Below are 72,089 nucleotides of genomic sequence, written 5' to 3' on the forward strand. Positions count from 1 at the left end.
GTTACATTCGTGAGTCTCTTAATCCATGTGTTGTTCCTATTATCTTGGTACCTAAGAAGGACGGTTCTTCACGCATGTGTACTGATTGTCGAGCTATTAATAATATTACCATTCGATACCGTCATCCTATACCTCGTTTAGATGATATGCTTGATGAATTGAGTGGTTCTATTATGTTCTCTAAAGTTGATTTGCGTAGTGGTTACCACCAGATTCGTATGCAATTTGGAGATGAATGGAAAACAACGTTTAAAACTAAGTTCGGCTTATATGAGTGGTTAGTAATGCCCTTTGGTTTAACTAATGCACCTAGTACTTTCATGAGACTGATGAACGAAGTTTTACGTGCTTTTATTGGACGTTTTGTGGTGGTATACTTTGATGATATTCTGATTTATAGCAAATCTTTGGAGGAACATTTGGATCATTTACGTGTTGTTTTCAATGCTTTACGTGATGCACGTTTGTATGGTAATCTTGAGAAGTGCACCTTTTGCACCAATCGAGTTGCGTTTCTTGGCTATGTTGTTATTGCACAGGGTATTGAAGTTGATCCAGCCAAGATTGAGGCAATTGAGAGTTGGCCGCAGCCAAAGACGGTCACACAAGTGAGGAGTTTTCTTGGCCTCGCTGGTTTCTATAGGCGCTTTGTGAAAGATTTTGGATCCATTGCTGCACCGCTGAATGAGCTTACAAAGAAGGATGTGCCCTTTGTGTGGGGCGATGCACAACAAGAAGCCTTCATGATTCTGAAAGATGAGTTAACAGATGCTCCATTACTCCAACTTCCTGATTTCAATAAGACTTTTGAGCTTGAATGTGATGCTAGTGGAATTGGTTTGGGAGGTGTGTGATACGTCTCAAACGTATCTATAATTTCTTATGTTCCATGCTAGTTTTATGACAATACTCACATGTTTTATATACACTTTATATCATTTTGATGCATTTTCCAGCAATAACCTATTAACAAGATGCCGAAGGCGCCAGTTCCTGTTTTCTGCTGTTTTTGGTTTCAGAAATCCTACACAGGAAATATTCTCGGAATTGGACGAAACAAAAGCCCACGGTCTTATTTTCCACGGATCCTTCCAGAAGTCCGAAGAGGAGACGAAGAGGGGTGACGAGGCGGCCACACCCTAGGGGGGCGCGGCCCCACCCCTGGCCGCGCCGCCTTATGGGGTGGGCCCCTCGAGCGTCCGCCGACTCTGCCCCTTCACCTATATAATCTCTCCATCGCGAAAACCCTAGTACCGAGAGCCACGATACGAGAAAATATACTGAGACGCCGCCGCCGTCAATCCCATCTCGGGGGATTCTGAAGATCGCCTCCGGCACCCTGCCGGAGAGGGGAATCATCACCGGAGGGCTCTACATCACCATGCCCGCCTCCGGACTGATGCGTGAGTAGTTCATCCTTAGACTATGGGTCCATAGTAGTAGCTAGATGGTTGTCTTCTCTTCTTGTGCTATCATGTTTAGATCTTGTGATCTGCTTATCATGATCAAGATCATCTATTTGTAATGCTACATGTTGTGTTTGTTGGGATCCGATGAATATGGAATACTATGTCAAGTTGATTATCGATCTATCATATATGTGTTGTTTATGATCTTGCATGCTCTCCGTTACTAGTAGAGGCTCTGGCCAAGTTGATACTTGTAACTCCAAGAGGGAGTATTTATGCTCGATAGTGGGTTCATGCCTCCATTGAATCTGGGACAGTGACAGAAAGTTCTAAGGTTATGGATGTGTTGTTGCCACTAGGGATAAAACATCAATGCTTCGTCTAAGGATATTTGTATTTTTTACATTACGCACAGTACTTAATGCAATTGTCTGTTGTTTGCAACTTAATACTGGAAGGAGTGCGGATGCTAACCCGAAGGTGGAATTTTTAGGCATAGATGCATGCTGGATAGCGGTCTATGTTCTTTGTCGTAATGCCCTAAGTAAATCTCATATTAGTCATCATGATATGTATGTGCATTGCTATGCCCTCTCTATTTGTCAATTGCCCAACTGTAATTTTTTCACCCAACATGCTATTTATCTTATTGGAGAGACACCACTAGTGAACTATGGACCCCGGTCCATTCTTTTACATCTGAAATACAATCTACTGCAATCACTGTTCTCTGTTGTTCTTTGCAAACAAACATCATTCTCCACACCATACGTTTAATCCTTTGTTTACAGCAAGCCGATGAGATTGACAACCTCACTGTTAAGTTGGGGCAAAGTATTTTGATTGTGTTGTGCAGGTTCCACGTTGGCGCCGGAATCCCTAGTGTTGCGCCGCACTACACTCCTTCACCAACAACCTTCACGTGGCCTTCATCTCCTACTAGTTCGATAACCTTGGTTTCTTACTGAGGGAAAACTTGCTGTTGTACGCATCACACCTTCCTCTTGGGGTTCCCAACGGACGTGTGCTTTACCGTCACAAGCAGTGTGTTATTACAAGAGGGCAAACCTGTTGCATATTTTAGTGAAAAATTGAGTGGGCCTAGTCTGAACTATTATACTTACGATAAAGAATTATATGCGCTGGTTCGGACATTAGAAACTTGGCAACATTATTTATGGCCTAAAGAATTTGTTATACATTCTGATCATGAATCTTTGAAGCATATTCGTAGTCAAGCTAAGTTGAATCATCGCCATGCAAAGTGGGTTGAGTTTATAGTCTTTTGCTTATGTTATCAAACACAAAAAGGGTAAATATAATGTTATTGCTGATGCTTTGTCGCGCCGTTATACTATGCTATCTCAACTTGACTTCAAGATTTTTGGATTAGAAACCATAAAGGAACAATACTTCCATGATGCTGATTTTAAAGATGTCTTGCTGAATTGTAAAGATGGTAGAACATGGAACAAATTCGTCCTCAATGATGGATTTGTGTTCTGTGCTAACAAGCTATGCATCCCAGATAGTTTCGTTCGTCTTTTGTTGTTACAGGAGGTGCATGGAGGAGTATTGATGGGTCACTTTGGTGTGAAGAAGACGGAGGATGTACTTGCCGCACACTTCTTTTGGCCACGTATGCGTCGAGATGTTGAGAGATTTGTCGCACGCTGCACTACATGTCAAAAAGCTAAGTCTCGACTTAATCCACATGGTTTATATATGCCTCTTCCTGTTCCTAGTGTACCTTGGGAGGATATTTCTATGGATTTCGTTTTGGGTTTTCCTCGTACACAGAAGGGGAGGGATAGTATCTTTGTTGTTGTGGATCAGTTTTCTAAGATGGCACACTTTATTCCATGTCACAAGACTGATGATGCTACACATGTTGCTGATTTGTTCTTTCGTGAAATTGTTCGTTTACATGGTGTGCCAAATACTATTGTTTCTAATCATGATACTAAGTTTCTTAGCCACTTTTGGAGATGTTTATGAGCTAAGTTAGGGACTAAATTGCTGTTTAGTACTACATGTCATCCCCAAACTGATGGACAAACTGAAGTAGTAAATTGAACATTGTCTACTATGTTGCGGGCTATTTTGAAGAATAACTTAAAATTGTGGGAAGAATGTTTACCTCATATTGAATTTGCTTACAATCGTTCGCTGCATTCTACCACTAAGATGTGCCCTTTTGAGATTGTTTATGGTTTTGTACCGCGTGCACCTATTGATTTGTTGCCTTTACCATCTTCGGTGCAAAATAATTTGGATGCTACAGACCATGCTGAATTGATACTTAAATTGCATGAGACTACTAATGACAACATAGAACGCATGAATGCTAAGTATAAAATTGCGGGGGATAGAGGAATAAAGCATGTTGTGTTTGATGTTGGTGATCTTGTTTGGTTGCATTTGCACAAAGATCGTTTTCCTGAAATGCAAAAGTCTAAACTAATGCCACGCGCTGCTGGTCCTTTTAAGGTGTTAGAGAAAATAAATGATAATGCATATAAACTTGAGCTTCCTGCAGAATTGGGTCCGGTTAGTGCTACATTTAACATTGCAGATTTGAAGCCTTAGTTTGGTGAAGAAGAGGAGTTTTCGTCGAGGACGACTTCAATTCAAGAAGGGGGGCATGATGAGGACATCCCATCTATTGATACAACCGCTGTACCTACAGCCACACAAATACAAGGACCAATCACTCGAGCTCGTGCCAAACAACTTAACTATCAGGTACTTTCGTTTCTTGGAACTATTCCTCACATACATGAGAATATGATGCTGCCTAAATTGGATATGTTTGTTACTCTTAGGAATGATGGACCTAGCATGGATGAGGAGGACAAGCATTGGAGCATGATCACGCATGGAGGAGATGGCAGCAAGTATTTGACGATTGAAGATGATGCCACAAGTGGAGATTTCAGAACTTTGAAGCCACCATAAGAAGAGATGAAGACATGGACGAAATATAGAGAATCACACTTCATAATTTCGTCCATAGCATAATATGGTGCTGCGTCACCTTTAGTTTTGGGCCAGACCCATGTCATTTTCGCAGGAATTAAGTCAGCCACTTTTTAGAGTCTGTATTGAAGGGGGAACTGCCTTCTAGGGTTTGGTTCGGCCACCATACGTATGGTTGGCCGAAACCCCACCTTTTCCTCCTTTAAATACCCCCATAGCCTTCATGTTTAGACTCTAATTTTGATTAGACTAAAAGTTAGCCATTGTTGCAACTCTCGTGTACTTCTTTTGAGGCCAACGCCCAGAACAAGACCGACTATTCAGAATCCCACCTTTTTCAATAAAGTTTTCATCTATATCCGCAATATTCTGATTGCAATATTAGTTCTTACTTGTTCTTGATTTCAGGTAGGAATTAAGACCCTCGCTGGTCAGGCTCTCCCGGAGATTGTCCTAGCGATTGCATTGGCGCACGAGCTTTGCACGTGTAGTCAGATCGTCAAGCACGAACTCCACCAACAAATCGATCTATCCACGTCTCATCGAAAGATCGAACACCTTTGCCCTATCAGCTAGAGTTGAAACCCATAAGATCTCGAAGCCAAAAGTTTAGAAACACCAAATTCGTTTGCTTACAATCATCATACAGTAATGTTCATCTACTCTCCAGTTCCCCTAACCCAACAAAAAATGATGTTAATTACGATTTTTAGATTAAAAGAGCGCCATTAGGCGCTATTAATTACGACTTTGAGATTAAAATGTCATTTGCAATTGTTAATTACAAGTTTGAGACAAATGATTAATTTAACCTCGATCTGTTCTGCTCTCCATTTTTTCCAACCGAACAAAAATGTAACAATTCCATTCCTCTGAAATGGAACCATTCCATTCCACGCTGTTTCAGAACTGAACACACCCTTGCATAGTTGCGAACTCTTGTCCATACACAGCCATACCCTTCCACTTACATCCAACACTATATGCATCAGTCTGTCTCAGAGTCATTCAATATCACTGATGAGATCTATTCCCATTCTTATGCAGGCTGAAACTGCTGCGCCTTTACTCAAGTGGATGCAAAATGAGGCTGATGAGGCTGCTGTGAGGACGATGGTGCCGACACCATCTTCCGAAAAGCTCTACAAGCACGAGGCCATGGGCCAGCTGGGTGGTGACCTTTTAATGAATCTGGTATATTTTCTTAATCCACATACATTATTTTATTATTACCTATTTAATTACTGTTGGCTTTGTCTAATGCTTACCAAAAGTTCAGAAACACTGCGTTTGCTTACAATCATCATACACTATTTTTTCACTTTTCAGTCTATCTCATCCAGTATATAAACTGTTGAGTTCCGTTGGCTTCTTTTGTAATCATTTGCATTGTTTTCAACTGTTTTCTATGCACAACCCTATTCTTCCACTTACATCCCGCACTATTTGCATCAGTCTATCTTATAGATTTATTAAATATCATTGATGAGTTCTGTTGCTATTCATATGCAGGATGAAACTTCTGTGCCTCTACTCAAATGGATAAAAAATGATCATGATGAGGCTGATGTGAAGACGATGGTGCCGCCACCATCTTCTGAAAACCTCCTCAAGCACAAGGCCACGGGCCAGCTGGGTGGTATCCTTTTCAGTAAGCAGGTATATTTTCTTAATCCTCATACATGATTTGATTTGTCTGTTTATTGCCGGCTTTTTCTAATGCTTACCAATAGTTCAGAAACACACACAACCCTATTCTTCCACTTACATCCAGCACTATATGCATCAGTGTCTCATAGATTCATTTTATATATCACTACGGATGTCTGTTGCTCTTCAATTTTCATATGCAGACTGAAACTGCTAAGCCTTCATTGGTCAAAAGGATTTCAACTGCTGATGATGAGGCATCTGCAGAGGCTGCCACCAAGTTACTGTCAGCCCTACCTTATGGATGCTTATATAAGCTCAAGTCCAAGGACCAGCCGGGCTGTAACCATCCAAGGGTTCAGGTATATTTTCTTAAGCCACACATACATGCCATGATTTATGTCTGATATTATCACCGGCTCTGTCTAATGCTTTTTGGAATTCGGAAACACCAAATTAGCATGCTTATATTCATCATAGACTAAATTTTGACTGTTCAGTTTGTAACATAGTGTTATGCACTCGCTTGTCAACATTTGCATTGCTCTGAACTATGCACTTTACACAACCTAACTCTTCCACTTACATTCAGCGCTACACACCAGTAGTACCTCCCATCTTCACCATCCCGATGCCGAGCTTGCGGAAATATGGCGGGCCCATGTACATACCCCGCATATAACACCTCTTATGGCTCTATCTACCTTTCTAATAACTCCTTCACAGAGTTACAGGTATGTATTCTCAGTGGTTTAGCATGAATTGGCATATAGTAAAGTCTTGTTTTTAGTCTTCCTGCTTCTTACATTAGTATCAATTTTCACATGCAGACTGTACCTTGTGAACTTCGTCCAATGATTAACCAGATGTGTCTGCATGAAGGGTCTTTCACTATGCATGGCAATGGCAAATTGCTGAACACCTACACGGTCTATGAGGTGTATGTCTACAAGACACAGGCCATCACATATTTGTATGGACATGATTGGAGAAAGTTTGCTTTTGACTATGGTCTAAAGAAGGGCGACGAGCTGAGGATCAGAAACTCAAACGGGCAGATATACGTAACTGCTTACAGAGTTGGAGACACTTCCAAATATATAATATGTAACTTTTTTGTACTCATATCCTTTGAAAAATGCATTCTGAGCAGTTGTTCTAAACCATTCCCTCAATTCTAGCTTGATGGGTTTAACATGATCAAAGCTGCAGATCCCCTGATGGAACAGGAGCGGATATCACAAAGGGCACCCACACCAGCACCGGCACCGGCTTCCCACTCTCCTGCATCAGCACTGGTTCCTGTACCAGCTCCGTTTACTGCATCTACCCAACAGGCCCCTGCATCAGCATTGGTTCCTGTAGAGGCCTGATAACGCGTGAAGCACACGTCCGTTGGGAACCCAAGAGGAAGGTGTGATGCGTACAACAGCAAGTTTTCCCTCAGTAAGAAACCAAGGTTATCGAACCAGTAGGAGATGAAGGCCACGTGAAGGTTGTTGGTGAAGGAGTGTAGTGCGGCGCAACACCAGGGATTCCGGCGCCAATGTGGAACCTGCACAACACAATCAAAATACTTTGCCCAACTTAACAGTGAGATTGTCAATCTCACCGGCTTGCTGTAAACAAAGGATTAAACATATGGTGTGGAGAATGATGTTTGTTTGCAAAGAACAACAGAGAACAATGATTGCAGTAGATTGTATTTCAGATGTAAAAGAATGGACTGGGGTCCACAGTTCACTAGTGGTGTCTCTCCAATAAGATAAATAGCATGTTGGGTGAACAAATTACAGTTGGGAAATTGACAAATAGAGAGGGCATAGCAATGCACATACATATCATGATGACTAATATGAGATTTACTTAGGGCATTACGACAAAGAACATAGACCGCTATCCAGCATGCATCTATGCCTAAAAAGTCCACCTTCGGGTTAGCATCCGCACCCCTTCCAGTATTAAGTTGCAAACAACAGACAATTGCATTAAGTACCATGTGTAATGTAAACAATACAAATCTCTACTACTTAAAAAGAAGGAACATGTTCCCCCTTCTCCCCCTATTTCGTCGTCCTTTTGGTCGTCCTACATATTTTCAATATGACGATTCTACCCTCCCACCTCGCCTGAAACAATTCATCACCGCACCATCCTATAAAATCAATACAGAACAACAGGAAAGTAAACTCTATTACTTCTGCATCATTCCAAGACAACATGGAAAGGAAAGTCCATTAACGCACCATTATTTCTGCATCTCTACCGCACCATCATTTGAAGGAAACTACACACAATTTGAGGGCAAGAGCAAAGGAAACCACATCATTACAGAAACAAAGGAAACACCATCATGGCCTGATCTCGCACCATCACAGAACAAAGGAAACTTCATCATTTCCTGATCAACCATATCGGTACTTGCCTGAAACATGGCTGGACGATTTCTGGTGCGTGCATATAATGGGTACCCTCAACCATTGTTATGCGAGAGATCTCCCGGAATCATCAGGGAGAGTGAAGGTACGTAACCACACCTCTAAGTTGTCTTCCCATCATTTGAAAAAGTTCATTTGTGAGGATACTTGTCTGGTAGTATTTCTCATTTGTATGTATTGCTATAATCATGTGGATCATCAAGGAGAGTTTACAACCTGTGTTGGGATCACCAGGGAGAGTGGAGGTACATAATCACACATCTAAGTTGTATGCACTTTTTAATTGGTTGTCTCTGTCTCCCCACTTGTTGGAAGAACTTCCCCCATCATGTCAGAATCTGCAGTAATCATGGTTTGAAGAAATCAGGTTATAATGTTTTAATAGGAGACTTGAGGTTTCTAATAGTATACTAATAGTTCATATCATAACAATGGAATCAATCTTGAATTCCCCATATGATCAGTTCCCTGTATAGATATTTTGGTTAGTATCAATCCAAAGTTTGTGCTATAAAATAATCTAATTGGTCACAGTAAACATGACATAATGTGGGTGTCCTCCAACTGAGGAGTAACAGCGACTGGCCCGTCCGAGCTCTATTTTGGTTAAAGGTAATCTTGAAACCAACCGAAGGAATAACCTTTGGGCATGGCGCAATGATAATAATCTTGAAACCAATTTAGCAGTCAGAACCCCCATTCCAATATTAGAATTTACTTTCCAGAATTCGAATATTAAAATCTGCCTCAAGAGGCTTTTAATGGGCTAAGAATGAGGTGATCCTAACAATCCGCCTCAAACATACCTTCATGAGGAGGCAGTCCAAGTATGCACCAGAGATCAACATGCATATTTAGCACTTGATTCTCATGATGTAGAGGCTTCATGCTATACATGATTCACAGTATCAGATACCAACTCAATTGTGGGAAAACAGTATATGTTCACTGTCAGTTAAAGTCAAACTGTTTGGACTCACTGTCGATATCAGCAAAGGACAAGCCATTTATTGGGAACAAATGCTTCAGTAGAATGCTAATGCTAAATAACTGTAAATGACCATATATTTATTGGTAGAATAGTAGGCTGTCTGGGAACTATAACATTATAGATACTCTAAGTCAGGCAATAGTGCTAATTAAATACATACGACTAAGGAAATAACATATCTCTAAAAGGAACAGTAAGTGCAACCAACCTTTTCTGTTTACATGTCCAATATATACTTAACTGAGAACATACAGAGGTTGCATAGCCAGAGCATATCCAATACTTAACTGAGAACATACAGAGGTTGCTGAGCAAATACATACGAACAGAATGTGAAATCAATCCTTTTCCACGCCTTCAAGCTCAACTTCCACTAATTCAGTAAAAAGGGAGCAATATCATACACATTCACGTGTACAGACTACATAACACATGATTTCATTCACGTGTAAAAAATCCAAAGGATTTGCTTATTCCTATTAATTTCCTAAGAACAAATTAACTTCCACTATTTCCTAAATTTGATGTATTGCACACAGATGCCCTGGCGGATCTTAGTAGGGGCTAAACCAGGCCATGCCCCGCCCTGGATTTTTACCAAAAAAATACTATACCAATCAGTTGGTAGCCTAACAATTAAATCCCAGTTAATCAGGTCGGTAGTACTGCAGCCACGAGACTAGGACCATCGTCGATTCAGCCATTCTCCATATATCATGGTTGTGTTGCGCTAGCCATTGAGCCAAAAGGTTTGGAAATTCAGAGGCCCAAGCAGACAGGAATTCAGGGAAAGGATTCGACCAGCGGCTGCCGGTCGCCGTAATCTCACATCGTATGCCCAACTGTCCAAGGGTTGCGATGCAAGCACTAGCCCAATGTCTAGGTGCCAGGCAGCGTCAGGTGCAGAATTAATCGAGCAGTTCAATTAAAATTTTCCTTTAATTGCGTCAAGACAAAGAACCAAAACCTGTATTTTATTTCTTTCCCAATTTCTTAGCTACTCATGGATTAATTGAAAAGAAAATCCCTAACTCTGAATTACCATGCGCACCAGCAACATACTGTCCCGGTTCTGAAATAAGCCTGGCAGATTTGTATAATTCGCTTATATCTACACACTAAAATACATCTAGATACATGCAAATCTATACAATACCGCAACACTTACTTTCAAACGGAGGGTGTACTAGCTAAGATGTGATTCTTTTTTTCTCTTCTTTAATTTGGCCCGCCCAAATCTATACAGATGCGAGACTCACGAGATTATTTCAAATAGGAACAAGTACCCAGATTGGCTATACCTTGTTACTGTCTATTCATACAAACTATGGCATCAGAGCCCAGGAGATAAACAAGATTGGCTATACCTTGTTACAGAACTTGAGTAGCTTTTGTCATTGCTCCAGCCACTGTCATTGGCTTTCAGCTGCCCAGAAAACGATTAAGAACATAATACTATAACTTCATGAAACATGGAAAACACTATACATACTTCTATAATATGCATTCCATGCAGTGGCAATTGTAGACTGGACTCATCCATGCAATGCCCTTGCCAATCCATAGGCGGTGGCATTATTGGCAGAGGAGGTGGAATGGCTGCTGCAATATTGATACATAAAAATATCCAGCTTTTAAATTTTGAACGAGCTAATTCTCCAGGTTCATGGAAATCAATGCAGGGCTATGATAAATTTGTACCTAAACTTTCGCTAAAGTTTGTCAACTCACCACACCATCACACACTCATTTCAGTGAATTCAAAGTAACACATAGAAAATTGCAGCAGACCAAAAATTCTACCAAGAAACGAACAAGCCTCAGTTATACCTTCCAAGATCGATCATTGGTCCAGGATTCCAGGTAACCTGCTTGGCCTGCAATAATTTCAACTGACCTTGTAAAATCAAGATAATCTCAAGACTTCAGAGAATCAATAAACCTCAAACATGAAAAAAGTGACCTCTGAAAGTTTGTAATGCATGCCTCCGGCGGCCGACGGAGATAGTGGCAGGAAGGTGTGTGGTGCTGATTGATGTCTACGCCCCCCTCCTTTTCCTGTAGACAGTGTTGGGCCTCCAAGAGCAGAGGTTTGTAGAACAGCAGCAAGTTTTCCCTTAAGTGGATCACCCAAGGTTTATCGAACTCAGGGAGGAAGAGGTCAAAGATATCCCTCTCATGCAACCCTGCAACCACAAAGCAAGAAGTCTCTTGTGTCCCCAACACACCTAATAGGTGCACTAGTTCGGCGAAGAGATAGTGAAATACAGGTGATATGAATATATATGAGCAGTAGCAACGGCACCAGAAAAGTGCTTTGCCCGGGACGATAAACAAGCGGTAGTAACGCAGCAGTAGTAACGCAAAGAAACAAAGAAACAAGCAGCGATAGCAGTATTTAGGAACAAGGCCTAGGGATCATACTTTCACTAGTGGACACTCTCAACATTGATCACATAACAGAATAGATAAATGCATACTCTACACTCTCTTGTTGGATGATGAACACCATTGCGTAGGATTACACGAACCCTCAATACCGGAGTTAACAAGCTCCACAATTCAATGTTCATATTTAAATAACCTTAGAGTGCAAGATAGATCAACACAACCAAACCAAGTACTAACATAGCATGCACACCGTAACCTTCACACTATGAAAGGAGGAATAGATCGCATCAATACCATCATAGTAATAGTTAACTTCATAATCTACAAGAGATCACAATCATAGCATAAACCAAGTACTTCATGATGCACACACTGCCAACATTACATCATGGAGGAGGAATAGACTACTTTAATAACATCACTAGAGTAGCACATAGATGTATAGTGATACAAAACTCATATAAATCTCAATCATGTAAGGCAGCTCATGAGATTATTGTATTGAAGTACATGGAAGAGAGATTAACCACATAGCTACAGCGGAGCCCTCAGCCTCGGGGGTGAATTACTCCCTCCTCATCATGGAGGCAGCGATGGCGGTGAAGATGGCGGTGAAGACGGCGGTGGAGATGGCTCCGGGGGCAATTCCCCGTCCCTACAGGTGGTGCCGAACAGAGAGTTCTGTCCCCCGAATTGGAGTTTCGCGACGGTGGCGGCGCCCCTGGAGTCTTTCTGGAGTTTCGTCAATTGGTCCTGCGTTTTTAGGTCGAAAGGGGTTTTATAGGCGAAGAGGCGGCGCAGGAGGGCTGACAGGGTGGCCTCACCCTAGGCCGGCGCGGCCAGGGTCTGGCCCGCGCGGCCCTATGGTGTGGGGCCCCCCTGGCTCTCCTCCGACTCTCCTTCGGTGTTCTGGAGCCTTAGGGAAAAATAGGAGGTTTGGCGTTGATTTCGTCCAATTCCGAGAATATTGCCCGAACAGCCTTTCTGGAACCAAAAACAGCAGAAAACAACAACTGGCCTTTCGGCATCTCGTCAATAGGTTAGTTCCGGAAAACGCATAATAATGACATAAAGTGTGAAAAAAACATGTAGATATCATCAATAATGTGGCATGGAACATAAGAAATTATCGATACGTCGGAGACGTATCACTGATCCTGAGCCATACGCGGCTGACTCACACAGCTACCTCAAGTTGCGGGCACCTAGACCGTTTGCGGACCGCTGAGCCGAGCACAAACATCAATCGATGGCTATGTCTAGCTGGGCATCGCTGGGACGAGTATAGTGAGTGAGGACATGGAAACAACCCTGCACGGGAAGCTAGACTTAATTGATTTTATTACCTTGGGGCAAGTACAGTGCATAAGTACTAGAGATATAGATACATTTCTGGGCATACAAGAAGTCAAGAACTCAATTGATTTTATTACCTTGGGTGCTAGACTTAAATCCACAAGTCTTCTAGCAATCTTTGGTCGCTCTTGCCTTGATCTCAGGAGTTGTCCACACGACAGCCAATGCTTATTTAAAATTAACTATAGCAGAAGTAACCTCATGCTGAAAAAAGGGACGAGAGTACATGGTGAGCAGCAGAAAAGCAAGGTAAGAATTGAAATTGTCTCAAGAATCTGGTATGTACGTGCAAGTACGAACATCTACACAGGTTACTTAACATCCATATTCAGATAAAAAGTTTTAATAAAATGTTCTAACGATTCCATATACAGATAATAGCTTAAACTATGACTGAAACTGTATTCTTGCATCATGCTTTTTCAGAGAAAATGCGCTTATAAGATTACAAGAACTATGCTACTGAACTTTGTTCAGGAATTCATATCAGAGCAACTAACCATAGAATCAGACCAACTAACCATAGAATCAGACCAACATTAATTTTGGAGTGGGTATACCCAGAGCTGTAATCCTGGCTGTCGAAGGCCATCCTCTGGAACTGCCTGATGCCCACCGTGTTCGAGACATTGAACATCTGGCTCATCCTAGGTTGCACGTCGTTGGTCAAGTCCACATTGTTGAAGGTCAGGCTGTCTAGAATCCTAACAACTTGAAAGACAGTCGAAGAAGGTCCATGGTGATATATATATATATATATATATATATATATGCATTGTTAAGGTAGTTTAATCCGTACCTGCCCCATCTTTGGGCTCCTTGAAGCCGAGTGCCGGATGCACGCCCGGCCGCGACCGCCTTGATAACATGGCACATCTCCACATCGTCAAAGTTTGCGACTAGGGGTAAACTTACGAATTAGAGAAGAAATACAGCAGTATAAATTAAACTATGCACAAACTAATTCATCATGTTCCTAACTATCTTATTATTTTTTAACTCCATGACTACCTTTCACATATGTGTTTAATTGATATTCAGATGGGAGAGATTGTGGAAAATGATAAGAAAGAGAGTGAATCAGGAGACAGCGCTCAGGTAAGGCAATTCATCATCTTGCTTATGCTCTTTTTTAAACTCTATGATACCGTTCAATTTATGATGTTAATGCATGTCAAGGCAATCATCATCTAGATGACTACCTTTACTATTTTTTAACTCTATGACTACCACATGTTCATAGGTGAGCTCAACGGATGTTCAGGGTAGTGCTGATGCTATTGGAAAGCGTACAATGTTGCCGGGAACATTTATCGGTGGTCCACGTGACAAGATGCGTCGCTACATGGGTGCTCTGGCCTTGGTGTGGCAGCGGACATCTTTTTTACCAATTAGTTATAATTAGTTGTTCCTATATGAAAATGGGTTTCTATAAAACCCTACGTCTCGGAAGGCAATGAGTACATGAGATGGGTTCCTATTCTCATAAACAACAAAGACTCATATGTGGTCATGGATTATTGTTAGAACGAAATACTTTGTAATTCTTGTCAAGTAGGGGATTTGGCTTATAATCTTTTTTATCCCTATGACACATTATGAAAGGAAAACATGCATCAATAAAATTTAACCTTCTACGAAACACATGTGAGCAAAACTGGTAGAGCTTCCAAGGCAAAAATAGCCAATACGTGGAGTAAGACAAAGAGGCAAAAATAACCTTCAACATTTTATACTAAGCAAAAACCGGCATACAATAATAGACAAATTTAAATAAAATAAAATATTTGTAATAAAGCATCTCATTTAATAAACCCAAAATTTATGTGGATCAAATCAATGCGTAAGTCAACTCGACCCAAATAGTATCTCCGGATGCTCTCATTTAATAAACCCAAAAATTACGTGGATCAAATCACTGAATAATTCAACTCGATCCAAATAGTATCTCAAGATGCTCTCATTTAATAAACCCAAAAGTTACGTGGATCAAATCAATGAGTAAGTCAGGAGATTGGCTATAGGATCTCTGGATGTTGAAATCAACTCGACCCATAAATCACGCTATGGATTCGGTGATTATGTAATTACTTAATTTACGATAATTGTGCACACATAAAAATGGTATCCGGAGATACCCAGCATCCTGCTATTGTAATGGTAATTAAAACTTCTACCAAAATTGCGATAAGGAAGCAGACATATAAAAGGTACCCTCAAGCTCCGCCGGGGAGAGATCTCATCTATCCAGATTTTAACCTGCCCATTCTTCAAACAAGTTTTCAAGGGACATCAAAAGTCGGACCTGCAGAGAAGTTCATCTCGTTCAAGGTATGTAATCAAATCTCTATAATACAAGCTGACGCATCATCACCCTCTCTCCATTCATTTTTGTTGTTATAAACCAAATGTACACCAACTAAAATTAATCCTAGCCCCATGTAATGGCTTTCAAGGTCTAAATACGTTCATTAGCCATCTACTGGCTTTCATGGTCTGAATCTGTTCTTTAATTAGGTGAAATTTAGATGCCTGATTAGCTGTATCATCCCCTGTTTGATTCGAAATTTCAAGAACAAGCATTTGGTTCAAAGACAAACTGGACTATATGTCTGCATCTTGACTACAGTAAACTTAAAAATTAGCAGATCTTCTTAGACATCTAAATTTCCATTACTACGTGTCTCAATTTTAAAAAATTCTATAATTGAGATGCAGCAATTATCGTAATTTAATTGCTGAATTAGAGAATAAGAGTCACTATTGTTTGTTGCTGCTCTTGTTTGAGAGAGAGATGAGAGAACTTGCTACTGCTGCTTTACCATTACTATGAGTAGCATATTAGAAGGCAATGGTAAATACATCAGTAGAACAATATGTCTTTGGCAACAAAATATTATGATATATTAAAATTATGGATACAACTGTAGCTGTTTTTACTGTGATAGTAGGCATAAACCAGTAGGTCGTATGCTGTTTCTACTCTCTTCCATGTTCAGTTTATTGTTATATGCATGTATGGAATCCGACCTACTTTTATGTGAACATTACATCTGCCAGTATATAAAAATAAATTCATCATATTGCTGACTAACTTTTTAATTTTTAACTCTATGACTACTTTGCATAGATGAGCTCAACCGATGTTGAGATGGGAGAGATTCAGCTAACTGATATGAAACAGGGTGAAACGGCATCCTTCGCTCAGGTAAGGCAATGAAAAATGATGTTATTGCACATTATCACATCCCATTTAAAAAAAACAATCAATCATCTTGCTGACTATCTTTTTTTAACTCTATGGCTACTGTTCATAGATGAGCTCACCCGACGGAGAGGTGGGAGAGATAAAAGAAAATGATAATAAACAGATTGACATCGTAGGCAACGCTCAGGTAAGTGAATTGAATAGAAAATGATGGTAATGCACATTACCACATACCATTTAAATAAAGCAATTCAGAATGTTGCTGACTTACTTTTTTTTAACTCTACTATCTTTCATAGATGACCTCAACCGATGTTGAGATAGGAGAGATTCAGGAAAATGATATGAAACATAGTGAAACAGCATGCAGTGCTCAGGTGATGCAATGAATAGAAAATGATGTTATCAACATTCTATTAAACAATCCATCATCTTGGTGACTACCTTTATAACTCAATGGCTACTGTTCATAGATGAGCTCAATCGACGGAGAGGTGGAAGAGATTAAAGAAAATGATAATAAACAGATTGACATGGTAGGAAGCTCTCAGGTAAGTGAATTTAATAGAATGCTGCTGACTAAGTTTTTTTTAACTCTACTACCTTTCATAGATGAGCTCAACCGATAGAGAGATGGAAGAGATTACGGAAGATGATAAGAGGCTTGACGATATTAAAAAAATACATCATGTCTTTCCCTCCAACAACCAAGTTGGTCCGGATACATGACTCATGCTTAAGGCGCAGTGATTTTGAAGAGTGCTTATTTCCAAACAATGGATGGTTGGATGGAGACGTGAGTAAAGTTATAATTTGAAGAGTGCTTATGTCCACATTATTTCCACATTTACTCAGAACATCATGTAATTATTGTATATCAATGTTATAATTTGACAACTTCTTCTTTGATCTTACAGTGCATTAATGCTTACACTTACTGCTTGAGGGCGAAAGAACACCTAACCAATAAGGCTGGTGGAAAAGTTTGGTACGAAAGCACACATATTTCTCAATTAATGCGGAAATATGCCAACAATAACATAAGCGATAAAGATTGTGATGGTATTATAAAACGTGTGCGTATCTACCTAGAACATGACATGGTAAGTTCAGCATAATTTACCGAGTTCAATTTAGTTATAAAAATACTATTGCTGCCACTTACTTTTTTTGTGATCAGATTTTTATACCGTTTAACGAAAATACAAATCATTGGGTTTTCTGTAATGTCGATGTGCGCAACCGCCGTATACAAATTCTTGACTCCTTTGGTTCAACAAAAGACCGCACCGACTTACAACAGACGGTAATCACTTTATACTCTCATATTTATCATTATAATTGTTTGTGAAATAACGTCTACCTTTTATATCACCATGTCATTTCCTTTTCTATTTAACAGCTACAAGGCCTTCAAAATCAGCTTCAACTTGCTACTCAGAGGAGTGATTTTAATCTAGGTGAAAAGTGGCAAGACCTGGAGGTAACTACATGGAAGTGGGTGGAGTGTATTCAGCAACCATTACAGACAGATAGGTATGTTACAGTTGTATTGCCTTTTGGACTATTCGATAATTTCTTATACTTGTAGATCCATGTAGACCAACATTTTTTTTACACTATTGCAGCTCATCATGCGGTTTGTTTGTCCTCAAACTCATGGAAGAGTGGACAGGCCAAGAACTAGCTCATCCTGTAACTCAGGTATTTGCAGAAGGATTCAAATATTATATTATATAAGTATGAAGATCAATTCTTCCATGAATTAATTATACTCCCTAATTTGCAGAATGGACTCGAACTATTCAGGAAACAGTTACCATTTATCCTACATAATACTGCCTTGAATATGTTAAAAGGAACCCCGGAGTTTGCAAAGCCTGATACGAAGGGAGACCCAAGTGATATCCTCATGTGGGACAGTAATGGTCCTCCTCCCACTGAGTTTACACAACTACCTCAGGTTGCCAATGCCCCCACACCTCCCTTGAAGATTATCAAGAATTCGTTTAACAAGAATGAAGCACTTTCTAAAGTACGAAATTATATTCTGTCTATTAACGACAACGACGCCATGAAGTAAGTCCAAACTGCGCCATTTTCAATTTTGAGTTTTGTCCTGTAGTTAACTTTCTGGTTTGTTTTGTAGACAAATATGGGTGAAGAGCTCTAAGCCATATCCGATTAGCATCAGTCTTAAACAATTGAAAGACTTGCTAAACGATAAAAATGGTATAGACACTGATTCTTTCAACATGGCCGTACGGGTAAATGCTACTGACGTAGCGCGGTTGTTATTGGAGACTAATTATCACATTGTCGATCTCAGATTTTGCGTGAGTGGTTCTGTTTAAATTCATCTTACATGGTAACCACATGTCATGTTTCATCTAACTCTAATAATTCTCTCATCTCAGACCTTACTGACTGACTCCTCCACTGACCCAAAGAAACGTTTACCATTTGACAAAAAGCGCGAGATCATGGCAATGATGTGTGAACGTTGGCCAGGGATGGAGTTCCATGTGTCAGAGTGCAACTCGGTAAGACTGGTGAATTCTCCATGCAGTCTGAGTCCCAAGATGATAAACTTATTGGTCTCTTGATTTACCTACGTCCTAATATTTCATAATTCAAACTTATGCAGATTTTGGTACCATATCGCCCATCTCTACAATGCTACATTCTTTTTGTGTTCAACCTGGATAAACGGACGGTTACTCTAATTGATCCCAATCCTGAACCAGAAATGTATAAACCAGGACTTCATGACAAGTATATATTTAAGCTGAAAGAGATATCATTCTACCTGAACATTGCTCTTGGAGATGCAATCAAAGGCTGGAAAGATGACGTTTTTCTTTGGCGTCGTATCACACCATGTGGGTTGCCAATCAACAATGACAGGTTAGAATCCATGTAGTTATTAGTGATTTTCAAGATCTTGTCTACAATTTCGCTAACAACGTATGCTTTCTATATAGACTCATGTCAGGATTTTTGGTGCTATCATATATGTGGTGGTGGAATGGCCAAGAAGTTCCAGCAAATGTCAAGGTGGGTACTAAATTTTGGTGCTAACATATAAACTGTAAATTTGAACTCTTGGGCAGTATTGACGTATAATTCATGTCTAGGTTGGTTACGCACTGCGGAACAAAGCGGTGATACACATGCTGTCCTACATGGATAACGAGTCTGAAGCCAACATCCCAGAACATGTTAAAGATTTAGTCAAAATGGTTGGCTCAGAATTTTTTCTTTGAAAAATTGTTGTTTCGGTATTTTGAACACTCTCAGTTTGTGGATTTATAGTCAACTCCTGTAAAAGACCTTAGCGGTTTTCGTTTGAATGCTGGATAATGCTATGAGCAGATTTTATATAAGTTGATGGCGCAACAAGTATTTAATGCCTTTGGACAGATTAAAAAAATATTATTGATATCCACTCTCAGATATCAGTAACAATGCATTTTTACAATGCAGAAAGAAGTGTGCATGCACATCTTGAATTACACCGAGAGGGACAAAGGGTGTACCTGCCAGCTTTGTTGCTCACTTGAGTTACTCTACATTGTGTGTCCAGTAATGCCTTCACAATTTCATGTGATGCTGGTCCAGAATTTCATTTTGCCAAGTTATGTGCTCTATGGATGAATTTTCTCTATTGAATATTCCTTCCATAATAGCCAATAACCTGAAAATTTTTGGTACAAAATCTCTGAAATATTTTCCTTAGGTATTACCGAAAGACTAGGCGTCCATAGGTGTGGAGGTGATGTGATGTTTGTTCACTATTACATGATGCGGTGTGGTAATTACATTGCTTATGTTTTTAGTTAATCTCTACTACTTAAAATTTAGCTATACAAAATGTCTTATATTATTGGACAGGTTTCAACAAAATGATGAGACATTTCAACAAAATGTCTTATATTATTGGACAAGTTTCAATTATACAGCTGCACAAATAGGCTAAAGACAACTATCACCTTTGATTCCACCTTAGCTGGTTGGCCTTTTCTCAACAGCTATTCCCTTGACCCAAGATTTTAACTTTGTAAATTGGTGGACTGATCCGAGAATCCACCTACTTGTCTGACCATCAACTCCTCCAGCTGCTCAAGAATAATATACCCGTGCGCCTAAAACAAAACAAGTACAACAAGAGTTCAGAACCATGTAAGCCGTGAAAAAATAACTGGTCAAATACACCCATGTGCATGTTAAAACATTGTGTTTAAATTTGATAACACATCTAAACAAAGTAGCATAGTTTAATTGTCACGGCTAGCAAATTTGGATAACACGCATAAATAAATCTAATATCTGCTAATGAAAGGCAAAAGGTGAAATTTCAAATTGTGGCAAAGTACGAAAAGTGGAGTGGCATAGACATAACCTATGACACAAAAGAATAAAATGTGATGAGCTATCCATCGGTTACAAGCTGCACGAATTTTATATGTCTGTTAATTTTAGATGTGGCAGTAACCAGTAGACTGAACTGTTCATGAGGGGTTTTTTTTATTCCACTGAAGCGCAAATGGGTGGATACCATAAAAAATACCTAAGATTCCAATGAAGATAATAAGGAAATTAAAATGAGCGAAAATAAGGAAATAATAATCATCAATTGGTCCAACATGCAATTAGTTGCTAAAACTGGTGGCATCCTTCATAAACTCTTGATAATTAAGATGAGAGATCACCTTCTTTATTCAATAGGATTTTTAATAATCACCTTCCCAAATTTCCTACCCTTTCCCAAATTTCTCTCTACTCCCAGCCAAATTAAGATGACAAAGATGACAGATCACCTTCCTTATGCAAGCCACGTAATACTTCCCAAGTTTGGCTCCCTTACCAAATTCTGAAATACTGCTCCAAGCTGAATTCTCCAAACTGACAGAGTTATCTCAAATTTCAGCCACTTTGATTGCTCCCATACAATTAGCACGGTGAACAAACAACGACCTATGCAAACAGGTACGGCGGTGGAAGATTCCAAGGTCCTGTCGACGACTCTATTTGATCTCTGGTACGTTCTACGAATCATTCATGCTTCAAGCGTCTAACTACCATCCGACAGCATGCAAATCATTTGATTGCTACACTTTTACCTTGCAGATGGATCCATCAAAACGATCAAGTGAACGTTCTCCTTTCAAAGACTTGTCCAACACAATCAATACAAGTAACAACTATGATATATATAATGTGCAAGTCAAAGAACTGATGCTGAATAACTGATTATGTTGCGTATTTTATTAGGTGTCGCAGACAACAGTAATGGAGGAAAAGATGCTAAACAACGCAATAGACAACGTCGACAGAGATATGAGCAGATGGATCCACAAAAGAAAGAAGAGCTACTTAAGAAGCGTCATGAATCCTATCAACAGAAGAAAGCTAAACTACAAAGTACATCATCTTTTATAGCCACATGTTCCCATGGTTTATTCAATTTATAGGCACTATGTTCAATTTATGTCTATATAATGCCAATGAACGACATGCTTTTTCGGTTTTAACCAGGAGACACTGCTAGCAACAAGGAAAATGTTGTTCCTTCTGAAGATGATGAATGGCTAAGGAATGACAACTATCAGAGACAGTCAATCCCTACCGGTATGATTGCTAAACTACAAAGTACAACATCTGTTACAGGCACACAAGATGGAGGTCCATCTGCACTTTCTGAATTAGAAAGCATACCCACTGTTAAAGGTGCACTAAACCACATGTTCCTTGGTTTTTTGCAATTTATGGCCACTATGTTCAATTCTACAATGCCATTGAACGACATCCTTCTTGTGTTTTAACCAGGAGACGCTGCTAACAACAAGGTGGTCCCTGCTGAAATTGACGCATACCAAATGCAATCACCTCATATGTCATCTCAAGGGCAAGGAAGTATCGTCACTGGTATGAAGTCACCTAAAACCTCTATAAGAAATAAGTTCAACTATGTAATAATTCATATGTAATGTATCTACAACGGTGAACAAGGAAAATGAAGCACCTTCAATGAACAAGGAAAATGAATTTCCTTCTGAAGATGATGATTGGCTAAGAAGGAATGACAACTACCAAAGGCAGTCAATTCCTATGACATTTGAAGGGCAAGAAATCATCCCTACTGGTATGATTGCAGCTTATTCATGTTTAGTGTGTGAAGCTGCATCGCCATACAGAATGATATAAAAATTATTAATGTTGTTTGCTTATACTATGTAGATATAGTTGACATGGAGAACTGCACTCAGCCACAACCCATTGTTAATCGCACAGAGAAAAAGAATGAGCGGAAAAGGGAACGATATACACAAATGAACAACGATAGTAAAAATGAACTACTAGCAAAAAGACGCGCAACTTATCATCAAAAGAGAACATTAGCAGGTAAGTGTTTTGTTATTGATGATCACTCAATATCTACATGCACTCTTGCTTACAAGCATTTTATCATTCATGTTAACAGAGCACATTGAAAAAACACGTGCAAGGGATAGGCTCCGTTATGCCGATATGAGTCCTAAGAAAAAGTGCTCTAAGAGTGCTCTCCGAGAGTTATGACGCAACCATCTGAATAAAGAATCTTTAGCCATGGAGAACCCATGTTGGACCCCTGAGGTTGTTCATACCCCTGATACTCAAGGCTCCATACCCACATGTGATTGGCATATCCCTGAGTTTAGTGGAACACCTATATATATCGAACCTATTTCAGAGCAAATGTCAGGGGAGGTGACGCCTAACAAGGATGTTACTAATAAGTCACGGAGAAAACATGTAACACCTGGAGAAAGGCATGTCTTGCTAGGTCTTCGAAATGAAGCATTCTGTGCAAATAGTAAGAAGCATGTTATACCGTTGGCAGATGAAACCTGTCAATGAGCATGGAAGGCGTAAATGGTTCCGAGACACCAACACAATCAGCCGTCTTTAACGATGGTAATGTTCATGTCTTCATTTTATTTTGCTCCAATTAATTCGTTAACGGTTCTGATGATCATACTTTCATGCATTAGGAGTGCCTAGACAATTATATAGGAGCTGAAACATATTGCCATATCTAAATACTTTCATGCTGTGTACGCAGAAACTACGCCTCCAATGCCCAGCATTGTTCAACAACTTCAAACACAGTCACCAGCCAATGATGACGGTAGTCATTTTTCACATATTAATTCCATGTCCATTTGAAATATGTTTTCATATAATTAGATAATTATATAATACAGGCAATGACGAGGGTGTCATATTGGAAGAAGACTCCGAAGATGAGGAAGGTTACATGTTTGCCGGACAAGGTAATTTGATCATGTTACAGACCATACTGTGCACATATTGCACATAGTATTGAGACTAATGTTGTTATCCACCATTTCAGAAGATGATGGCGATGAGGATGTGGAAACAGATGAGGTCCGTGATGGCTCTGGTTCGGTTCCAAACGTCCTAGATCCATATGACATGGTGTACAGCAAAATACCAACTGAGACGCACATGCTCAAGCCTGTTGACAACTGCCAACATAAGCATTGTGGTGCAAAGAGGTTCGAGCATGAGCCACCAGGGTTTTGCTGTCGTAATGGGCAGATCAAGCTAGCCGACACAGATACACCACCCGAGCTCATGAGGCTTTGGACGAGTGAAGACCCTGATGCTAGGCATTTCCGTGATAACATAAGGTTTTTCAATGGGCATTTCTCGTTCACCTCACTATACTGCAACCTTGATGGTGATACCACTAACACATCAAAGCATCCTATCTACACTTTTCGTGCTCATGGCCAAATGTACCACAACATAAGGTCATTTGGCAGAATAGATGGTTTGCAAGGGAGTCACCTGGAGTTTTACTTCTTTGATGATGTCCCCAATTTAGAGCACAGGTATCGTAGCTGCCGCAAAGAGCAGTGCGCAAAAGACAAAGAAGTAATCACACAGATGGTCAACATACTGAAAGGAAACCCATACTCTGAACATCTACGGAGTATGGGAGAGGTTAAGGATGTTGATGATTATCGTATCACACTAAACCTTGACCAAAGGATGGACCAAAGGAGATACAATGCACCAACCACTTCCGAAGTAGCCGCAGTGTGGGTGGAAGGAAGCGAACGACAAAGACAGTTCGACCACAGCGTGATCTTGCAAGGGAAAAACAGAGATATTTTTGGTATCAAGTCCTATCATGGATGCTATGACGCACTGTCCTACCCACTATTCTTCCCTAGAGGCGAGCTTGGGTGGCATACCGATATCCCGAAGAGAAATGTATCCTATGATAATGTGATGGCGGCACGTGCAGCTCGTCTAGCTCGTCGTAATAACGATGAGTCCTCTCAATCCCCCCACGATAATAATGATGATGGCGACGAAGATAATGATCCAGGTTTGTGTTTTAATTATTTTTTACATGCGAAGTCCATGGTAAAACATATGATCTCCCGTTTCTAACACCACTCATTCTAAATTCTCTGTGCAGCTTCGGGAGGAAATAAATGTGTGTCCGTGAGGGACTACTACTGCTATAAATTCCAAATGCGTCCTGGGATATTTAACCCCATCCTGCATGGAAAGCGTCTTTTTCAGCAGTTCGCGGTCGACACATATATCAAGATCGAGAACTCACGGTTGGACTATATGTGGAATCATCAAGATAAGATAAGGGCAAACCTGTACCAAGGGCTGATGGACAGCTTGCATGCCGGTGAGGGTAGCGTCGATGCCATTGGAAAGCGTACAGTGTTGTCGGGAACATTTATCGGTGGTCCGCGTGACAAGAGGCGTCGCTACATGGATGCTATGGCCTTGGTGCGGAAGTACGGCAAGCCGGACATCTTTCTCACGATGACATGCAATCCTAACTGGGATGAGATCAAGCGCGAGCTATACCCTGGCCAGACACCTCAAGATCGCCCAGACCTTGTTGTGCGTGTATTTAAGGCAAAATTGGAGGAACTCAAGAATAAGTTGTTTCAAAAGGACATCCTCGGGAAGGTAAAGGCATATGTGTACGTGGTGGAGTTCCAAAAGAGGGGCCTTCCACATGCACACTTCTTGCTCATCATGGAGGGGCGATACAAGCTCACATGTCCTGAACAGTATGAAAAGCTTATCTCAGCGGAGCTACCTAATAAGATAAAGTACCCAGAACTGTACAAGATGGTAGTGAAACATATGATGCATGGCCCATGTGGTGTTTTGAACCCTGATTGTCCATGCACGAAGGGCCGTCCTTCTTGCAAGAATCAGTACCCTCGACCTTTCAATGCGGCTACCTTACAGGGAAAGGACTCATACCCTCTATACAGACGACATAACGATGGTTGCAAAGTAATGGTCCGAAAGGCTTGGCTAGATAATAGGTAGGTTGTCCCATACAACCCTCACCTTTTGCGTCACTTGAATTGTCACATCAATGTTGAGGCATGCTCAAGCATAAAGGCCATCAAGTACCTATTCAAGTACATATACAAGGGGCATGATCGGGCGTCTATCACAGTGAGCGAGGCTGGCAGGACAGATAGCAATGGGAACATAGATGAGATCAACCAGTATAGAGACGCGAGGTGGGTGACTCCTCCTGAAGCCTTGTGGAGGATATACGGCTTCGAGTTGAGTAAAAATTACCCACCTGTGATGCAGCTGCAGCTCCATCTAGAAAATTGTCACATGGTTTCGTTCAAGCAGGGCCAAGATATCCAACAAGTAGTTAACCGTCAAGGTGTTGAGAAGTCAATGCTTACAGAGTACTTTGCGGCAAACAGATTACATGAGGAGGCCCGTGGTATCTTGTACAGGGATTTCCCCGAATGGTACACTTGGCAGAAAGGTAAGAAAGGTGAGGATAAACACTGGCAGAGAAGGGCTGTAAAAAAAGATGGTACACCTACGAAAAGGATACAAGTTGGAAGGATTGTGTCGGCTCACCCAGCGGAAGGGGATCGCTATTACCTGCGAGTCCTTCTAAACCATGTCACTGGGGCCACCTGCTACGATGACCTCAAGACGGTTGATGGCCAGCTATTGGGATCCTTTCGTGAAGCTGCAGAGAGAAGGGGGTTGATCGAAGGGGACAACACGTTGGATGAATCCCTCACTGAATCGACACTCTTCGAGATGCCATCATCTCTACGAAGGCTCTTTGCGACAATATTGGTATTCTGCGAGCCTAGCGATGTGCGCGGGCTCTGGGATAAGCACTTGGATGCAATGTCGGAATACTATCGCCGCAACGATCCATCCAATGTTGCTGAGCAGAAGGTTTTGATAGATATCAGGAATATGCTACAGTCAATGGGCAAGGACATAAAGTCATTTCCTCTTCCTGATATCAATGAGGAATTTGACAGCGCCAACGGTGTGAAAGGGAGATCTTCGAGGAGTCTCTGATTGAGCCCAACGAGGAGGACATAAATCTATCAGACTCACTTAATACGGATCAGAAAAAAGCATATGAAAAAATTATGTCTGCTGTTTGTGGCGATGAGGGTGGAGTGTTTTTTGTGGATGGACCTGGAGGTACCGGAAAGACTTTTCTGTATAGAGCACTGCTCGCAACAGTCCGAGGTCAGAAAAAGATTGCTGTAGCGACAACTACATCTGGTGTTGCAGCTTCCATAATGCCTGGAGGGAGAACAACTCATTCCCGATTCAAGATACCACTGAGCATTGATGATGGCGGGTATTGCACCTTCACTAAACAGAGCGGTACTGCCAAGCTCCTACAGTCGGCTTCTCTCATTATCTGGGATGAGGCTTCCATGACAAAGAGACATGCAGTAGAGGCGTTGGATAACAGTATGTGGGATATAATGAGCCGTCCAGACCTGCCATTTGGTGGAAAGACAGTCGTGTTCGATGGGGATTTTAGGCAGGTCCTCCCTGTTGTCCGTAAGGGGTCGAGGGCTCAGATAATTGATGCGTCACTACGCAGGTCTTACCTTTGGGATTGCATGGCTCACCTAAAGCTCGAACGCAATATGAGGGCACACAATGACCCTTGGTTTGCAGAGTACCTACTGCGCATCGGTGATGGTAAGGAGGAGGCCAATGGTGATGGTGACATCCGTCTTCCTGACGAGATATGTGTGCCGTGTACTGGGAAGAAGGGCTCCGACCTTGATAAACTAATAGACAGTGTTTTCCCAGCCTTGGTGCTAACATGTCAGACCCAAACTACATCACCTCGAGAGAAATCTTGTCGACACGAAGTGATTGCGTTGATAGGGTTAATTTGAAGATGATCAATCGATTTCAGGGACAAGAGATGGTGTAACGTAGCTTTGATTGTGCGGTGGACGACCCTCATAACTACTACCCACCAGACTTTCTCAACACATTGACCCCTACTGGTCTGCCCCCACATTTGCTGAAGCTGAAGATCAACTGCCCTATCATATTGATCCGAAACATTGACCCCGCAAACGGACTTTGCAATGGCACGAGGTTGGTGGTTCGAGGATTCCAAAAGAATGTCATCGATGCAGAAATTGTTTTGGGTCAACATGCTGGAAAGAGGATCTTCCTGCCAAGGATCCCACTTTGCCCCTCTGATGATGAAATGTTCCCTTTTCAGTTCAAAAGGAAGCAGTTTCTTGTTAGGCTTAGCTTCGCCATGACGGTTAACAAAGCACAGGGGCAGACTATACCTAATGCCGGTATTTACTTGCCTGAGCCGGTGTTCTCTCAAGGGCAGCTATATGTCACGCTATCTAGATCTACCGCTAGACAGAACGTCAAAGTTCTTGTCATCCCAGATGGTGATAACAAGAACAAAAACTCTGATGAAAGCAAGAAGAAGAGGCGTCTTGTCAATAGCTACACAAAGAACATCGTTTGGAAGGAGATACTTACGTCCTAGGTGAGATATTTTGTTGTCGTACTTGTAGTATTCACTATGCTATCATTTTTTGAATACATAATAGGTTTCAAATTAGCTAGGATCATATTAGGTTCTGCATATACTGCAACTCCACAAAAGACATGCAAATACGAATGAAGCATAGAGACAACCTGCAGTACCAACTACAAAAAATTGTCCAGATTGATTGTATAGCATAAATAGCACCACCAGTTTACCAAGAATCAAAAGTAGCAGCTTACTCAATCCACCAGTTTAACTCTAAGCACCTTTTACCAGACATATATTTGCACCATAAAATAATTATTTCAGGAAATAGGCTTATGTACATATACAAGCAGTCAAGCATCACGTACTAAAACTAAAAATGCTTATATACATCGATGAGTAATCCTTGGAAGAGGGATAATTTACAACAGTAAATTCTGACATGATTCTACTATATGGCGCCTTATGGTCTAATACTGGCTTTGTAAACAGAACAAATGGTGGTTCTTATGATGGACACGGTTGAAAACAGGATCAACTGAGCATCAAACAGAAAACTAGAAACACACTTTTTTATTGTACATAGCTGAAGCAATGACACTGAAACTAAATGCAACCAGGAGCCTTTTAAACCATAGATTAAACTAGTACTAAAATGGTCTGAGATCATCATGTACATAAATAGTGTGAGCCAATGGTAATTACTAGGCTGGAATATAACATAACATTACTAGGCAGCCTGACTTACTTCAAATTGAGGAGATCTCCAATATTTAATAAGGTCCTTCCAATCAGCTTCACAAATTCTGTCATCACGTTTTTTCAATAGCTGTTCATTAGTCAATTCAGCATCAAACATTGTTTTATTTAAATCTGCCTGCCATTCCTTTCATTTTGTGTGTGAAGTGTTATCAATATATCTCAAAGTAGTTCAGTCCACCTCATAAAATGCCTGTTAAAATGAGAGAAAGGATGATGCTCAGCTAGATGGCTTTAACCAGAATGTATAAGATGTAAATTATGTACTGGAATACCTTTACGTCATCCCATCATCATGCACAAGTTTAGCATCGAATTCAGCAACCCTTTGTCCCGAAAGCACAAGTTTAAGCTCAATGTTCCTGCAGTTGGTTTGCCCAATCATTATGCACAAATGTTAGCCCACGCAAAGAATATAAGGCAAGAATAAGTGAAAAACAAAGGACCTGACCTGTGATCTCTCAGAGCAATGACCTACTTTTCAGATGTATTGGTGCTCATGAGAACATGTGTCAGTTAAGCACCGACAAACTGACCTATAACATCTGCAAAGTAAGACTCCGAGGTTATATCCAATCAGAAAATCAAGGCAGACATGATTATTTCGCTCCAACACGCTACTACATTGGAACAATTATCCAACAAATGTAATATTCATGCAGTAAAGATCATATGTTAAATACAAACATAAGTACTACTAAACCAATAAAAACAAAAATGCAACAAAACTTAACTTACTTTAGGTAATATTGGAAAATATATTGGATAGTGAGTCTGTTCTTAACTTCTTACTTTTCTTTTTCTGATAGTTTTCACATAGATCATAATAATCTTGAAACCAACCGAAGGAATAACCTTTGGGCATAGCACAATGATTCAGTCTGTTCTTAACTTAACTTACTTTAGGTAATATTGCAAAATATATTGGATAGTGAGTCTGTTCTTAACTTCTTATTTTTCTTTTTCTGGTAGTTTTCACATATAGCATAATAATCTTGAAACCAGCCAAAGGAATAACCTTTGGGCATAGCACAATGATTCAGACTACAAAATCTATCCATCTAAATCGAAGACATGTATGTGACTAAATTTAGAAATCAGAACCCCCAATATTAGAGTTCGTTTGGCACCTAGGCACCCCACAGGCTCATATGTCCACAATCCCCAGGTGCACAATTAAACCTAAAATTGCACTCCGGTAATACCAAATAAGGATATGCATTCCGCATTGTTTTTGTTGATTCCATTGTTCATATCTACCTACTGAGAAAAGACCACATAACATTAGAATAATCTCAGTGAGCCCTTAGCCAATTCAATACCAAGTCGAAACTACATGCCAAGCTAATGCAGCAAGAAGCTTCTAATGGGATAAGAATGAGGTGATCCTAACAATCCGCCTCAAACATACCTCCACGAGGAGGTAGTCCAAGTATGCACCAGAGATCAACACTCTGAACCCGCCTCGGCGATCCTGGTTGTTGGAGAACCCTTTGGCGGTAGCAGCACAATCCCTCCGCCGCGGGTATGAAGGTCGAGGAGGTCCAGGGCGGCAGCACCATAATCCCTCCGCCACGGGTATCAAGGTCGAGGAGGCCCGGGGCGGAAGAACCACAGTCCCTCCGTCGTCGTTGTCGAGCTCGAAGCGGTCCAAGGCGGCGCCGGTGCGCTGGGACGGCAGGAATTAGGAGGCAGTCCCGACGACAAACTTCTGGCACGTCTCGGCGAAGTATTAACCTGCGCCATGATAAAAGCAATGTTAGTCATGTCCTATACAAAACACCGAGGCTGAGTCTCTTGAGCAACACAGCTGCAGAATACTTGTCAATTTATGGTCAATTTTGACATTTGCAAATAATTCACTTTCATTGAGCAATTGCATCTTTGGTATGAAAAACAATAATACACGTGAGTTGTGTCATCTTTGGTATGTAAATAAGAACTCCTGGAGCTACAGTTTACTGTCCAGTGATAACAATACTAAATAAAAACTCCTCGAGATACTTTTTCTTGAGATTTCGCAATAATTTGGATACTATGGATCTGCAAAGCGGCCTCCATTCAGGATGTATTAAGGACTCATGACAGCAACGTAGGAAGTAGGTGATGTCTACTTTCAGGCATGTATGCTTTACAAGTTTACATGTCTCAGTAGGTTAGTACAGTAGCTACAGGTTAGTACAGTAGCTACAAATCAATATTAAGTAGGTGATGAGCAATGCTTGAAATTAATTTTGACTTCCCTTTTTTAGAGTGACTACAAATCAGTTTTAAGATGAACTATTAACATCAGGTCGCACATGTAGCAAGAAGTGGTTGCAAATCAGTTTTAGTTTCATATCTCTACTGCGATATGAATCTCTGCTGAAAATTAAAATTGCATGTATCAGTTTTGACCCACACCTGGCTGTGATTTCATTAATACCTTCATAAAAGCTGGCGGCGATGCTTCCGGTGGACCGGTTTGAGCAGCTTGACGTGGCGCGGAAGATCACCTCCAACGCACTAGCTTCCCACATTGTGCATCCCACATCGGGTGGCTGGAGACTGAGGCCACGGGATGCGCTCTCAGCTTGCCTAGCGCGATGACGCCATTGACCGCCTCAGTCGCGCCGACGACCAGAAAGTAGGTTTCCACTGCAATTGTGAAATAATAGCCTAATGATATACATACACCACCGCTTTATTCCTTTCCAAATCTAGATACATGTAGTTGCATACCATCTTAAGCACCATCCATACGTATCTTATGTGCTACTTCAAACTGGATCAGAAGATAGATAAGGAATGGCGGCACAAAACAACCCTATGAGATATGCTGTCTGTTGGTTTTACAGGGAGCTTTTTACTCTCCTAAATTAAACTCCCACAAGATATCTTTTTGCACTGCATTGTTCATCGTTACAGGATTAAAATCACAGGAAAAAAAATTTAATAAAAATGCAGTGGTATTTATTTAATATCATTAACTCGCACATTAGGGGCTTAATTAGTGTCCCTACTCCAGAGTTTAACTTAGGGTAATCAACCACGGTACGCAAAGATCAACATAGCAAGAACGGTTTTGAACAAGATGGGTTCTTGGTTTACTTGTTCCTATAATTCCCCACTTCTCTGTGACCCTGTTTGCACTGGTTTGTACACATGCGAGAGTGGCTGCCTTGTTTACCATTGTTACAAGTACATATCCCATCTTCAAGAACTATAATCTTTCATTTGTTTCAGTGCTTCGAGTGTGTTCTAATTGTTGGACCAATTCATCTTGATTTATGCTCACAAACCAGAATTCGATGAGAATTGGTATTTTTAAATCAAATTGTCCATAACGATTTAAAATCCCTATAAATGTTCGAAAGTTTTCTCTTGTTATCAGCTATGTTCCTATGTTTTGCAGACTCCACATAAGAAGCAAGCCGCTATAGATGTTCTTTGTCACTATTCACAATTTTCTATGGTGTGCATTGGTGAGGGAGTTTGCCCAACTGATCTCTGGTTGTGTCTTATGAAGGTATATTTCCTATCTTGTAACTAATGTGGTTTCTAACTGTTGTGCGTTTATTACCATCATTTATAATGTCTGTCCTAAGCATGTGAGTACTTGGTCTTGTAATAATGTCTTCTTTGGGTGCCATTGAACAAATGTAGAAAATACATCTATGATTAAAAATGCTAGAATTTATGCCTTATAGCTATGTGATTGGTATTGAACCTATGCTAGATAGAAACGACATAGCCAGTATCTAGACGAATAAGGAGATTTCTTACAAAATGGAGCATATTCTCCCAATTTGAAGATGGGGGCAGAGATACATTGGGGAATGCTTAAACTTGGCATGCGAATTTCCTTATTTCCTTAACAAAAAAGTTCACAATAAAGTCTCAAAATTTCCTAACAAAAAGCATATGTGCACAAAATATTTGCGATCGCCTACCAAATACCAATCATGTGGCAATATAAACAGGAAATATTTGCGATCGCCTACCAAATACCAATCATGTACCAATATAAATAGGCATTACCTATTATTCTCCACGCTGATCAATCTTCCCGAGCGGCATCAATCCAACATCACCACTATGAATTGAGGCCAAACAACACCACCCGCGCTCCCTCGAATCCTTTCGGAACCCTGGGATCTTCAACGGCACCGCGCCAGCGGTGAACCCTGGCTCATCCCTGCAGGCGCAGGGGAGGCCGGTCCGTCGCGAGGGAGCCGGCGGCTGGCGGCCGTGCGACGGAGCCGTGTGGCGGGGATGCGCGAGCGAAGATGGGGCAGGGGCCGCGCGAGGCAGCCGGTGGCAGGGGCGCGCGAGGGAGCGGGGGGCGGGGCCAGGCGAGCGAATCTGCGCCGGGCGGCCACGCGAGGGACCCGGGGCAGGAGCGCGCGACGGAGCCGGGGAGCGGGGCCGCGCGCCCAAAGCTCGGGCCGGCGGCCGCGCGAGGGAGCCGGGGGCCAGGGGCGGACGAGCTAAGCGGTATAAAGCAGTACAAGCCAAGCCAGGGGGACGGCGGCGGCAGGGCGAGTGAAATTGGGGGCTGACAATGGAGTCTCTAACCAGCAGTGAGAAAAAGGGGAAGTTGAGAGGTGGGAGACCACGGGGAAAGGTGCCAGTATTTTTATTGAGCCCTGCTATACACACGACGAATTCCGTCCGATACTCATACGATCCTGCGTAGGTGCGAATCTTCTCGCGCTGAGACAATGAAAGGCAAACACGCTTCAGGTCTGGGCTAAATACTTTTTTGTATTTTTTTTTTGCATAAAATCGTTGCAAGTTTTTTTCAGCGGTATTTTGCACAATCACACACACCAAATATGGTGTTTCCATTCCAGGATTCCAGCATGCGGCAAAAGGCATAGTCGACGCGCGCACCCAACGACCTCCTGAGACCAACGATCTCCTGAAATTTCACCGCGCACACCCATCTCCATTTCCACCTCCACTCTAGCACCGCCGCCACCCCTATTCCGCTCCGCTTCCGCCGCCGCTGCCTTGCTCGCCGTGGTAGATCAGTGATGTATCGGTACTCCAAATTTTTTTTGGCGCGCCGACGCTGCTCAAATCAATGGACGACCAACCGCGCCGCTGCCTCCTGAAGTCGATTTCGCACCCAGCGAGCACCTCCGCCACGGAATTAGCGCCTCGGCGAGCACCTCTACCCCTTAGCGACCGGATCTATGTCACCGTAGCGGTGACGCGGATGTTCTGGGAGGCCGGCATCCCAATGCCATGAGGCGACGTGCACCTCCCCCACGGCTAGAACCTAAGCCCAGATCGGGTTCCGATGCCGCCGATCCGGAGCTCCGGCCGCGCCCGCGTCACGAAGATCTGGCGGCGGCAGCCTCTAGATCGACAAGCCCGCGGCTACTCCGCCGCGGGCCGCGCCAGCGCCACAGGGCCCAGCCCGAAGAGGACGAAGACTCCGAGCTGCAGGCCACGCTGCGGCGTCCCGCGAGGTCAACGACCTCGAGGAGCTGGCCAAATGGCCGCACCTTGCCGAGGCGCTGCGCGCCTCCACGCTGGAGTAGGAGGCCGGGAAGGCCAAGGGGGAAAGGGCGCAGGTCGCCCTGGCCGGAGTCCCCGGCTGACAAGGTATCAACTTGTCAATGCCTATGGATTGTAGGCTAGGGTTTAGTTGGAAGTAGAGGGTAAGTAGATCTCGAAGGTTTCAGCCGAAAAGTACTCGACGATTATGAAAATTAGGGTTTATAGACAATGATTCGATTATTTCTTCGTCTCTCGGCTCCCCCTTTATATAGGAGGTGGAGCCGAGGGATTCGTGCTATACAAGTTACAGAGTCCGGGACGGTTTCTAACTCATCCCGCCAGATTACAAATAACACTTCCTATTACAACTCTTGACTTTCCTTGATATATATTGGGCTCCCGAATCTTCTTATTCTTCGGATAGTGGGCCTTCAGTAAACCCCGGGTACTATCTTCGGCAGGCCCATTTGGGATGCCTATGTCAGTAGCCCCCGAGATTTTGCTTGAACCATAGAATCAGGGAAAATCTCCACTGTTTATTTTTATTCGAAAGCTTTAACTTTTTTATATTTCTTCATATAAGATTCTATATTGTACAGGGATAATGGTAGTTGGGGCTAGTTCATCTGACGGATCAGGTACTAGTTAACTGCTCTAGTGGCAATCCGCAAAAACCTATTTCAAAATCACGTCCCTGGACATGATCTCGGGATACTGGTGTAAACTTCGACAGGTGCCGCTTAAGGTCTTACCATTCTGTCGAGTCCCAGTCAAATTTATCGGGTACCTAACGCGTCCGTTAGGATTTTTCTTCGTATCTGTTAATACGGATAAAAGTAGCAGAGCGCAGTCTTCGGCGATGCCACGCCCGACAGAACGGATCTGGGGTCTTACCTTCGCAATTTTGCGGCATTCGTAAAATTGATCGCAACTTCGGCGTTCTGAGAATATATTGTCGAGTGCTTTTCCGGCTGTTGGAATGGCACATTTTATCGAGTCAAATATGACTTATATTGCTCTCCCGATGGGAGTATATGTAGAGTTAACTATAACTCGAAATATACTCTCTTGCGTTTCTATTTTTCCTTTGTTAATTTCATCGGGCACGCGAACAGCGTTCCCGATGGGAGTAGCCCCCGAGGCTACAACCAAGAACTTGTGCTTGGTTGTAGGCTCAACATTTTAGTCCACCTTGTCGCTATATTGTCATTATTTCCCAATATGATCTCTTTCCTCTTCTTTTTTTTTTATCTCTCGGGTGCGCGAACAGCGCTCCCGATGGGAGTAGCCCCCGAGGCTACAGCCAAGGACTTGTGCTTGGTTGTAGGCTCCCGCAATTTCTATATTGCCATACTCGAAATTTTACTTTTTGTCGAAGTAGCCCCCGAGCGTTTGGGCAAAAACTTGTATTTGATCAAAGGCTCCCGAAGTATTTAATAATTCCTCATGTCGCCAATCTCTTTTTTTTTTATTTTTTTTTTATTTTTTTTTTATTGACACTATCTTTATTATATTGCAGCACCGCGAGCCCGCCTCATTAAAAACCTTCTCCGGCCCCACTCGGTGCCCCGAAAAAGGAAAAGAGTGCGTCTGAAAACTCGCGGGCGTTTCAGTACATTGAAGTTTTACAAGGACTATATTTCGACTCTAGGCGTAGAACCGCCTGAGTTGCGCCACGTTCCAGGGGTTTGGCTCCTCCACCCCTGTCTTCTTGTCCTTTATCCTGTATGCTCCTCCTCCGATTACTTCCGTGACAATGTAAGGGCCAAGCCATGGTGACTCGAGTTTTTCATGACTTTTTTGCGTGAGCCGAAGAACTAGGTCTCCCACCTGAAAAGATCTTGGCCGCAAACGCCGACTGTGGTAATTCTTCAAGTCCTGTTGGTATTTGGTTACCCGAGATAATACTTCGTCTCGAGCTTCATCAAGTGCGTCGACGTCGTCTTCTAGCGCTTTTCTCGACACTTCTTCGTCATATTCGACGACGCGTGGAGAGTTGTGCTCTATCTCGATTGGTAGTATCGCTTCGCTCCATGAACCAAGAAAAACGGAGTTTCTGTGTTCTTGTGTTTGGTGTTGTTTGGATGCTCCACAACACACTTGGTAATTCTTACGGCCAGGTATGCCGAGCTTTTTCCAAAGTGGTCCTAACAAGCGTTTCTTGATGCCATTGCGAGATGATGCCATTGGCTTTCTCGACTTGCCCATTGGTTTGAGGATGTGCAAGCGACGCAAAGTGCAACTTGATACCCACCTCTTCGCAATAATCCTTGAATTCGTGGGATGTGAAGTTCTTGCCATTGTACGTGACGATCTTTGTGGGGCACTCCAAATCTGAAAACGAGGCCTTTTATGAATTTTCTGCGGATGCTGTCTGCAGTGAATTTATCGGCTTCGCTTCTATCCACTTTGTAAATTTGTCGATGACTACTAGCATATACTCCTTTCCTCCTGGCCAGGATTTGTGTAACTTGCCCACCATATCAAGTCCCCATTGAGCAAAGGGCCATGACAATGGTATTGGTGCTAGCTCTGCTGCTGGAGAATGAGGTTTTGCGGCGAACCTTTGACACGCGTCGCAAGTTCTTACTATGTCCTTGGCGTCCTCGATTGCTGTCAACCAGTAGAATCCTGCCCGAAAAACCTTGGCTGCAATAGCTCGACTACTTGCGTGGTGGCCACATATTCCTTCGTGTACATCCTTCAGAATTATTCTTCCTTCTTCTGGTGTGACACACCTTTGCAAAACGCCTGAAATACTTCGTTTATATAATTCTCCTTTGACCACCGTGAAAGCTTTGGAGCGTCGAATTACTCGCCTTGCCTCAACTGGATCGTCGGGTATTTCTTTCCTGAGGATGTATGATATGTACGGCTGCATCCACGGTATCTGTATCACCATGACCAGGTCCTGATCTTCTTCTTCTTCTTCTTGCTTTTCCTTGGTAGCCCCCGAGGATTTCTTCTCCTTCTTTTTTGATTTTGTCGATTTAGTGGATCTTTCTGTTATCTCTTCCCAGAATACACCTGGCGGGATTGCAAGGCATTGCGACCCGATGTTTGCAAGAACGTCGGCTTCGTCGTTGCTCAATCTACTAATATGATTTACTTCGCATCCATCGAACAACTTCTCGAGCTCGTTGTACACCTCCTTGTATGCCATCATGCTATCATTGACTGCGTCACATTGGTTCATAACTTGCTGAGCCACCAACTGTGAGTCGCCAAAGATTTTTAGTCGAGTTGCACCGCAGGCTTTCGCCATTTTCATCCCGTGTATGAGAGCCTCATATTCTGCTTCATTGTTAGATGCGTTAGGGAACGTCATCCGAAGGATGTACTTCAACTTGTCGCCTTCAGGTGATATGAGTACTACTCCTGCGCCAGCCCCTTCTAGTCTCTTGGACCCATCAAAGTTCATGGTCCAGGTTCTCGATAAGTCTGGGGGTCCTGTGTTTTGCAACTCCATCCACTCTGCGATGAAGTCCGGCAGTATTTGCGACTTGATTGCTTTTCTTTTCATACGTGATGTCCCGAGGGGAAAGTTCTATTCCCCAAAGGGAGACACGACCCGTAACTTCGGGTTATTCAATATATTTGACAAGGGAGCTTCATTGACCACTATGATCGGGTGTGCCGAAAAATAGTGGCGTAATTTTCGTCTTGTTGTGAACACTCCATATGCTATCTTTTTAGTGCGAGGGTACCTTTGTTTTGAGGGCGATAAAACTTCGCTAACGAAGTATACTGGCCTCTGCACGCCGTGGATTTTTCCTTCTTCTTCCCTTTCGACAACTAGCACCGTGCTCACCACTTGGGGCGTGGCTGCGATATACAGCAGGAGAGGTTCCCTTTCTTTTGGCGCCACCAAAATTGGTGGTGTCGAGATTGTGCGCTTCAAATCCTCGAAAGCTCTGTCGGCTTCTTCGTTCCACTGGAATTTATCTCCTTGCTTTATCAAAGCGTAAAATGGTAACGCTTTTTCACTCCCTAGCGACGAATCTGCTCAAAGCTGCGACTCGCCCGATTAGCTGTTGTATTTCTTTCAACTTTGTTGGCTTCCTCATTGTTACGATAGCTTGTATTTTATCGGGATTTGCTTCGATCCCTCTTGCTGAAACTAGAAACCCCGAAGTTCTCTCGCTTTGGGACGCCGAAGGAACACTTCGTCGGGTTCGCTTTGAGGCAGAACTTATCAAGGTTGTCGAAGGTTTCCTTGAGATCCTCGATCAGCGTTGCCCCCTTTTTTGATGTTATGACGACATCATCGATGTATACTTGCACGTTCTTCCCAATACGTGTCGCCAAACACTTACGCATCATCCTACGATATGTTGCTCCCGCATTTTTTAGACCAAAGGGCATTGTTACGTAGCAAAACACTCCGTAAGGTGTAATAAACGCGGTCTTTACTTCATCTTCTTCTTTCAATCTGATCTGGTTATAACCAGAATATGCATCCAGGAAGGAAAGACGTTCGCATCCACCGTGGAATCGATAATTTGATCGATCCTCGGGAGGGAAAGTGATCCTTTGGACAATGTTTATTGAGACACGTAAAGTCGACGCACATGCGAAGGACCTTAGTGTTTTTCTTCGGCACCCGACACGGGATTTGCTACCCATGTGGCTTCGTGAATATCTCTTTGATAAAACCAGCTTCTTGCGATCGATTGATTTACGATAAAGATGGCTTTGCGGTTTGGTTACGAAAAACGCCGCAAAGGTTGTTTGATTGGTCTCGCTAGTGGATCCAAGTTTAGGTGGTGCTCGGCAAGTTCCCTGGGTACTCCTGGCATGTCACCTGGGACACCATGCGAAGATTTTCCGGTGCTCACGGAGGAACTCGACGAGCGCGCTTTCCTATGCGATATCCATGTCGTTTGCGTATAGATGTCGTCTTTTTCGGTCTGTCGGGTGAATCTGCACCTCTTTTGAATTTTTCTCGATCTGAAAGTTGATTCTTTGTTTGGCCTTCCAACGTCCGGCAAGACGTCGTAATCAGTCATGCTTTTTGACGCCAAGTACTCAGCTTGCATCCCGAAGGTTTCGACAACCGGTGAAAATCCTTGTCGCACTTATCGGCTAAGGCGAAGCTTCCTTTGATCGTGATTGGTCCCTTTGGTCCAGGCATCCTCCACAACGGTATGTATAGTGTGGCACCGCCATAAATCTAGCATATGCTGGTCGTCCCAACAGAGCGTGGTATTGCGACGGAAAATCCACGACTTCAAATTCGAGCTTCTCGATTCTATAATTTTCTCGGGTCCCGAATCGGACGTCGAGATTGATCTTTCCCAATGGATAACTTGGTTTCTCCGGTGTGATGCCGTGGAACCTTGTGTCCGTTGGTTTCAAGTTTGCTAAGGATATGTTCATCTTCCTCAATGTATCCGCATACATAAGGTTTAAGCTGCTGCCGCCGTCTATGAACACTCGAGAGACATCAAATCCCGCGATAGCTGCTTTGGCGAGAATAAGTCTTGTTGCCCTGGTCGAGGAACTTGCTGCGGATGATCTGCTATTGTGAAGCCGATATCTTGTCCCGACCAATTAAGTTACTCAACCGTTGGTGGAGACATTTCCTCTCGCCATAAACACTGTCGTGAGATTACTTTCTCGAGCTCTATTGGACGGCCTTCCTTTCGAATCATCGACAATCGCCTCCGTTGGAGTTAGGATCAACATAAGGTGGTGGTGGAGGTGCTGCCGCTATTACGAGTGATGCCGATTGTCGTCTGTAATCGCGGGAGGAGGCGGCAAGTGAATCTCGCTTCGGGTTCTCGAGGATTTCTTCTGCTGCCCGCGCATTAGCGTTCTCGCATACCGCAACATTGCTTGAAAATTTCGACAATCTTTACGCAAGTGCCACGACTATCTTTTACCGTTGTCGAGGAAAAAATGCATACGGCACGGTCCATTCATCATCTCTTCGGGGGACACGAAAGGCCTTGGGAACCTAGGCCCGCTATGTTGCCTCGTTGCGTGAATCATCCCTGTTATCACCTCGCTGTTCATTGCTTCTCCGGTAATCATCTCTATTGCTTCCTCCTGTATTTGTCCGAAATCCCGCCGAAATTTGTCTGGAGCGTCGTAGTTTTGGTACGCCGAGGAAATCTTCGCCTCGGTTGATAGTTTCGACCACGGTCCTCCTCGGCGACTGTGCCGTTTGTTGTGGACAGCGTCTTCTCCATCTGCCCATTTATTTGCTATCTCCATTAACGCGGATCTCGTCTTTGGATTGGTCCTTCCCAAGTCCTCGACAAAATCTCCACGCCTGACTCCTGCGACAAACGCATCTATTGCTCTCTCGTCAGATATATTTTCTGCCGAGTTTTTGATGATATTCCACCTTTGGATGTACTTTCTCATTGGCTCATCTGGTTTTTGTCGACATGCTCTCAACTCCTCTAACGATGCGGGTTTTTTGCACGTGGATCTGAAGTTCTTGACGAACACATCCTCGAAACTTTCCCAGCTGTCGATGGATCCTGGAGCGAGTTTCTTTATCCAAGATCGTGCGGCTCCACTTAAATGTACCTGGATGCTTTGCATAGCTGTTGCCCTGGTTCCTCCTGTCAGCTTCACCGTCTCCAGATAGTCGACTAGCCAATCCTCTGGATCTTGGAGGCCGTCGAACTTTTTGAAATTATCGGGTAACTTGAATCCTGAGGGGACTCGAGTTTTTCGGACTCTCCTCGTGAAGCATGGTAGGCCGCACATATCCTCGTCATTAAGTTCTGGAGATTGCCGATGATCCCTTCTGCTTTGCCGCGCTCTGTCGACCCTTGCTTGTGCTGCTGTGTCTCTTGCTCCACTTGGTCCTTCAGGTGCTGCCGCTGTTGCCACTGCAGGTCGTGGACTATTTTGCCTTGCCGCTCCTTCGGGAGGCGTTGATACAAACGCTGTCCCCATAGCTCCAACTCCTGCTACCGCCATATTGTACAGTGTTTCCCTTGGATCACCTGGAGGTGGTTTAGATGCAAGGATAAAAGCATGTGTTGCCATATACCCAGCCTCTGGTGTCTTAGGGATGATGTTTCCTCTTGTATCTATCGACATAAAGGACATGTCGAGGTTTTGGACCAAGTGCTCTCTTTCTACTTCGGGTATGTGTTGCAGCCTTGATCTTGCTCTGTTCCGCGCCTCCCGGTGGCTATCACCCGTAGTTCTAGATTGTCGACTTAGATCTGCCCTTCTCCTGCTGGATGCAGAAGCTGCCTCCTTTCTCCTGTTCAACTCAGCTGTCTGTTTTTCCAATTCCCTGGCAGCTCGTGCGAGCCTATATTGATATGCTTGTAACTCCTCTGGTGTGGCCGTGGTAGCCATTGGTTCTGTACCGTTCATAGCTCTCACGGCTCTGTCCCACGCTGCTTGCGAAAGTTGAACTCTATCTCGCGGCTCTGGCCCGACGTATTTGTTGCCCAGGCCTTGGCGCAGGTTGGAGGGATCGACGTATGGGTTTCCCAAACTGTCGAAAGCCTCAGATGTTTCCTCTTGATCTTCAATGGCATAAATCTGATGATACTTTGTACTCAGATTTATGTTGGGTTCGGTGACATCATCGTTGAGATTGATGAAGACCTTGCCCACTGTGAGAGATTTGTCGATGAAGTCGTGACTGTCGACATCGCTTGAGCCATCGCTTATATACGAGTCCGCAGATGACTCAAACGACATGTCGTTGAAGATCTTGGCGAGTTTCTCTCTTGCTCTGGTGCTGAAGTAGCGTGTCGCCGAAGTTTCTTCTTCTCCTGACTCGGTTGACGATGCATAGCTTGAAAAATCAGAATCGACCGCCGACGATCCCGACGAAACCGGAATCTCGACACGATACGATCCTTCCTTCTCGACGCGAAAGTGAAACCTTCCGAACGTCATCTCCATGGGCTCCGCCAGATACGCATATGCATCCAAACGGGAGGGTGGGTGAGGAACAAAATCGACAAGACCAGCAGCGATCTGTTTACCTCGATCCATAGTGTTGCTTGCGGTTGACGATGTCGAAGATCTTGAACGTGCCATCGAGATCAGATCCTTACGCCTCTAGTTCCCACAGACGGCGCCAATTGACAAGGTATCAACTTGTCAATGCCTATGGATTGTAGGCTAGGGTTTAGTTGGAAGTAGAGGGTAAGTAGATCTCGAAGGTTTCAGCCGAAAAGTACTCGACGATTATGAAAATTAGGGTTTGTAGACAATGATTCGATTATTTCTTCGTCTCTCGGCTCCCCCTTTATATAGGAGGTGGAGCCGAGGGATTCGTGCTATACAAGTTACAGAGTCCGGGACGGTTTCTAACTCATCCCGCCAGATTACAAATAACACTTCCTATTACAACTCTTGACTTTCCTTGATATATCTTGGGCTCCCGAATCTTCTTATTCTTCGGATAGTGGGCCTTCAGTAAACTCCGGGTACTATCTTCGGCAGGCCCATTTGGGATGCCTATGTCACCGGCGCCCTCCGGCGTGTCCAGCCGGAACAACGTGTCGCCGTCGGGGGGCATCGTCCTCATCGACGGTGACGACGACGAGTACTACTGGGAGTAGGGTGGCGCACCGATGGCCACCTCATCCCAAACCCTAGACTAGGGTTTCCTTCTCTTTTTTTAGTTTAAAGCCCATATAGGGCTTTTTGTGTAAAAATTGCCCAAAATAGGACTAAGTTTAAATGAACTGTAGTTTAAATTTAATTTGTTTTTGTTTTCCTTTATTATTATTATTTTTGTTATCTTTGACTTTTGGGGTGCGTCCGCGCGTTGGCACAGTGCGTGACCTAAACGGACCGACGGCCAGATCCGCCTGTCCACGCGGCAACCAAACAATCGAAAACAGACGGTCCAACACGTCCATTTGGATCGTCGCGTTGAAGATGGCCTTACGGAAGGGATGTAAAGTCGTGGAAGGGGTTTGATTTGTGGGTTGGTTGGAGTAGAACTTTGGACAAAGGGCGCAGGAACTAATTAGCTGTGCTTTCGCTGGGAGGAGGCATCGTACATAGATCGGATGGAGATTGTCGTGTGTGAAGCAATTCCCATTTTTATTCACCAAGAGACAACTTGTCTGCAAGTGGGAGGAGAAAGATCTGCCTAATCGTAGCCAACATGTGAGATGGGGATGTGATTAGATGTGTAGACGTGATTAGGTGGTTTGCAACGTGTTTTGCGACTTTTCTGCGCGCTCAGGCATACATTAGTACAGGCTTAGCACCCGCCACACGAAGCCACAAATATGAGGCGCTCCTATGTAGTTTTTTCCAAGAAAGAGATATATTCCAGTTTGCTGTCTCTGAGTTGTACGCTCCTGAGTTGAATCTTGGTATCTCCAGCTCAATACCACTGCGTAGGTCACTTCTAATTTAATTCGCAAAAAATATCACTTCTAATTTTTTGTGGGTACTCTTGGGCATGTAAGGAGCAAATATACTGCCAGAGATAGTGTGGCCGGACTTTTAAGTGTATTTTAACCGTGGGAGAGAATTGTATTTTTTTCATTCCATATGCATGCTTCTATAACTTTATTTAATTTTTCTATTTCATATATGTTTTTCTTTTTTAGATAATAGCAGGGATCGACACTGATATTGTTGATGCTCCAAAAGAATTCAACGAGATAGGCTCTGATGCGATATGCACGGTGGGTGGTATACTACGTTGAACTTTTTTATTTTTTCGCATGAACTATATATGTTAATGTGAAGTATTGTTGTGCAGAATGTTTTTGAGCTCAAGAAGAATTTTTTGGTACGCTTGCTCAAGTACAGTAAAAATGAAGCGGAAGAAAATATTCCTAGCATTGTACGGTAGTATTTAAGGAGCATCGAGGTGAAGATTCTTTTAATGTATATAAACAGTTAGTCGAGTGCTTATTTAATTTTTATAAACGATGTCAATTATTATAACGTTCTTCAAAGCAATGTAGTTGTATTATGACAGTGATATCTTGTTATTGTGTTCGGTATTATCATGCTATAGCACATTATAATATCCCTGATTTGATTTGAATTTTTATACTGGGTTTCAAATTATATATGTGCATTGAGAAATGAAATTTGAAGACCCGTGGCAACGCACGGGCATTTGTACTAGTATCCTTAGACAAAGCATTGTTGTTTTATCCCTAGTGGCAACAACACATCCATAACCTTAGAACTTTCTGTCACTGTCCCAGATTCAATGGAGGCATGAACTCACTATCGAGCATAAATACCCCCTCTTGAAGTTACAAGTATCAACTTGGCCAGAGCCTCTACTAGCAATGGAGAGCATGCAAGATCATAAACAACACATATATGATAGATCAATAATCAACTTGACATAGTATTCCATATTCATCGGATCCCAACAAACACAACATGTAGCATTACAAATAGATGATCTTGATCATGATAGGCAGCTCACAAGATCTAAACATGATAGCATAAGAGGAGAAGACAACCATCTAGCTACTGCTATGGACCCATAGTCCAAGAATGAACTACTCACGCATCAGTCCGGAGGCGGGCATGGTGATGTAGAGTCCTCCGGGTGATGATTCCCCTCTCCGGCAGGGTGCCGTAGGCGATCTCCTGAATTCCTCGAGATGGGATTGGCGGCGGCGGCGTCTCTGGAACTTTTCTCGTATTGTGGCTCTCGGTAATAGGGTTTTCGTGACGGAGAGAATATATAGGCGAAGGGGCAGAGTCGGGGGACGCTCGAGGGGCCCACCCCATAGGGCGGCGCGGCCAGGGGTGGGGCCGCGCCCCCTAGGGTGTGGCCGCCTCGACGCCCCTCCTCGTTTCCTCTTCGGACTTCTGGAAGGCTCCGTGGAAAATAAGACCGTGCGCTTTTGTTTCATCCAATTCCGAGAATATTTCATGTGTAGGATTTCTGAAACCAAAAACAGCAGAAAACAGGAACTGGCGCTTCGGCATCTTGTTAATAGGTTAGTGCCGGAAAATGCATCAAAATGATATAAAGTGTATATAAAACATGTGAGTATTGTCATAAAACTAGCATGGAACATAAGAAATTATAGATACGTTTGAGACGTATCAAGCATCCCTAAGCATTGTTCCTACTCACCCTCGAGTAGGTAAACGATAACAAGGATAATTTCTGAAGTGACATGCTACTATCATAATCTTGATCAATACTATTGTAAAGCATATGAGATGAATGAAGTGATTCGAAGCAATGGTAAAGATAATGACTAAACAACTTAATTATATAGCAAAGACTTTTCATGAATAGTACTTTCAAGACAAGCATCAATAAGTCTTGCATAGGAGTTAACTCATAAAGCAATAGATTCTTAATAGAAGGTTTTGAAGCAATACAAAGGAAGATATAAGTTTCAGCACTTGCTTTCAACTTCAACATGTATATCTCATGGATAATTGTCAACACAAAGTAATATGATGAGTGCAAATAAGCAAGTATGTAGGAATCAATGCACACAGTTGACACAAGTGTTTGCTTCTAAGGTGGAAAGAAGTAGGTAAAATGACTCAACATAAAGTAAAAGAAGGGCCCTTCGCAGAGGGAAGCAGGGATTACTTATGTGCTAGAGCTTTTTATTTTGAAAACATGGAAACAATTTTGTCAACGGTAGTAATAATTCATATGTGTTATGCATAAAACATCCTATAAGTTGCAAGCCTCAGGCATCGAATACCAATAATGCTCGCACCTTGTCCTAATTAGCTCGGATTTCCATGGATTACCATTGCATTACATATGTTTCAACCAAGTGTCACAAAGGCGTACCTCTATGCCACCTGTACAAAGGTCCAAGGAGATAGATCGCATTTGATTTCTTGTTTTTGATAAATCTCAACTTGAGGACATCCATACTGGGACAACATAGAAAACAGATAATGGACTCCTCTTTAATGCTCAAGCATTCAACAACAGATAATATTCTCATAAGAGATTGAGGATTAACGTCCAAGCTGAAACTTCCACCATGATACATGGCTTTGGTTGGCGGCCCAATGTTCTTATCTAACAATATGCATACTCAAACCATTTAATCATGACAAATCACCCTTACTTCAGACAAGACGAACATGCATAGCAACTCACATGATATTCAACAAAAGTGTGATAGTTGATGGCGTCCCCAGAAACATGGTTACCGCTCAACAAGCAACTTATAAGAAATAAGATACATAAGCTACATATTCTTTACCACAATAGTTTTTAAGCTACTTTCCCATGAGCTATATATTGCAAAGACAAGGAATGAAATTTTAAAGGTAGCACGCAAGCAATTTACTTTGGAATGGCAGAGAAATACCACATAGTAGGTAGTTATGGTGGACACAAATGGCATAGGTTTTGGCTCAAGGTTTTGGATGCACGAGAAGCATTCCCTCTCAGTACAAGGCTTTGGCTAGCAAGGTTGTTTGAAGCAAACACAAGTAGGAACCGGTACAGCAAAACTTACATAAGAACATATTGCAAGCATTATAATACTCTACACTGTCTTCCTTGTTGTTCAAACACTTTTACCAGAAAATATCTAGACTTTAGAGAGACCAATCATGCAAACCAAATTTCAACAAGCTCTACGGTAGTTCTCCACTAATAGGTTCAAACTACATTATGCAAGAGCTTAGACATGATCTATTTGAGAGCTCAAAACAATTTCCAAGTATCAAATTATTCAAGATAATATACCAATTACCACATGAAGCATTTTCTGTTCCAACCAAATAGCAATAAACGAAGCGGTTTTCAACCTTCGACATGAACATTAAAAGTAAAGCTAAGAACACAATGTTCATATGAACAAGCGGAGCGTGTCTCTCTCCCACACAAGGAATGCTAGGATTCGAATTTATTCAAACACAAACAAAAATAAAGACATACAGACGCTCCAAGTAAAGCACATAAGATGTGACGGAATAAAAATATAGTTTCACTAGAGGTGACCTGATAAGTTGTTGATGAAGAAGGGGATGCCTTGGGCATCCCCAAGCTTAGATGCTTGAGTCTTCTTGAAATATGCAGGGATGAACCACGGGGGCATCCTCAAGCTTAGACTTTTCACTCTTCTTGATCATATTATATCATCCTCCTCTCTTGACCCTTGAAAACTTCCTCCACACCAAACTCAAAACAATCTCATTAGAGGGTTAGTGCATAATCAAAAATTCACATGTTCAGAGAGGACACAATCATTCCTAACACTTCTGGACATTAACCAAAGCTACTGAAAGTTAATGGAGCAAAGAAATCCACTCAACACAGTAAAAGAGGCAATGTGAAATAAAAGGCAGAATCTGTCAAAACAGAACAGTCCGTAAAGATAAATTTTTTAGAAGCAGTTAACATGCTCAGATGAAGAAGCTCAAATTGAATGAAAGTTGCATACATATCTGTGGATTACTCATGATTTTTCACAGATTTTTCTGAGTTTCCTACAGAGAGATCTACTCAAATTCGTGACAGCTAGAAATCTGTTTCTGCGCAGAAATCCAAATCTAGTATCAACCTTACTATCAAAGACTTTACTTGGCACAACAATGCAATAAAGTAAAGATAAGGAGAGGTTGCTACAGTAGTAACAACTTCCAAGACACAAATATAAAACAAAAATTGCAGAAGTAAAATAATGGGTTGTCTCCCATAAGCGCTTTTCTTTAACGCCTTTCAGCTAGGCGCAGAAAGTGTAAATCAAGTATTATCAAGAGAAGAAGTATCAACATCATGATTTTCCTTAAAAACACAACTTGTCACAATAGGTATCTTAGATGCTCCATTATCTAAATTTCCCATAGTGGTACTAAGGGCTTTATCAATTTTAGGCTTATAATAGTTCTTTGGCTTAGGCACCTTAGAGACATACATGAACTTTTGCTCCTTACCCACATAAGCTTTCTCCTTAAACTTAAGAGAAGAAAAAGTTGAACCCAAGGTTCCCATAGCTTCTTCAAGTTCACCAATCCTATGGGTTTGATTATCATGGATAGCACAAGTTTCTAAGACAGCAATTCTTTCATTAATTCCTCCTAGAGATTTATCAAGTTTATCAGTGTTATCAAGTAATATTCTCAATTTAGTCTCAACACTTGGAAGATTTTTCTCTATGGCCTCCAACTTTTTCATGACATCTTCAAGAGAGATTTCAATTTTAGCTTCATTAACAGGTGGTATTCCAACTAGACTCTCAATAATGCAAGTAGCTTCTAAAGCAGGGGTGCCTAGGAAATTACCTCCCACAAGAGTATCAAGAACATACCTATTCCAGCTAGAGATACCAACATAAAAGTTCCTAAGGAGGATAATAGTGGAGTGTTTCTTAGTGCACCTATGATGAGCATCACTAATTATATACCAAGCATCTTTAAAACTTTCTCCCCCTTGTTGCTTAAATGAACGAACTTCAACTTCAGGATTACTCATTTTTAGCAATAAAAATAAACTAAACAAAACCAAATTAAGTAAAGTAAAACAAGTAACTAATTTTTTTGTGTTTTTGATATAAAGAAAGCAAACAAGACAGAAAATAAAATGAAGTAAAGCAAGACAATAAACAAAGTAAAGAGATTGGATGTGAGAGACTCCCCTTGCAGCGTGTCTTGATCTCCCCGGCAACGGCGCCAGAAAAAGATTTGCTGGCGTGCAGTTGACGTGGGAGTTAGAAATCTCTGTGGTGTAATTTTCCTTCACGTCCCCGGCAACGGCGCCAGAAAAAGAGCTTGATAACGCGTGAAGCACACGTCCGTTGGGAACCCCAAGAGGAAGGTGTGATGCGTGCAGCAGCAAGTTTTCCCTCAGTAAGAAACCAAGGTTATCGAACCAGTAGGAGATGAAGGGCACGTGAAGGTTGTTGGTGAAGGAGTGTAGTGCGGCGCAACACCAGGGATTCCGGCGCCAACGTGGAACCTGCACAACACAATCAAAATACTTTGCCCCAACTTAACAGTGAGGTTGTCAATCTCACCGGCTTGCTGTAAACAAAGGATTAAACGTATGGTGTGGAGAATGATGTTTGTTTGCAAAGAACAACAGATAACAATGATTGCAGTAGATTGTATTTCAGATGTAAAAGAATGGACCGGGGTCCACAGTTCACCAGTGGTGTCTCTCCAATAAGATAAATAGCATGTTGGGTGAACAAATTACAGTTGGGCAATTGACAAATAGAGAGGGCATAGCAATGCACATACATATCATGATGACTAATATGAGATTTACTTAGGGCATTACGACAAAGAACATAGACCGCTATCCAGCATGCATCTATGCCTAAAAAGTCCACCTTCGGGTTAGCATCCGCACCCCTTCCAGTATTAAGTTGAAAACAAAAAACAAATTAATTAAGTACTGAGCGTAATCTAAACAATACAAATATCCTTATACAAAGCATTGTTGTTTTATCCCTAGTGGCAACAACACATCCATAACCTTAGAACTTTCCTCACCGTCCTGCATTCAATGGAGGCATGAACCCACTATCGAGCATAAATACCCCCTCTTGGAGTTACAAGTATCAACTTGGCCAGAGCCTCTACTAGCAACGGAGAGCATGCAAGATCATAAACAACACATATATGATAGATCAATAATCAACTTGACATAGTATTCCATATTCATCGGATCCCAACAAACACAACATGTAGCATTACAAATAGATGATCTTGATCATGATAGGCAGCTCACAAGATCTAAACATGATAGCACAAGAGGAGAAGACAACCATCGAGCTACTGCTATGGACCAATAGTCCAAGGATGAACTACTCACGCATCAGTCCGGAGGCGGGCATGGTGATGTAGAGTCCTCCGGGTGATGATTCCCCTCTCCGGCAGGGTGCCGGAGGCGATCTCCTAATCCCCCGAGATGGGATTGGCGGCGGCGTCTCTGGAACTTTTCTCGTATCGTGGCTCTCGGTAATAGGGTTTTCGTGACGGAGAGAATATATAGGCGAAGGGGCAGAGTCGGGGGACGCTCGAGGGGCCCACCCCATAGGGCGGCGTGGATAGAGGTGGGGCCACGCCCCCCCTAGGGTGTGGCCGCCTCGACGCCCCTCCTCGTTTCCTCTTCGGACTTCTGGAAGGCTCCGTGGAAAATAAGACCGTGGGCTTTTGTTTCACCCAATTCCGAGAATATTTCCTATGTAGGATTTCTGAAACCAAAAACAGCAGAAAAACAGGAACTGGCGCTTCGACATCTTGTTAATAGGTTAGTGCCGGAAAGTGCATCAAAATGATATAAAGTGTATATAAAACATGTGAGTATTGTCATAAAACTAGCATGGAACATAAGAAATTATAGATACGTTTGAGACGTATCAAGGCCCCATATACTACACCTGCCCAGCAGGCTCCTGCATCAGCATTGGTTCCTCTAGCTGCACCCTTTACTGCACCTGCCCAACAGTCTCCTGCATCAGCACCGGTTCCTCTAGAGGCACCGTTTACTGCACCTTCCCAACAGTCTCCTGCGTCAACACCAGCTCGTGTACCAGCCCAGGCTCCTGCACCTGCCCCAGCCAGATCACCGAGGTCTCAGCTCATTGTTGTGGCCACCCGTGTGGTGACCAGGAAGGATCTGAAGGCTATGTTCGTGAGTATATGACAACATAACTTTTCTTATCTTGATGTGTTCTCTGCTCAAAGTCTCACATGGTTCAGTGCATTGGTGCCATTGACTAATTTTTGGTGGTATCTCTTGCTTTGAATCAAAAATTTCCTAAAAGTATCTCCAGGGATCTCAATGCTGGCCGAAGGGGCAAGATATCCCTCGTCATGGAGAGTGAAGGTCTCACTGTGGAGGGACGGTACTCCGTCAGTCCCACAGATGGCCGCTTGGCTGTTACTTCCAGGTGGAAAAAGTTCATTGACGGTGCCAAACTTCGCAATGGATCAAAGTTGAAGGTCAAGATATTTCGATGCCGCTATGACATGCTGGTCATAAAGTTCCCAGTTGTCTAGTTCTGTTGTCCCATGAGTCCTTAGCAAATGCATTTGTAGTTATACTTATATAAGGTTATCTTATCTGAACTGCTAATTAATTGTATGTGTGGTAAAACTCTGGCAAGCTTTTGCTCTTAGCAAGTATGTATGTATGATCAGCTATTATGATAACTAATGTTTGTGTTCATCTTAATTTGTATTTCCGTTTTAGAAAAAAACTTAATTTCTATTTTGGCTAACCGACCTGCCAGCTGCGTCGTCATCGTTTCAAAGGGGGCAGGGGATCAAAAGAAAAAGGCAAATAGCCAGAAATTAGGGGTAAAAAATAAATCCAACAAAGGAAACTTTTATTATTCATAGAGGATGACATGTGGGACCCATGAGCCAGTAGCTTCCTCAACGTTTCAAAGTCGGCATGAGATCGAAAGAAAAAGGCAAGTGAACAAATATAAGGAGCCAAAAATAATCCAAGAAAAAAAACTTTATTGTACATAGAGGATGACATGCGGGTCCCATTTTGCAGCTGCGGTCTCAACATTTCCAAGGCGGCACAGGACCAAAAGAAAAATGGAGTAGCCAGAAATCAGGGGTGAAAAAAATACAAGAAAAGAAAGATTTCAATTGGGCTGCATCTGGACATCTGGGCCTTCAAACTATCCCGCTGGGTCTTCTAACTCGTACAATTTCAGCCCACTCCAAAACAGGAAAGTTCGGATTTTTCTAAAAAAATAGGAAAGTCATGTGCTTCGAAAAAACATAAAACAAGGAGATTCAACATATAAGTTTGTTTACGTAAAAATAAAGATTTAATTTATCCGTTTGCAATAGCTCAGAGCGAAATACACTGTTTACTGTCTGCAAAATAATCAAGATATCACATGTTTCTTGTACGGGGAGGCTGACATCGGGGACCCATGAGCCAGCATCGTCGTCAACGTTTTAAAGGCGGCAGGGGATGGAAAGAAAAAATAAACCAAAAATATGTTGGTAAAAAATCCAAGAAAAGAAACATTTTCGTTCTGAGAGGATGACATGCGGGACCCATGAGGTAGCAGCATCCTCAGCGTTTATTGTTCAAAGAGCCTGACATGTGGGACCCGTGAGCCAGCAGCGTCCTTAAGGAGTTAAAGGCGGCAGGAGATCGAAAGAAAAAATAAGCCAAAAATCGTTTGATAAACAAAATCCAAGAAAAAAGAAACATTTACCGTTCTGAGAGGATGACATACGGGACCCATGAGGCAGCAACATCCTCAACGATTCCAAGGCGGCAGGGGATCAAAAGAAAAAAAAAGGAAATATCCAGAAATTAATTAGGGGTTCAATATAAATCCATCAAACGAAACTTTTATTGTTCATAGAGGATGACATGTGGGACCGACCTGCCAACAGCGTCCTCATCGTTTCAAAGGGGGCAGGAGATCAAAAGAAAAAGGCAAATAGCCAGAAATTAGGGGTAAAAAATAACTACAAGAAAGCAAACTTTTATTATTCGCAGAGGATGACATGCGGGACCCATGAGCCAGCAGCTTACTCAACGTTTCAAAGGCGGCATGAGATCGAAAGAAAAAGGCAAGTGACAAAATACCAGCAGCCAAAGATAATCCAAGAAAAGAAACTTTATTGTACATAGAGGATGACATGCAGGTCCCATTTAGCAGCAGTGGTCTCAACGTTTCAAATGTGGCTTGAGATCAAAAGAAAAAGAAAGTTGATTGTACATAGAGGATGACATGCGGGTCCCATGAGTCAGCAACTTACTCAACGTTTCCAAGGCGGCAGGGGATCAAAAGAAAAAGGAAATAGCCAAAAGTCAGAGGGTGAAAAAAATTCCAAGAAAATAAACTTTTATAGCACATAGAGGATGACCTGCGGGTCCCATGAGCCAGCAGGTTCATCAACGTTTCAAACGTGGCATGAGATCGAAAGAAAAAGGCAAGTGGCCAAATATCAGGAGCCAAATATAATTCAAGAAAAGAAACTTGATTGTACATAGAGGATGACATGCGGGTCCCATTTTGCAGCAGCGGTATCACCGTTTGAGAGGTGGCATGGGATCGAAAGAAAAAGGCAAGTGACCAAATATCAGGTGCCAAAAAAACCAAGAAAATAAAGTTTTATAGTACATAGAGGATGACATGCGGGACCCATTTAACAGCAGCGGGATCACCGTTTGAGAGGCGGCACGGGATCGAAAGAAAAAGGCAAGTGACCAATTATGAGGTGCCAAAAAAAATCCAAGAAAAGAAAGTTTTATAGTACTTAGAGGATGACATGCGGGTCCCATTTAGCAGCAGTGGTATCACCGTTTGAGAGGCTGCACGGGATCGAAAGAAAAAGGCAAGTGACCAAATATGAGGTGTCAAAAAAACTCCAAGAAAAGAAAGTTGATTGCACGTAGAGGATGACATGCGGGTCCCATTTAGCAGCAGCGGTTTCACCGTTTGAGAGGCGGCACGGGACCGAAAGAAAAAGGCAAGTGACCAAATATGAGGTGCCAAAAAAAAACTCCAAGAAAATAAAGTTGATTGCACATAGAGGATGACATGCGGGTCCCATTTAGCAGCAGCAGTCTCAACGTTTCCAAGGCGGCACGGGATCAAAAGAAAAAGGAAGTAGCAAGAAATCAGGGGGTCAAAAAAATCCAAGAATAGAAAGAATTTTGGTTCATAGAGGATGACATGCGGGACCCATGATCCTGCATCGTAAACGGCTCGATCGGAGAGCGTTGAACGAGATGGCGCGATCGAGAAAAAAACAATGCTAGAGAGGCTACCATCTGGGCCCTACATCCCTGGGCGGTGCGGATTTGCGTTGACTCGGCCGGCGAACCCGAGAATTCGCGATGCACCACGTCCCGGGCCACCATAGGAGACGTTTTGGCCGATTTCGTCGGGCTAGGTGGCCTCAAAACGAGAAAAAAAAGTTTTGACATGCACCACTGATGACCCACAAGTATAGGGGATCACAACAGTCTTCGCGGGAAGTAAAACCCAATTTATTGATTCGACACAAGGGGAGACAAAGAATACTTGAAAGCCTTAACAACGGAGTTGTCAATTCAGCTGCACCTGGAAACAGACTTGCTCGCAAGAGTTTATCGAGTAACAGCTTTATAGCAGTAAAGAGTGAAATAACAAAGAATAGAGTAACACAGACAGCAGTAGTGATTATAGTAAACAGCAGGATTAAAATACTGTAGGCACAGGGATGGATGATGGGCGTTGCATGGATGAGAGAAACTCATGTAACAATCAAAGCAGGGCATTTGCAGATAATAATAAAACGGTGTCCAAGTACAAAGCAATCCATAGGCATGTGTTCCGTATATAGTCGTACATGCTCGCAATGAGAAACTTGCACAACATCTTTTGTCCTACCAGCCGGTGGCAGCCGGGCCTCTAGGGAATCTACTGGATATTAAGGTACTCCTTTTAATAGAGTACCGGAGCAAAGCATTAACACTCCGTGAACACATGTGATCCTCACATCACTGCCATCCCCTCTGGTTGTCCCGATTTCTGTCACTTCGGGGCATTTGGTTCCGAACAGCGACATGTGTATACAACTTGCAGGTAAGATCATAAAACAATGCATATCATGATGAAATAATAACATGTTCAGATCTGAGATCATGGTACTCGGGCCCTAGTGACAAGCATTAAGCACAACAAGTTGCAACAATATCATCAAAGTACCAATTACGGACACTAGGCACTATGCCCTAACAATCTTATGCTATTACATGACCAATCTCATCCAATCCCTACCATCCCCTTCAGCCTACAGCGGGGGAATTACTCACACATGGATTGCGGAAGCATTGCTGGTCGATGGAGAGGCGTCGGTGGTGATGATGGCGATGATCTCCTCCAATTCCCCGTCCCGGCGGAGTGCCAGAACGGAGTTTCTGGTCCCCGAGACGGAGTTTCGCGATGTGGCGGCGTTCTGGAGGGTTTCTGGCGACTTCGACTTCGTGCCTCGGGTTTTTAGATCGAAACCTTTAAGTAGTCCAGAGGAGGGCGTCGGAGGCCAGCCGAGGGGGCCACACACTAGGGCGGCGCGCCCCCCTCCTGGGCCGCGTCGGCCTAGTGTCTGGGGGCCCTGGGTCTCCCCCAGGCTTGCCCTTCTGGCTCCGTGAGTCTTCTGGTAAAATAGGCCCTTTGGTATAAATTCCGAGGATTTTCCCGAAAGTTGAATTTCTGCACAAAAATAAGACACCAGAGCAATTCTGCTGAAAGCAGCGTTAGTCCGTGTTAGTTGTATCCAAAATACACAAATTAGAGGCAAAACAATAGCAAAAGTGTTCGGGAAAGTAGATACGTTTTGGACGTATCAACTCCCCCAAGCTTAGCTTATTGCTTGTCCTCAAGCAATTCAGTTAACAACTGAGTGTGATAAAAGAACTTTCACGAACACATTTGCTCATATGATGTAAATATTCTCATGATATGGCTAACACTTAGGCAGTTCATAATAAGATACATGCAAATAAGATCATCTAATAGCTATGTCAATCATGGAAAGGTACCAACAATTAATAATATGCATCATGAATCATGTCTATAAGCAGGATTGCAATGTTCATAAAAGAGTATGATAAAGTGGTATTTCGCTTGCCCATATTTGATCAACAAAACATAAATGCTCAGGCACCTTTGAAGTTCATAGAAAGACTAGAAATAGAGATTGTCAAAGATAAAAGCATCAAAGTTATACCACAATCAATCATATTTTGAGACAAGCATATTATACTAAGAATGACAGTTGTGCTCTCAATAAAGTGCTCAAAGAAAGGATGGAGACACAACATAAAAGTAAAATATTGACCCTTCGCAGAGGGAAGCAGGGATTAACATGCGCTAGAGCTTTTCATTTTTAAAACAGGAGTAAAATTATTTTGAGAGGTGTTTGTTGTTGTCAATGAATGGTAATGGGTACACCAACTACCTTGCCAACCAGACTTTCAAGAGCGGCTCCCATGAAGGATGTTATCTCTACCAGCAAGGTAGATCATCCCTCTTCTCTTTTGTTTACACACGTATTTTAGTTCTATTATGGGTGACACTCCCCCCAACCTTTGCTTACACAAGCCATGGCTAACCGAATCCTCGGGTGCCTTCCATCAATCTCATACCATGGAGGAGCGTCTATTTGCAAAATTAAGTTGCTTACTGATGAATCAGAGCAAAACATGTGAAGAGAATTATTAATGAAGTTTGATTAATCGGGGCTGGGAACCCCGTTGCCAGCTCTTTTTGCAAAATTATTGGATAAGCGGATGTGCCACTAGTCCATTATGAAAGTCTGTCAAAAGTAAATGACAAGGTTGAAAGATAAACACCACATACTTCCTCATGAGCTATGAAACATTAACACAAATTGAGAAGCATTTTGAAGGTTTAAAGGCAGCGCATGAGAATTTACTTGGAATGGTTTGAAATGCCATGCATAGGTATTTATGGTGGACACTTTGGAACAACTTGGTTTTCAGGGGTTTGGAAGCACGAGCAGCGTTCCTGCTCAGTACAAGTGAAGGCTAGCAATAGACTAGGGAGCGACAAATCAAGAGAGCAAAGAATCGTCATAATCATGCTTGCGGCAAAATAAATTAACTGAGGCATAAAAGTGATACAAGAACTCTGAAGCAATGTAAATCATAAAGGCTTAATTGACTTTTGTTCAGTCATATGCATGCGTGAGCATGTGCCAAGTCGATTCAAATGAATTATTCAGAGGAGGATACCACAATGTCATACCTATTTATGAATAAAACAATGCAAGCAAACATCCATGACATGCTACTCATATTAATAAATTGGATCTAAACATGAGAGATCATGAACTACTAGACTTTCTTAAATGACATATACCTCACATGAACCAACTAAGCATGCTCACATGGATGAGTATATGTACAAAAATGAAAACAAATAGAGTTCATACCAGCCTCTCACCACAATCGAATTGTCGTAGATCGTCATTATTGCCTTTCACTTGTGTAGCTTGGATAATATGAAATGAAAACCACGCTCCAGCCACCGAAGACCATTGAACTCATAGTGAACTTTACAAACCAAAGAAGAACAGCAAATATTTTTGGTGTTTTCGAATTGGAAACAAGAACAAAGGGAAACAAGCAAACAAAGCAAAATCTTTTTGGATTTTCTTATAACAAACCAACGATAGCAAATAAAGCAAAATAAATGCAAGAAACCAAAACAAGCAAATGGTGAAGAGAAACAACAGATTTTTTTTTGGTCTTTTTGTGTTTTAGGAAAGAAACAAAGCAAAAAACAAGAAAAGGAAAACTAGAAAAGTCACATAAACACAAAGCAGCAGGAATTCGTCAAACTTGACAGCAGTACAGTAATCGATTTTTAAGAAATTCTTCCACTGCTCAAATCGAAAAGTGTTCAACTAATGAAAGTTAGATAACAACCTGGGGAACATGCAAAAATTGGCTTTGCAAAATAACGTTCTGGTTATTTTTGAGAATTGTTTTGGTAACAGTCCAGAATCTGTTTTCAGGCAGCACTTCCCCAAATATCATCTCCCTCTCATTAGAAAACCACTCAAAGAAACTAAACAAGTATATACAAGTATCCAGCAACCATAATATGCAAAGAATGAGTGGTGCCGGTATACCTCCCCCCAAGCTTAGGCTTTTGGCCTAAGTGGAGTTCAATCCCATGGTGCCCATGAAGTAGCACCTCCGTAGTACGACGAAGATGGATCATAATCCGGGTACGTGCTCGAAGAAGCACCCGGATACGTGACGGTGTAGTCGTAGGAGGGCTCGGCGTCCTCGGAATCATGCTGCTGGTGGAAGCCTTGTATCTTCATTTTCTCACACCTCCTCCTTAGAGCGCGACCATGGTTTCCTGTCAATACTGAACAAATCTGGCTGTGGCAAAGGGATTTCCCTCTCATCCCCGTCAGCAAACAACATTCTATAGACCAAATTATCTGAACTAGAATCAGCGGTAACAAATTGATGGCTCTTCATAGCAGCAATATCAAGCCTCATAGGAGTTAATGGCACATCAGTAGAGTCAAGAGGAAGTTCTAGATGTGCTAAAATGCGTGATGCAATAATTCCTCCAAAAATAGGCCCCTTGTTAGACAAACGGCGAGTAATAAGAGAACCAAGATGATAAGGTGTCTCTCCAGTAAGTGCAGCAATTAAGAAAGCAAGATGGTAGCTAGAAATATTGCTAGTGTTCTCCCTACCAAGAATGCTAGTAGCAATGTAATAGGCAAAATACTTAATGGCGGGGAGTTCGATGTTTCTTATCTTGCCACGCTGAATGGTGCGGAAATCATCATTGGTGATCTCTCGATAGAGCTCCAACAAGGCCCTGGGGTTGTCCTTAATCCTCCTTGCTGTACCTACAGGGGCAATACCCAATGCAACACAAAATTCTTCCAATTTCATAGTAATGGGATTACCATAGATCTAGAATGCAACTGTTGGGCGATAGTGCTTGTTGTCGAACTTGAAGCTCTCAACAAAGATTTTGGTGAGCATGAAGTATTGCTCCCTTTCATCTCCCATATAGGCAGTTAAGCCCACCTTATCAACGAGGGTCAAGAAATCATCCAGCAACCCTGCATTACTCAAAAAGTCATAACATGGGAAAGATGAAGCGTTAGGGACTCCATTGTCTTCTTTGGGCTCGAAGCTTGGCGCGATGACATCCTCATTATAGGATCGCCGGAATCGGGTGGCGGTCCTAGAGGGTCTTCCCGTGCTTGTCGTCTCTCTCTCAAACACTTCTCCAAAGTTGAAATTATCCATCTTCCTTTTCTGAATTTTTCAACAAACAATATAAAATTTGATTTGGTGACATATAATTGAGGGGAACTACTATAGGAACTTGCTAGAGTACTAATCATGCATCAAAACTAGTTTCTACAACTTAGAACAAGCATGCAAGCTCACTAAGCATGTTACCTACAGCAGCAAAATATTCAAGATATACTCAACCAAACAAAATTCTACTTGGATAATCGGAGGAGTCACATACCGGAGAGCAAATGTGCCAAATTTCAGACAGAAATCTGGGCTGAGCAAAGAGATCGTGAAATCTTTAGCTCTTGAGCAGAAACGTGAGTGAGAGAAAGCTGGTGCTGGTTTTTTCGGGAGAGAGAAGAGTGTGGGAGGAAGAGATGAAGAAGTGGGGCAAGGGGGAGCCCACACACCAGGGTGGCGCGCCCCCCTTCCAGGCCGTGCCGGCCTGTGGTGTGCCACCCTGGGGTGCCCCACTGGTCATCCCCAGGTGCTACCAGGTGCGTCTTCGAAAAATAGGACCAACAGTATAATTTTTGTGAATTTTGGAAAACTTTGAAAAATGCACATTTCTGGGTATTAAGTTTATTATTACTGGGCATAAAAAGATTTTGAAATCTCTAATTAACTAAAGAACTTTGCAAAACAAAAGTGCTACAGCAAGTAAAACAAGTGGAGGAAGAAAGAGATGTTGTTTACCTCCTCTATGCATATAAAAAGTATTTGTTAACAAGGTTGATCAAGTCTTGCCACCAAATAAATTTTACATAGCACAAGAAGAAATAAACCTCAAATCAATCATGTTACCTTGAATTGTATTGATATGGATCCAATCATAAGATTTTGATATCCTTCTTTAGGCTCATATATAGGACAATCAATAGTTCCCACTTTAATAGTTCTCACATTAGAAATGGTATTAACTCCACATACTTTATCAATCCTCTTGGGGAAATAGACGGTATGCTCCTTATCATCAACATTGAAAGTAACTTTTCCTTTATTGCAATCAATAACAGCCCCTGCGGTGTTAAGAAAAGGTCTCCCAAGAATAATAGACATATTATCATCTTCAGGCATTTCCAACACAACAAAATCAGTTAATATCAAGCAGTTATTAGTAACTTGAACAGGAACATCCTCACATATACCAACAGGAATAGCAGTAGATTTATCAGCCATTTGCAAAGATATATCAGTAGGTATCAACTTATCTAAATAAAGTCTCTTATAAAGAGAAAAATGCATAACACTAACACCGGCTCCCAAATCACATAGAGCAGTTGTAACATAATTATTCTTAATAGAACAAGGAATAGTAGGTATACCTGGGTCGCCCAACTTCTTTGGAACTTTGCCATTGAAAGAGTAATTAGCAAGCATAGTGGAAATCTCCTCATTAGGAATTTTCCTTTTGTTAGTGTCAATATCTTTCATATACTTTGAATAAGGAGGCAATTTAATAGCATCAGTCAAAGGGATTTGCAAGAATAAAGGTTTCATCCAATCACAAAATTTATTATAGTGTTCTTCTTCCTTTGATTTTAGTTTCTTAGCAGGAAAAGGCATTCGCTTTTGCACCCAAGGTTCTCTTTCATTACCATGTTTCTTAGCAATAAAATCTTCTTTAGTATACTTTTTATTTTTAGCATGTTGGCGTCGGAGTTGGTTCAGGTGTAGTCCAATCATCATGATTCCGGCCTATTTTAGCCAATAATTCTTCAGCTTCATCTGGAGTTCTTTTCCTGAAAACACAACCAGCACAACTATCCAAATATGCTCTAGACTCAACGGTTAGTCCACTATAGAATATATCAAGTAAATCATGCTTTTCCAAATCATGTCCAGGTCGAGCTCTGATAAGAGAGCAAAATCTTGCCCAAGCTACAGGCAGTTTCTCTCCATCTTCCTGGTCAAAGCTATAAATTTTCTGTAAAGCAGCATGTTGAGCACTAGCAGGAAAGTATTTTTGAAAGAAAACATTAAGCAAATCACCTGGACTTTTAATAGAATTAGGAGGCAAATTATTATACCAAGTTTTAGCATCATCCTTTAATGATAAAGGAAAATTTTTAGCAACAAAATAAGTACGCATCTTGACATCATCAGAAAACAAACTACTCATAGAAGAAAGTTCATTCATGTGTTCTGCAGCACTTTCTTTTTCAGTACCACAAAAGGGTGCTTTCTCTACAATAGCTATATGAGATAGATCAAGAGAAAAATCATAATCTTTATCCTTAATGTTTATAGGAGATGTGGCAAATTTAGGATCAGGAGATAGCTTATGTCTTACAGTATATTGTGCGAGAAACTTTTTAATTTTTCTTGCATCAGCAGTAGCATTGCATCTATCAATAAAATCATCATTAAGCTCCACATAATCCTCATCAGGATTATCACTAGAATAATCAAGTTTGGGTGAATTAACAGGTGTAGCAGCATTAGGAGTTTCAGTATTTTTAGTTTGTCTAGACCTAGCAATTGTAGCATCTAGAAAAGATCCCAATGAATCACTATCATCAAGCACAGCAGAAACATTATCAATATTATGAGAGTTTTCAGATTCAGCAGAAGTACCAGCAAGTGAAGCTTGCGGCGGTGAAACAAGTTGACTTATCACAGATGGTGAATCAAGAGTAGTAGAGGTACTCAGAGTTGTACCTTTTCTTGTAGTGGATGGTAATATGGCGACTTTAGGATCGCGAGATTTACCCATGATGGAGAATTTGCAGCAAACAATATCAATCCAAGTGAACCTCCAAATAAAGCTATGCTCCCTAAGCAGCAGCGCTTAAAAATGATCTTGATGACCCATAAGTATAGGGGATCGCAACAGTCTTCGCGGGAAGTAAAACCCAATTTATTGATTCGACACAAGGGGAGACAAAGAATACTTGAAAGCCTTAACAACGGAGTTGTCAATTCAGCTGCACCTGGAAACAGACTTGCTCGCAAGAGTTTATCAAGAGTAATGTGATTTAGAGCAAAGAGCAGTAGTGAAATAACAGCAGCAGAGTAACACAGATAGCAGTAGTGATTATAGTAAACAGCAGGATTAAAATACTATAGGCACAGGGATGGATGATGGGCGTTGCATGGATGAGAGAAACTCATGTAACAATCAAAGCAGGGCATTTGCAGATAATAATAAAATGGTGTCCAAGTACAAAGCAATCCATAGGCATGTTGATACGTCTCCGACGTATCGATAATTTCTTATGTTCCATGCCACATTATTGATGATATCTACATGTTTTATGCATACTTTATGTCATATTTATGCGTTTTCCAGAACTAACCTATTGACGAGATGCCGAAGGGCCGATTCTCGTTTTCTGTTGTTTTTGGTTTCAGAAATCCTAGTAAGGAAATATTCTCGGAATCGGACGAAATCAACGCCCAGCATCTTAGGATCACGCGAAGCTTCCAGAACACCCGAGAGAGGCCAGAGGGGGGCCACTGGGCCACCAGACGCCAGGGTGGCGCGGCCCAGGCCTTGGCCGCACCCCCCTAGTGTGTCACCGCCTTGTCGACCCTCCGACTCCGCCTCTTCGCCTATATAAAGGTCCCTGACCTAAAACATCAAGACGGAAAAGCCACGGTACGAGAAACCTTCCAGAGCCGCCGCCATCGTGAAGCCAAGATCTGGGGGACAGGAGTCTCTGTTCCGGCACGCCGCCGGGACGGGGAAGTGCCCCCGGAAGGCTTCTCCATCGACACCGCTGCCATCTCCATCGCCATCTTCATCACCGCTGCTGTCTCCCATGAGGAGGGAGTAGTTCTCCATCGAGGCTCGGGGCTGTACCGGTAGCTATGTGGTTAATCTCTCTCCTATGTACTTCAATACAATGATCTCATGAGCTGCCTTACATGATTGAGATTCATATGAGTTTTGTATCACTATTCATCTATGTGCTACTCTATTGATGTTATTAAAGTACTCTATTCCTCCTGCATGGTGTAAAGGTGGCAGTGTGTGCATCATGTAGTACTTGGCGTAGTTTATGATTGTGATCTCTTGTAGATTATGAAGTTAACTATTACTATGATGGTTGATACGTCTCCGACATATCGATAATTTCTTATGTTCCATGCCACATTATTGATGATATCTACATGTTTTATGCACACTTTATGTCATATTCGTGCATTTTCTGGAACTAACCTATTAACAAGATGCCGAAGCGCCAGTTGCTGTTTTCTGCTGTTTTTGGTTTCAGAAATCCTAGTAAGGAAATATTCTCGGAATTGTACGAAATCAACGCCCAGGGTCCTATTTTGCCACGAAGCTTCCAGAAGACCGAAGAGTCAACGAAGTGGGGCCACGAGGTGGCCAGGAGGGCAGGCGGCGCGGCCCCACCCTTGGCCACGCCGACCTGTCTCCTGGGTCCCTCGCGACGCCCCCTGACCTACCCTTCCGCCTACAAATAGCCTTCGTCGCGAAACCCCCAGTACCGAGAGCCACGATACGGAAAACCTTCCAGAGACGCCGCCGCCGCCAATCCCATCTCGGGGGATTCAGGAGATCGCCTCCGGCACCCTGCCGGAGAGGGGAATCATCTCCCGGAGGACTCTACGCCGCCATGGTCGCCTCCGGAGTGATGTGTGAGTAGTCTACCCCTGGACTATGGGTCCATAGCAGTAGCTAGATGGTTGTCTTCTCCTCATTGTGCTTAATTGTCGGGTCTTGTGAGCTGCCAAACATGATCAAGATCATCTATCTGTAATGCTATATGTTGTGTTTGTTGGGATCCGATGAATAGAGAATACCATGTTATGTTGATTATCAATTTATATCTATGTGTTGTTTATGATCTTGCATGCTCTCCGTTACTAGTAGATGCTCTGGCCAAGTTGATGCTTGTAACTCCAAGAGGGGGTATTTATGCTCGATAGTGGGTTCATGTCTCCGTGAATGCAGGGGAGTGACAGAAACCTCTAAGATTATGGATGTCTTTGTGCCACTAGGGATAAAACATTGATGCTATGTTCGAGGATGTAGTTATTGATTACATTACGCGCAATACTTAATGCAATTGTCTGTTGTTAGCAACTTAATACTGGAAGGGGTTCGGATGATAACCTGAAGGTGGACTTTTTAGGCATAGATGCATGCTGGATAGCGGTCTATGTACTTTGTCGTAATGCCCAATTAAATCTCACTATACTCATCATAATATGTATGTGCATGGTCATGCCCTCTTTATTTGTCAATTGCCCAACTGTAATTTGTTCACCCAACATGCTGTTTATCTTATGGGAGAGACACCTCTAGTGAACTGTGGACCCCGGTCCAATTCTCTTTACTGAAATACAATCTACTGCAATACTTGTTCTACTGTTTTCTGCAAACAATCATCATCCACGCTATACATCTAATCCTTTGTTACAGCAAGCCGGTGAGATTGACAACCTCGCTGTTTCGTTGGGGCAAAGTACTTGGTTTGTGTTGTGCAGGTTCCACGTTGGCGCCGGAATCCCTGGTGTTGCGCCGCACTACATCTCACCGCCATCAGCCTTCAACGTGCTTCTTGACTCCTACTGGTTCGATAAACCTTGGTTTCTAACTGAGGGAAACTTACTGCAGTACGCATCACACCTTCCACTTGGGGTTCCCAACGTTCGCGTGCTGTACGCGTGTCAAGCTAAATTTCTGGCGCCGTTGCCGGGGAGATCAAGACACGCTGCAAGGGGAGTCTCCACATCCCAATCTCTTTATTTTGTTTTTGTCTTGCTTAGTTTTATTTACTACTTTGTTTGCTGCACTAAATCAAAATACAAAAAAATTAGTTGCTAGTTTTACTTTATTTACTATCTTGTTTGCTATATCAAAAACACAAAAAAATTAGTTACTTGCATTTACTTTATCTAGTTTGCTTTATTTACTATTGCTAAAATGGGTACTCCTGAAAATACTAAGTTGTGTGACTTCACAACCACAAATAATAATGATTTCTTATGCACACCTATTGCTCCACCTGCTACTACAGCAGAATTCTTTGAAATTAAACCTGCTTTACTGAATCTTGTTATGCGAGAGCAATTTTAAGTGTTAGTTCTGATGATGCTGCTGCCCATCTCAATAATTTTGTTGAACTTTGTGAAATGCAAAAGTATAAAGATGTAGATGGTGACATTATAAAATTAAAATTGTTCCCTTTCTCATTAAGAGGAAGAGCTAAAGATTGGTTGCTATCTCTGCCTAAGAATAGTATTGATTCATGGACTAAATGCAAGGAGGCTTTTATTGGTAGATATTATCCCCCTGCTAAAATTATATCTTTGAGGAGTAGCATAATGAATTTTAAACAATTGGATACTGAGCATGTTGCACAAGCATGGGAAAGAATGAAATCTTTGGTTAAAAATTGCCCAACCCATGGACTGACTACTTGGATGATCATCCAAACCTTTTATGCAGGACTGAATTTTTCTTCGCGGAACCTATTGGATTCAGCTGTTGGAGGTACCTTTATGTCCATCACTCTTGGTGAAGCAACAAAGCTTCTTGATAATATGATGATTAATTACTCTGAATGGCACACGGAAAGAGCTCCACAAGGTAAGAAGGTAAATTCTGTCGAAGAAACCTCCTCCTTGAGTGATAAGATTGATGCTATTATGTCTATGTTTGTGAATGATAGGACTAATGTTGATCCTAATAATGTTCCGTTAGCTTCATTGGTTGCTCAAGAAGAACATGTTGATGTAAACTTCATTAAAAATAATAATTTCAACAACAATGCTTACCGGAACAATTCTAGTAACAACTATAGGCCATATCCTTATAATAATGGCAACGGCTATGGTAATTCTTATGGGAATTCTTACAACAATAATAGGAACACACCCCCTGTACTTGAAGCCATGCTTAAAGAATTTATTAGTACACAAACTGCTTTTAACAAATCTGTTGAAGAAAAGCTTGGGAAAATTGATATACTTGCTTCTAAAGTCGATAGTCTTGCTGCTGATGTTGATCTTTTGAAATCGAAAGTTATGCCTAACGAAAATCATCATAATAAAATTGTTACTACAGCAAATGCCATCCAAGTTAGAATTAATGAGAATATAAGATTGATGGCCGAATTGCGTGCTAGGTGGGAAAGAGAAGAAAATGAAAAAGAAGAGAATATAGCTAAAGTTTGGACCATAACCACCACTAGTAATGCTAATGTACACAAGTTTATGCACCTCCTACTATTACTAATAAAAGAATTGGTGTTAGCAATGTTTCCACTTCTAATGCAAAGCGCGAAAAACTGCCTGAAACTGCTAAAACTGCTGAAACTGCCTGTGATAAAACTGCTGAAATTTTTTCCAACATTGGGGATGATGATCCCATTGCTTTAGATTATAATGGTTTGAATTTTGATGATTGCCACATCTTTGAAGTTATAAAGTTCTTACAAAAACTTGCTAAAAGTCCTAATGCTAGCGCTATAAATTTGGCTTTCACGAAACATATTACAAATGCTCTCATAAAAGCTAGAGAAAAGAAATTAGAGCGCAAAGCTTCTATTCCTAGGAAGCTAGAGGATGGTTGGGAGCCCATCATTAAGATGAAGGTCAATGACTTTGATTGTAATGCTTTATGTGATCTTGGTGCAAGTATTTCTGTTATGCCTAAGAAAATCTATAATATGCTTGACTTGCCACCATTGAAAAATTGTTATTTGGATGTTAATCTTGCTGATCATTCTACAAAGAAACCTTTGGGGAAAGTTGATAATGTTCGCATTACCGTTAACAATAACCTTGTTCCCGTTGATTTTGTTGTCTTGGATATTGAATACAATGCATCTTGTCCCATTATATTGGGAAGACCTTTTCTTCGAACTGTTGGTGCTATCATTGATATGAAGGAAGGTAATATTAAATATCAATTTCCTCTCAAGAAAGGTATGGAACACTTCCCTAGAAAGAGAATGAAGTTACCTTTTGATTCTATTATTAGAACAAATTATGATGTTGACACTTCGTCTCTTGATAATACTTGATATACACTTTCTGCGCCTAGCTGAAAGGCGTTAAAGAAAAGCGCTTATGGGAGACAACCCATGTTTTTACTACAGTACTTTGTTTTATATTTGTGTCTTGGAAGTTGTTTACTACTGTAGCAACCTCTCCTTATCTTAGTTTAGTGTTTTATTGTGCCAAGTAAAGTCATTGATAGCAAGGTTCATACTAGATTTGGATTACTGCGCAGAAACAGATTTCTTTGCTGTCACGAATCTGGGCAAAATTCTCTGTAGGTAACTCAGAAACTTATGCCAATTTATGTGAGTGATCCTCAGATATGTACGCAACTTTCATTCAATTTGAGAATTTTCATTTGAGCAAGTCTGGTGCCTCAATAAAATTCGTCATTACGAACTGTTCTGTTTTTGACAGATTCTGCCTTTTATTTCGCATTGCCTGTTTTGACATGTTCGATGGATATTTCGATTCCATTGACTTTCAGTAGCTTTGTGAAATGTCCAGAAGTGTTAAGAATGATTATGTCACCTCTGAACATGTATATTTTGATTGTGCACTAACTCTCTAATGAGTTGTTTTGAGTTTGGTGTGGAGGAAGTTTTCAAGGATCAAGAGAGGGAGATGATACAACATGATCAAGGAGAGTGAAAGCTTGAAGACCCACAAGTATAGGGGGTGTATCGTAGTATTTTCGATAAGTAAGAATGTCGATCCCAACGAGGAGCAGAAGGTGTTGACAAGCAGTTTTGATGAAGGATTCACTGTAAATGCTCACAGACAAGTATTCAGGGGGTTTTAGTATAGCAGATGAATAAAGTACGAGTAAGTAAAGTGCGAGAGTAACAATTGCAGCGAGTGGCCCAATCCTTTTTAGCACAAAGGACAAGCCGGTTTGTTTACTTATAATGACCAAACATTCTCGAGGACACACGGGATTTTAGTCTAGTGCTTTCGCTACATACGGCTAAATAATCTTCATTGTTATGATAAGTGTTGTGTGGGTGAACCTGTGCTAATGTACCGCCCTTCCTAGGACTAATACATACTTGTGATTATACCCCTTGCAAGCATCCACAACTACAAGAAAGTAATTAAGAATAAATCTAACCACAGCCTTAAACTCTGAGATCCTGCTATCCCTCCTGCATCGATATACCAACGGGGGTTTAGGTTTCTGTCACTCCGCAACCCCGCAATTGGCAAACGAGTACAAGATGCATTCCCCTAGGCCCATAAAGGTGAAGTGTCATGTAGTCGACGTTCACATGACACCACTAGAAGAATAACACCACAACTTAAATATCATACCATTGAATATTACTCAACCATAGTTCACTACTAACAGTTAGACTTCACCCATGTCCTCAAGAACTAAACGAACTACTCACGAGACATCATATGGAACATGATCAGAGGTGATATGATGATGAATAACAATCTGAACATAAACCTTAGTTCAATGGTTTCACTCAATAGCATCAACAACAAGTAGAAATCGATACCGGGAGAGTTTCCCCTATCAAACAATCAAGATCAAACCCAAATTGCTACGGCGGTGACGATGTCCAGCGATGGAGACGGCGGTGATGATGGTGGAGATGATGATGATGGTGATGGAGATGATGTCCAGCTCGATGACGGTGATGATGACGTCGATTTCCCCCTCCCGGAGGGAATTTCCCCGGCGGATCTCAGCCCGCCGGAGAGCTCTTTTCTCTCTGGTGCTCTCCGCCCCGCAGAGGCGGCTGTAACTCTTCGTGAGGTATCCTCTGTGGCTTAGGTTTTCGGGACGAAGGGTTTCGCGAAGAAAAGGAGGCGAAAGGGGCTGTGGGGCCCCCACACCACAGGGTGGCGCGGCCAGGCCATGGGCCGCGCTGGCCTGTGGTCTGGCCCCACCTTGGGTCTTCTCAGCTCCCCCTTCTGGCTTCCTTCGTCATCTGGAAAAATAGGATTTTTGGTATAATTTCCTTCCACAGTTGATCTTCCGAAATATTGCGTTCTGACGGTGCTTTTTCCAGCAGAATCCTGGCTCCGGTGCTTGATCCTCCAATAATGATGAAATATGCAAAATAGATGAAATAACATAAGTATTGTGCCCAAATATGAAATATATCAATGAATAACAGCAAATTATGATACAAAATAGTGATGCAAATTGGACGTATCAACTCCCCCCAAGCTTAGACTTCGCTTGTCCCCAAGCGAAACTGAACTCAGTAAATAGGACCACATGTTTATGGAGTGAAGAGTCGATAAATAAAATACGGACAAGAAGCATCATATTCATTCACGCAAGACATTCTAGTAAACAACTTCCTCATATAACTCAACTTGAAACAAGTATAAAGTAATCACAAATAAAGGTGCATAAGAAATCATAGTTGGTGATGGCAAACTTCATTCTTGGTCAGAGAACAATTAACAGGTTATACTTATCTATCGAGCAATGCTCTCATGTTAAAGTTTATATTGCACAACTTGCATACTCAATCATAATAGTCTCCTCATGATCATTAATAACTTGCAAAGCTATATTCATTCAGATAAAACTTGTACTAAACAAGGAAGAATAAAAGACATGATGAAGGAGATCACAATATAATGGTTTGATCACAACTACTCAAATGCTTGCTTGAGATGGAGAGAAATAGGTTTACTGACCCAACATAAAGTAAAAGACAGGCCCTTCGCAGAGGGAAGCAGTGATTAAATCATGTGCTAGAGCTTTTCAGTTTTGAAATCATATAGAGATAATAAAAGTAACATTTTGAGAGGTGTTTGTTGTTGTCAACGACTGGTAGCGGGTACTCTAACCCCCTTGCCAGACAACCTTCAAAGAGCGGCTCCCATTTTATTTTTATTTTGTGTGGCACTCCTTCCAACCTTTCTTTCACAAACCATGGCTAATCGAATCCTCGGGTGCCTGCCAACAATCTCATACCATGAAGGAGTGCCTTTTTATTTTGGTTTTATTATGATGATGACACTCCCCCCAACCTTTGCTTACACAAGCCATGGCTAACCGAATCCTTCGGGTGCCGTCCATTAATCACATACCATGGAGGAGTGTCTATTTAGTTTAATTAATTTGGGACTGGGAATCCCATTGCCAGCTCTTTTTGCAAAATTATTGGATAAGCGGATGAAGCCACTAGTCCATTGGTGAATGTTGCCCAACAAGATTGAAAGATAAAACACCACATACTTCCTCATGAGCTATAAAACATTGACACAAATAAGAGATAGTATATTTTGAATTATTTAAAGGTAGCACATGAAGTATTTACTTGGAATGGCAGAAAATACCATGTAGTAGGTAGGTATGGTGGACACAAATGGCATAGGTTTGGGTTAAGGTTTGGATGCACGAGAAGTATTCCCTCTCAGTACAGGTCTTTGGCTAGCAAGGTTAATTAGCAAGCATAAGAGTCGAGGGAAACAAACAAATATACATGTGATAGAAACAATCATGCATCTTCCTTATAAGCACAAACAATTTTAACTTCAGAATAATAAGCTATGAGCTAACAAGAAAGAAAGACAATGAAACAACTACATGTATTTCTCTTTTCTACTTAAACCTCAAAGTGTTGTTGCTATTGGCCAATGCTAAGTTTGCCAAAACCAAATAGATTTATTCAATGCTCCCAAAGTGATACCAATACTAACAACAAGGTAAATCATATAATATAGATTGCAAACTAAAATAAGATGTGCAATATGTAAATGATAAGACTTCTCATTAATATTCCATAATGATAACTCACACCAAGGGATACATAGACAACCAACTAAAGGAGAGATACTTCCAAACTGCAACCCATCTTATATGATAACTTCCCTACTCATGATATGACACTACTTGACAGTAAAAAGTAAAAGATAGTGATGATGTGATACCGCGGCACTCCCCCAAGCTTGGAACAAACCAAGGGGATGCCAATACCGATGATGAATTACTTCTGCGGCGATGGTGGTGATGAACTCCTTCCGCGCTTCTTACAGATCTCCTTCAGCTTCAGTTTCTCAGCTTGGCAATTCTGCACTAAGACTCGAAGAGATTCATTGTTATCTGAAGTTGGCGATGATGACCTTGTGATGTGAATCGAGTGGTATTCCAACATTCTACGGAGACGGCAATTCTCCTCCTGGAGTATCTCCACTTCTCTTCTTAGAGCCCGATATTGATCACAAAACTCATCGGTAGTCCGTAGAGCTTCTTCCAACACAGGGAAGGAGTCGAGGCTAAGAGCGGGTGGTAAGGGTCCCTGCAAGTTATGAGAAAAAGAACGTCGAGTGTCAACAGATCCCACCAAGATTTGCTTGCTCCCAACGGCTTGCTGCTCTTGTTTTGATGGCACCCTCTTCACTTCTTCCTCCGAAAGCCCCTTGCCCTTGTTGTTGGAGGCCATGGTGCTTCTAAACTGAAAACAGATCCTGGCAGAAACAGCTCGAAACAAAACACGTCGAGAAAACGATATACGGACCTCCAGGGATCCGGGGGATTATATAGCAAAAATTTTCACGACAAAAGGAAAGTACCAGATCGAACCAGAGTCGGAAAGGGGCGACGAGGCGGCCAGACCATAGGTCAGCGCAGGCCCAGGCCAGGCCGCGCCGGCCTATGGTGGCATGCCCTCGTGCGTCTTTTCCACTCCATTTCGATCTCGTAATTTTTCATATTTTCCAAAAACAGCAAAAATATTGTTCGGAAAGTAAATTGCGAACTTTTCATTACCAGTACTGTTACCTATTCAAAGTCGAGTTCTGGCGGACTGTCAATTTGTCCTTTGATGAAAGCCTCCGGTGTTTCCACTCGAATAATATCAACATCAACATTATAAGAATCACCTGAGATATAATGCTTGAGTC

At 42.0% G+C, this 72,089-nt stretch overlaps 1 protein-coding gene across 35 annotated transcripts; it reads right to left on the reverse strand.

Annotated features, from left to right (window-relative positions):
- Positions 1–9,699: 9,699 nt before the first annotated feature.
- On the reverse strand, positions 9,700–33,638 carry LOC127325937 (proline-rich receptor-like protein kinase PERK8). 35 transcript variants are annotated; one of them, XR_011747177.1, is made up of 14 exons: positions 33,068–33,633; positions 31,769–31,933; positions 31,473–31,684; positions 30,459–30,784; positions 29,499–29,592; positions 29,323–29,409; positions 29,037–29,240; positions 20,415–20,567; positions 19,962–20,119; positions 15,429–15,519; positions 14,014–14,113; positions 13,736–13,918; positions 13,292–13,418; positions 12,130–13,169 (listed from the first exon to the last, which is right to left on the reverse strand). XR_011747177.1 is itself a non-coding variant. In XM_071822570.1 (13 exons), exons 10-12 carry the CDS (start codon positions 14,096–14,098, stop codon positions 13,397–13,399), a joined length of 303 nt encoding a protein of 100 aa, XP_071678671.1. In that variant the 5' UTR covers positions 14,099–14,113; positions 15,429–15,519; positions 19,962–20,119; positions 20,415–20,567; positions 29,037–29,240; positions 29,323–29,409; positions 29,499–29,592; positions 30,459–30,784; positions 31,473–31,684; positions 33,068–33,634; the 3' UTR covers positions 12,130–13,169; positions 13,292–13,396. The 35 variants fall into 35 exon arrangements, 16 of the variants coding, with proteins under 16 accessions (XP_071678671.1, XP_071678676.1, XP_071678675.1 ...); XR_011747178.1 differs by lacking the exon at positions 31,769–31,933 and adding an exon at positions 32,813–32,899; XR_007867454.2 differs by lacking the exon at positions 31,769–31,933 and having other exon boundaries at positions 31,451–31,684.
- Between the last annotated feature and the right edge of the window lie 38,451 nt (positions 33,639–72,089).

The sequence above is a fragment of the Lolium perenne genome, chromosome 6 (genome assembly GCF_019359855.2).
Source record: "Lolium perenne isolate Kyuss_39 chromosome 6, Kyuss_2.0, whole genome shotgun sequence".
Classification (NCBI taxonomy): Eukaryota; Viridiplantae; Streptophyta; class Magnoliopsida; order Poales; family Poaceae; genus Lolium; species Lolium perenne.

Bases quoted from the DNA above. Each gene is read 5' to 3' on its own strand.
- LOC127325937 (XM_071822561.1), bottom strand. From the start codon at position 14,098: ATGTGGAGATGTGCCATGTTATCAAGGCGGTCGCGGCCGGGCGTGCAT. The intron at 13,926-14,013 runs GTACGGATTAAA...CTGTCTTTCAAG, and splicing joins GGAGCCCAAAGATGGGGCAG to TTGTTAGGATTCTAGACAGC. The intron at 13,419-13,714 runs GTTAGTTGCTCT...CCCTTTTTTCAG, and splicing joins TTAGTTGGTCTGATTCTATG to CATGAGGTTACTTCTGCTAT.